At 42.6% G+C, this 71,344-nt stretch overlaps 1 protein-coding gene across 1 annotated transcript; it reads left to right on the top strand.

Moving 5' to 3' along the window:
• The first annotated feature begins 10,692 nt into the window (after positions 1-10,692).
• foxo6b (forkhead box O6 b) lies at positions 10,693-52,106 on the top strand. Its single transcript, XM_028399107.1, has 2 exons — positions 10,693-11,256; positions 48,729-52,106. The coding sequence occupies exons 1-2, from the start codon at positions 10,759-10,761 to the stop codon at positions 50,439-50,441; spliced, it is 2,211 nt and encodes a 736-aa protein (XP_028254908.1). The 5' UTR covers positions 10,693-10,758; the 3' UTR covers positions 50,442-52,106.
• The last annotated feature ends 19,238 nt before the right edge of the window (positions 52,107-71,344 follow it).

The following is a 71,344-nucleotide window of genomic DNA, read 5'->3' as shown; positions in this document are numbered from 1 at the left end:
AGTGTCAGGGGGACTTTAACCCCAGACATCAGAATGATGGTCTGTTGTACTGCCTGTACCCCTACCGTTCCCATGATTGGATGACATCAGGCAGTATCATCATATGTTAGCATACATGGAACAATGTGACATATGTGAGAGACGTATTGTCAACCAAATCTGCCATTTGTGAGGATGTGATTTTTCATTTCAGTAGAAAAAGACTGTGTTCTCCATTCCCCATAATGCAACCTGATACAGTTCCTTTAGCTACACAAAGGCTTCCCATTAAAAGTGTTACATTTCAAGTTCTAGTCAAGACAACCCCTGGTGACATCACTGTGACATCATTACCTTATTTTCTCAACTCTTGTTTTTCATTTCTCCCTGTTGCTCCTCTCCGTGAACCTCACCCATGGCGGTCGTGCAGAGGCCATGTTCTGACGTCCAGACCCGTGCCTCAGTTCTGGGATCAGTGCCGGGTCAGGAGACCGCAGGGCCTGGAAGAGTTCATGTGATTAACTTTGTGTAACCACCATCAGGAAGCTTTATAGCACTGGGTCAAATCAAGCTTTGGCAAAGAAGAAAAAAAAATGGTTACCACCAATGTCTGCCATATGTCTGGCATCGCCCATCCATGCATGCAATCATTCCTCCTTTTTATATTTTCTACATAACCTAATTTCACAAAAAAAACTAACCTCCCCCACCCCCCCTAATCTAAAGACCTACCCATGCTTTAATTGTACCTGCTTTTGTTGCTTTAAAGCTGCAGGAGAAAAAAGTGGCAGGGGAAAGATTATCTTTGTAACACCTCTGCACTGCATTACTGTGTATTTTTTCCCCTCTTGTGAGTGGATTTCATGGTTGAGAGTGCAATTTGAAATAGGATTAACAGTAGGTGTCTGGTGGCGTTAGCTAAACCTCTTTATGTCAGGTACGGAGCGAGAGAGAGAGAAGTCTGTCATTGCGTCTTCCTGAACCCTTTTCACCGTCGGAACATTGCTTGAGGGGGATTCTTTAAATATTAGTAAAACTCTATTTGTATTCATCAAAGGGCTGAGAGACAGGCACAACAACACAATGCTGCGGTTTCTGCCTCCTCAAAAGCAGAAGAAAGAATCCACACGTGCAGCATTAGACAACATGTACTGCCAATGTGGGAGCAAAATAGAGCTTTTTTTTGTTTTTTGTTTTAAAATAAGTGTGCTGTTTTTGTCTCTGTGATACTGGGAAGCCACATGGTTGGCTGTGGCACAGACCAACAGAGAGGATGCATTCCTGGGATGGCCATCGGCGGCGAATGGACATAGATGACCAAATACCCGCAGTTTCCGCACACAGCGAGTGTGAGTCCCACTGGAGAACAACAGTTTCAGCAGTCTTATGTAACCGGGGCTGGTTCTAAAGAAAAGGGAGGGCTGAAGGGAGGGATTATGAACTGATGGAGAAAGAGAGAGAACAGATGAAACAAAGGGGAGTACAGTAACTAGACTAGACGCCATGGAGACATGGGGTTTTTATTTTATTGTGATTGATTTCAACCTTTAGTCCCCTACAAAATACAAAATTTGACCTGCTAGAGGTTTTGATTTTTTTAAGCTGTGTTAGGCTCTCCTTTAACTAAAAGCAGCACTGTATACTTTTTATTAGGGATGTCCAGATCCAATCACGTGATCAGAAATCGGGCCCGATTGAGTGGTTCCGGACTCGATTGGAATCAGACATTACCTCCCGATCAGTACTTGGGTATATACACTCAACAAAAATATAAACGCAACACTTTTGTTTTTGCTCCCATGTTTCATGAGATGGACTTGAAGATCTAAACTTCATTCCAGATACACAATATTACCATTCCTCTCAAACATTGTTCACAAATCTGTCTAAATGTGTGATAGTGAGCACTTCTGCTTTGCTGAGATAATCCATCCCACCTCACAGGTGTGCCACATCAAGATGCTGATCTGACATCATGATTAGTGCACAGGTGTACCTCAAACTGCCCACAATAAAAGGCCACCCTGAAATGTGCAGTTTTGTCTCACAGCAAAATGCCACAGATGCCACAAGCATTGAGGGAGCGTGCAATTGGCATGCTGACAGCAGGAATGTCAACCAGATCTGTTGCTCGTGCATTGAATGTTCATTTATCCACCATAAGCCGACTCTAAAGGCGTTTCAGAGAATATGGCAGTACATCCAACCGGCCTCACAACCGCAGACCACGAGTAACCACACCAGCCCAGGACCTCCACATCCAGCAGGTTCACCTCCAAGATCGTCTGAGACCAGCCACTCAGACAGCTGCTGAAACAATTGGTTTGCATAACCAAACAATTTCTGCACAAACTGTCAGAAACTGTCTCAGGGAAGCTCAACTGCATGCTCGTCGTCCTCATCGGGGTCTTAACCTGACTCCAGATCGTCGCCGTAACAGACTTGAGTGGGCAAATGCTCACATTCGATGGCGTCTAGCACGTTGGAGAGGTGTTCTCTTCACGGATGAATCTCGGTTTACATTGTTCAGGGCAGATGGCAGACAGCGTGTGTGGCGTCGTGTGGGTGAGCGCTTTGCTGATGTCAATGTTGTGGATCGAGTGGCCCGTGGTGGTGGGGTCATGGTATGGGCAGGCATCTGTTATGGACGAAGAACACAGGTGCATTTTATTGATGGCATTTTGAATGCACAGAGATACCGTGATGAGATCCTGAGGCCCATTGTTGTGCCATACATCCATGAACATCACCTCATGTAAGATAATGCACGGCCCCATGTTGCAAGGATCTGTACACAATTCTTGGAAGCTGAAAATGTCCCAGTTCTTGCATGGCCAGCATACTCACCGGACATGTCACCCATTGAACATGTTTGGGATGTGCTTGACCGGCGTATACGACAGCGTGCACCAGTTCCCACTAATATCCAGCAACTTCGCACAGCCATTGAAGAGGAGTGGACCAACATTCCACAGGCCACAATAGACAATCTGATAAACTCTATGCGAAGAAGATGTGTTGCACTGCATTGCACTGCAGATACTGACTGGTTCTGAGTCCCCAGACCGCCAATAAAGCAGAAACAAAATGCACATTTCAGGGTGGCCTTTTATTGTGGGCAGTTTAAGGTACACCTGTGCACTAATCATGATGTCAGATCAGCATCTTGATGTGGCACACCTGTGAGGTGGGATGGATTATCTCAGCAAAGCAGAAGTGCTCACTATCACACATTTAGACAGATTTGTGAACAATGTTTGAGAGGAATGGTAATATTGTGTATATGGAATGAAGTTTAGATGTTCAAGTCCATCTCATGAAACATGGGAGCAAAAACAAAAGTGTTGCGTTTATATTTTTGTTGAGTGTATATGTATTACTGCCATTAATGACTCTCTGGCATGTTCTGTAGGGGTATGATTGTCGCTTTGGGTGCGAGAGGTCCTGGGTTCAAGACTCAGATGAGCCATTTCCTTTGTTAAATTTCCCAGTTTCGGGAGGGATGAAGTATTTATAGTCTGCGGCAATGTGTTTTGGGCAGTTTGAAGTATTGTTCCCGTGGAAATGGGTAGTTGGTGCGGTGACGAGCGATCACCCTTCGGGACACACTGAGTTTTGCTTATGCAAAAAGAAACACGAGCAGTAATAGGATTGAAGAGGAGAGGAAAAAAATGCCCTGTGACAGCGCGAAGGTGCAGGACATCACAGTCAAGATACTCAGGCCCCCTTTTCTGTGCTTAACTTACAGCTGATAAAGTCACCTTTTCATTCCAGGTTTAGCATTTTTTTAGCTTCCTGTTTTGGTTTTGCTGCCAGCAGTACAATTTACTCTTAATGCTGTCATTAAACAAAGAGTCCATAATCTTAAACTGTTTGGGGCCCCAGGCCAGTGTGGGGCCCACAATGGCCAACAAACTTTAAACTACAGCGATGACACTGTACAAAGTTTGCAATAGTGTCATGCCTTTGTGACAACAAAAGTCACAAAAAATGAAGACAATTCATTTTCAAAATGATGATGGGCACTCATTTAGAGGGGATGGAACATAATCATCTATAGTCACCTCTGATTATAATGTCAAGTGATTACACATCAAGTGCCAAAGCATCCTCCAGTGGTTGGGTGAAGATGTACATTATAGGTGGTGGTGGGGGAGAAATATGTTTTTCAAATATTTCCTTAACCTAACCACGTGTTTCTAATGAATAGACCTGAGGATACCTGGGGGATGCTAATGCTATTGGTGGACACTAGACACTAAACCAATACTTTAAACTGGCATCTGAGGTTTACAATTGAAGCAATATGTGTAAATTGTCAACTGTTTTCTGACACAATGCTTGTTTTTCTTAGTCCTCAATGGCCAAACAATACATTTAAGTCATTTTTATTGCTCATTTTCTTGAACATATATCACCACAGTTACATGGAAACATACATAAGGAGCATGCATGGAAGGAATGAATGTGAATGTATTAATTCTGCCAAAGTAAATTTGGCTAACTATGCAGTATAAACCTGTCTAACTGTCGCTTTTTTGTGCATGTTGCCTTTATTTTCAGGCACCTGGAAGGAGCTGCAAGGCCTTGACAGATGTACCCTCCCTGTGTCAGGTCGAAGACATCCGCGTGCCACGGCTAAGACTCAGCTTTATGATTAAATCAGGTGAAACAGGTGAGTCAAAAAAGGTCTGGGTGCAACCATCTCTCTCTCTCTCTCTCTCTCTCTCTTTCTGTTTGGCCTCATTATGAGCAGACAGAGAAGCACATCCCAACTTTCCTGATTGGAGGCGTCAGCAGCAGCAATCAGTGTTACTCAACAGTTGAAAGCCTCAGGGTTTCCCAAGGCAGGGAGTGGTGTCCTCTACACCCCTCCTCTCCCCCCTCACCGGTAAACACATCAATAATCCTGCAGGTTGACTGACTGGCTCACTGGATAAAGCATGAAAATGAAGAAGGAAAGACCTGCGGAGAAGAGGCAATTAGTGTTCTTTCTGAGATAGTATGGGACCATGGAATATTTAGCCATGTAGCGTTAAAAAGCGGTGAGCAAACCCAGGCCCTCAGTTGGAGCCAAGAGACTATAAAAACAAATGTTTCTTAGAAAGTTTTCATCTTTACGCAGCTGTTTCTATTTAGTGTTAACCTTTAATCTACCTACCAAGATGTCTTCTTAAAGGGACAGGCAGATATTTAAAAAAAAAGCATGAATCAGGTGGAAACAGCTAGCTTAGTGTCATTGCCCTTCTCATGCAATGTAAAGGCATTGTGGTTGATGCCATTTGTTTCACAAGCTGCCATCTGAAGCTGAATTTACCGTACTAGTTTTACACTACTAGTGGGAGCTGGAAAAGGATTGGAATATCAGGTTGCTGTAAACAAAATTATTGACCTGTGATATGAAAGAAAAAGAAATATGCTGTTGTGAATGCCGTATAGTGTCCAAATACAGACATATAGCAATGTTAGCATTCCTTTGGAGCTGCGTTTCAGTCTCCAGGATAACAGTGAGTCACCAACAACGCTTCCTGCTGAATGGCTTTAACCTGCAGCTGGTGATAATTCTGTGCGGGTTTGTAACAAGGATCACCCTGTTTCACAACACAAAAAAATGCATCCATTCCTAAACGTGCAGTGACAATAACTTTACGGGTCATCAAATGTAGTTTGTAGTCCAAAAACCGGTCTAAGGTAAAGGTGCCTAAGACACCCTACAGCCAATCCCAACGTCTGAAGGCATTGTGTGAAATTTTTTACGCCATCATGAGGAAAGATTGTACATCGCAACCAGTTATTTCCATTCCAACCACCTACGGCCATTACATGCCAAGATTCACGCACGACACTGTGGACGATTCCTTCAAGTAATGAGGTTAGTTTAAAAAAAAAATCTAAACTATATGTAGTTATTTTATAAATGTGCCATTATCCTTGAAACTATAATACTGTTATTACATATCTGTTATTTTGTACTGTGTCATTATTAAGATCACCGATAGCAGCTTTGCCAGTGAATTCAAGCTAACAAAAGTTCCAGTGCTAACTTTATTCTGCAATACTTTATTACTCTATTAGTGAAAAAATGGTTACATTTTCTCCGTATGCAGAGCCGGAGGTCATCAGGGGATGTCATGATGGTGAAAGGAAGAGGATGTGTCTGTCGGACCAAGTTGAGAAAGATAACCTGTCAGTGAGAAAGCAGGTAATGTGCTCTCTTTTCAGAAAATGCGATGCCTATGTTCAATTCAGTTTCAACTTCTGTCACACTTCCATGCTAAATCAGTAATAGCTAAGCTAGCATGTCCTTATTTACAGTGGGTCCAGAAAGTATTCACAGCGCTTTACTTTTTCCACATTTTGTCATGTTACAGCCCTTATTCCAAATTGTATTAAATTAATATCTTTCCTCAAAATTCTACACACAATACCCCATTAGGACAATGTTACAAAAAATGTTTTTGATGCCACCAGCGTAGCACACCTATCTTTAGGCAGTTTTGCGAATTCTTCTTTGCCTTCTTCTTGGCAGTACTTCTTCTTTGGTCTCCTCAGAGATGTTCAATCGGATTCAAGTCTGGACTCTGGCTGGGCCACTCCAGGACATTCACAGAGTGGTTCTGAAGCCAATCCTTTGAGATCTTGGCTGTGTACTTCGGGTCGTTGTCCTGCTAAGAAAAGAACCTTTGTCCCAGTCTGAGGTCATGAGCACTCTGGAGCAGGTTTTCATCCAGGATATCTCTGTATATTGCCAGTTCCAGCTGCTGAAAAACATTCCCATAGCATGATGCTGCCACCACCATGCTTCACTGTAGGGATGGTATTGGCCTGGTTTCCTCCAAACATGACACCTGGCATTCACACCAAAGAGTTCAATCTTTGTCTCATCAGACCAGAGAATTTTGTTGAGATGGCACTCCTGCTCCTGAGATGGCACTCACTGTTATTTATCAACAAGCTGCTAATTTCTGTATGACATTTTAATATGGGAGTCTATGGGGATTGACACCTGTTTTTGGGTCTGCCTCAAGTGGCCAGTAGAGGAACTGCATTTTTTGGGCCCTTTGTGTTTTCTTTTCTCAGTCTTGAAGGGTTGTATAGCTCGATTTGTGCCTGGTTCAGGCTCGTCAGTGTTGAGCATGCATATCATGAATATTAGATGCTGAGAGAAAACGGGAACAATGGATAAACATGAATCGCACAACAAATCCACTTGGCACAGTCACTTAATCTGACAAATTATTGCTGGAAATGAAACCCTGATGTTAAAAAAAAGTTAAGGTTCAGTTTGCACATGCGGCTGCAGTATCTTCTGACAAATCCCCCCCACCACCCCAGTGTGAAGCCGTGTAATTCTCTGCCTCATGTCACGTCCAGCCAGTGTGACTCATGTTTCTCATGTTTACACCGTGGCGGTACATCACCTAGTCGTGATGACGATGACTTTACTGTAAGCCACAGCTGAACTCCCTTATATCCACCCTGCTGGCTCGGCTTCAGTGTTTTCATTCCATATGATAGGAGTCACACCACATTCCTGTTACAACTTCTCTGCGGCGCATAAAAAATCTCCTCTCCAAACCGCAGAGCCATGTGTTTTGAATTTTCCCTCTGTTTGTTCCCATTTACAGCATCTCTCTCTCTCTCTCTCTCTCTCTCTCTCTCTCTCTCTCTCACACACATACATACACACATACACACAAACACCGATCGCTCGCCCTCTTCTTGTTGATAGGCCCATTTAGTCCTCATGAAAGCATTCCATTTAGGTGCATTTGAGGTTATGGTTGTCACTGACAACCGGCTGTCAGAGAGTGGCAGCTTCTATCAGTGTTGGGGGGGGGGGGGGGGTTTCCAGAGAAGCTTACAACACACAGAGCAGCTATTGATGGCACTCGGTTTATGGACTCAAATCCACCAAAGGCACTGCTTTGTAACAAAGACAGCAATGGGAGCTGCTAGTTTGATTCTTTGACCCTACAAGCTTAAATCACAAGGTTGGGATGTGCTGCATTTTGTGAATATGGGTGAATATCTTCCTCTCTTTAAGATGAACTGCAATTCCACTGAAGGACCATGTACAGGAACTCAAAAACCAGTCCAGGATTTTACTATCCTAATCTGTTCCTCGGCTATAGTTCCTGTACGGAGATCTTCCAAGAAGCTGTTCCAAAATAATACTTCAAAGGTGATTGGTTTAATGGTCTGTCAATCAATGTCTCTTAAATGCTACTGCCAACCAATCAGATCAAAGATTTGTTAAGCGGCAGCTGACACTTCAATATATGATTTTTATGAAAAATATGGAAAATGTACACAATAAATAGCACATTATTTACTAAGACTTCCTTTCTTTACAAGCATTTGGTGTTTTTAAACTGCAGGAACTAAGGAAGGGCATGCAGCTGTTTACAGGAACAACACCCTAATTGGTCCTTTCAATATTTGGATCCATTAGATTCCTTTGCTTTTGTTTGTTTTCCACTATTATTTATCCTTTTCAGCTGGATTTCAGTTTTTCATTTGATTTTGTTTTAATTATGTATTTGTTGGTTCTGGCTCGAAAGTGGCTCAAAGGCACAAATTGCACCTTTACTGTAAAAAGAAACAAACAAGAAGAGTATTTACGAAACAGTTGCTTGTACTGCATTGTGTATCTCTCAAGAATCCATCTGTGAATAGCAGTCCACAGTGTTAATGTCCAGGTTTGTTTTTGCACTGCAGGACCTCAAGAGAGGCCCATACCAGCTCTGGGATCTACAAAATTTCTTGTCATTATTCATCTTTAAACCCCTGGTTTTCTAAGACGTTGAGTTTAACCAACTCTACAGCATTTTATGTTTTTGTACTGGTCAGAAGTGCTTCTTTCTCCCTTTAAGACAGCCCCTTAGACCCAAAGAATTTAGCCCAGAAACATAGGCATGTTGGCATGGTATGTTGATAAACAATTTATCTTTTTACCATATTTTTCTTGGAAATACACAAATAAACAGCACATTAGTAAAAGAGAACAGTATTTACAAAACAAACAGTTGCTTCTCATCATTGGGAATCTCTTGAGAATCCAACTGTGAACAGCAGTCTGCTGTGTTAAAACTGTGTTTTTCCACTGCAGGAACTTTCAGGAGAGGAACTTCTACAGGATTTCTTGCTGTTTATCTTTCTTTCCCTAGTTTTCTGTTCTCTTTTTTTGAGAATCGATGTGTTTAAATAAAGAGGAACTAAGATGTTGAGTTTAACCAATCAGCATCCAGCCCCACTCTGCAGTTGTTCAGGACAGCTCCGAATTTAAATTCCACCTCTGCTTAAAAGCAGCTCGTTAGTTCCTGCAGTGGAACAATATCTTTTTGTATATCTACGCCACCACCACCACAGTGTCCTTGATGTTTTTGTCAATAAAATGACGCATGTTTAGATCTTTGTTATAATACTAGGCCAATTAAAGAAACATCACCTGTAATTATCATGTAGCTTTGAAAACAAAAAAAGTGCTGATTTTGCCTTTAAAACATTAAAAGTTTTTTTTTTGAAGAGGCAGTATTAATTGAGTTAACACAGACTACTGCTAATTAAATGATTTAAAATAAGCAGGAAAATAGAACATTTGTCTTTAATTAGCAGGAATTGTGATCATCACTTGTGGCTATTTAAATATATATATATAAAACTCAGGGTGATTTAATTCGTCTGTGGAACATAAATGACTTTGGAAATTGTATTGTTGGGAATTTTACCCCCACCGCACACACGCAAACGCACACACACACAAACACACACACTCTCTCTCTTTCTCTTTCTCTCACTCACACACACACACCCTCCCTCCTCCCTCTCTGGAAACCTGTTCTGGAGGGAGTGACTTGATCCAGGCGGCGTCCAATTATATGGAAGCAGCACTTATTCCACTTTATTCCCGGCTACAGTTAAGTGGCTTGAAGCCTTCAGAGACACACGGGGCTTGTAGTATAAAGACAGAGCAATAGGCAGAGAGACAGAGTACCCATGTGACATGTGCACAGAAAGACAAAGGTAGAAATATCTGTACTACGGCAAGTGAGGCGTCTGGCAGCGTGGAGAGTAGAACGGAGGATGCTCCAAATCAAATCCACGAGGGGGCTGTTTTTTTTCTTGTCTGGAAATGCACGGCTTCATATAAATGATTCATGAGAGCTTGTTTCTATTTCTAAAGGGAGTAATAGCGCTGGCTGTGAGTTTGAGCTGAAGCCGGTCACCTAGCAGAGTCTTGCAAGGAAAGACGCCTGTAGTAAAAGGAGCCTGGAGAGAAAGTCAATTAATTTTTTTTTTTCAGGGAGGGAGTTTGATTTTTCTTTTTTTTTTCCTTAACCTGCACTGGACCTGATCTGTCACAGGGATCAACTGTTGCTGCAGCCGGAGCGAGAACAGAGAGACATATTCTCCAAGTGTGTCTGCCTTTCATAATGGATGTTGCACGCAGCCACACGGCCGGCAATTAACATGGAAGAGAGACTGATACTGTTGTTGATGGCTCGGATACACCTTCATCTGTCCTGATGTGATGCCACATTGTTGCGCCGAGGAGAATGATAATATCCCACACTGCTGCCGGCTTTTTCCATACTGGTTGATCACCTCTGTGTGAAACAATACGATTATTTTTTTTGTTTTGTTTCTTTGTTTTTCTTTTTGTTCCAAATAAGCCAGTTTGGGTATTTTAACTCACTGGCATACGTCAACATTGACAGGCTTTTTTTGTTGTAGTGACCTTGCCCGGTTTTGACATCTATTCAGCGGGAGATCATCATGCTGATGATGATGGAGAACAGCGGCATGGATGCGCATCAGGTTGATATCGATTCGGAATTTGAGCCACACAGTCGGTCGAGGTCGTGCACCTGGCCGCTGCCGTGTCCGGAAGATTTCCCCAGGGGAGAAGAAGCGAGTCGAGGTCTGGCCCTGGCATCGGTCAAAGTGGAGCAGTACAACGTGCCCGCATGCCGGGCTGAGAGAAAAGGCGGCGCACCGGCGGAGATCAAGCATCCAGCCGGCGCCCCGGCCCCTGTCGTGGCGGCTCCTGCGTGTATGTCCGGAGCTGCGCTCGACGTGGCCGGCCAGCTGCGCAAAGCCAAATCCTCCCGGCGGAACGCGTGGGGGAACCTGTCGTATGCAGATCTCATCACCCGTGCCATCGAGAGCGCCCCCGAGAAGAGGCTCACCCTGTCCCAGATATATGACTGGATGGTTCGCTTTGTTCCATATTTCAAGGATAAAGGCGACAGCAACAGTTCAGCGGGATGGAAGGTAGGCCACATGAAAGAATTTTCTGACACCACATGGTGAAGATTTTAGTGGAGAAGCCACACTATATATAGCTTCAGTCTGTGTCTGCAGCAGAACTCCTTTTCTGCATATTTGAAAGCCACATAATTGACCCTTGGTTCCAGCAATTTATGAGAGTGGCGTGTCCCCATGTCACTCCAACAGTACAGTGTGTGGAAAGGGGCGGTGAGCGTGGCTGGATAAGGGTTCACTGAGTTCATCGTATTTAGGGATTGCAGCCTGTGCATATAGGAGAAGCCACACGGAGCCCAAACCCCCTCTCTTCACGGTTTCCGTTTGGATAGGCGCGCTGTGACGCATTCTCGCTGCTTTCAAAAGCCTACAGCTACTTCTTCTGTGATACCGGGTCAGACGGGGGACAGTGCGTGCCTCCGGTACGATTGTCGGCTCCTCACCCATGCCGCCGGTTGGATGCTATATGGGATAAAGCCGTTTGAAACGACCCCGCCCCCTCCTCCCCTGCTATCCATTGCGCGCACGTCGAATTACGCACAGGCTGTGCGAAAGCATGGCACAAGGCAAAGGGGCTTAAAAGGACAATAACAAGAGATGATGACATTGGGTGTCACAGCAAACAGATGTAACTACAGATTATCCCTTACATTCAAATTAATATGAGGTTAATCTAATAGATTGGTTGTGGTAATCTACTTAAGTTTACCACTCATTCTGTGTTAGGATTAATAGTCTTTTGTTTTCAACTTCACTCAAGCTGGAATTTGATATTTCAACAGTCTTTAAATTACATTTAAACATAAATAAGCAAATCAGTTTTGTTTAGAGGTGTAGAGACCTTGAGTTGCTTGTCTCCTTGTGGGCTCCCTGTGCATACGAGAGGGGTAGACTTAACACTTGGAAGACTTGTTGTGAGACGTAAACTGTACTAAAACTAGCAGAGTGGCCTTTTAAGATGACTTTTAAAGCAGCAACATGTTCCTTTAGCTTTGTAGATACTGTATCGGGCGTAGGAGAAGCAGAGGAAGCAACAGTCACAGTGGGATTAACAGGCATTTTACACCATCTGTGTGTGACACTGAGTTGGTCTGAAATCCTCTGCTGTCTTGTTATTGTACCCCTACAGCCACAGTCTCATTTTATGTTGTTGTTGTCACCCACCCCCCCCCCCCCCCCCCCACCCCCAATAAAAACAACTGAACAGTATTGAGACGTGGCTTAATCTTCATTGTAAAATCTTAAAATTGGATTTAAAGCCAGGGTTTAATTCCCTTTGGTCTTGTTTGTGCTTTAACCAGGGATGCCCAGCCTGATGCTGTCTTGTTGTAGCTTTGCAGCGAGGTTTTTATTGGCCCAGCCTGACATGGAAGCTGATTGGTAGTGAAGAGAGGCTTCGAGTCCAAGGGCCGAAAAACAACTTGATTCAATCATAATAACACTCCTCCACAACAACAATAACAACAACAGAGAGAGAGAGAGAGAGAGAGAGAGAAAGACATGCATGCACATGCTGGACTGTAACAGTTGGCAGTGTCTTTAATGGGATTTTAAACACAGAGGTACAGAATCACACACACTCACGCGTATTTTGCATACAATACAACTTCACACAAGCTTGTATGTTTCTGGTTAGGCTAGACAGGACTTGATAGGGGTGGTTGGTGTTTGGGTGTATATGGATGGATGGGTGGATGGGATGAGTAGGAGGGAAATAAGATCCGGTCAGAGTCTTGCTATTAAAAGCAGTCTTTAAGAGCTGTTGTGTAATCCTGTCTGAGAGCTGCTGGGCTCTTTGTCCTCATACGGGCCAGCAACTTCTCCTCACCACACACACACACACACACACACACACACACATATAAATATATATATACTCTACACACACAGTTGAGGTGTAAAGGTCCGTTTACACACACATCCCCAGAGATAGTGTATGGATTTCTGTGATTGTGGTCACACACACACACATACACATATAGTGTTTCTTAAGTGTATGGCAGCGGGGGTTGCTGCAATGACTATGTATGGATTTCTCCGACTGCGGTTCAGTAATTGTGGTCAAGTGTTTTGGCCATGTTTGTTATTGCATCTGAGGTGGGAGGCTGTGTTTGGTCATATGATGCGAGTTCAGTTCTGTAGGTGGTCATGGTGCTGCTGGTGGTGGTGCTGATGGGTAGAGGGGGTGAGTGTGCACATTCCCTCTCCCTCACACATACACAGTTGTGTTCATTTCACAAGTGGCTCTGCGTGGGAATAGATGTGCTGAGCTGTGGCCTGTCTGCAGGCTGTGCTGTACACAGCAAGCAGGCGTGCAGGTAGGAGCTCTGTGACTCTACCTGAAGGCTTTACGAAGCGGCATGCTGAGAACACAGCGTGGGTGTATCACACGCCGAAAACAAGCAGCAATTCACAGATGTGAGGATTAATTATTTACATGTTAATAAATTCATCTCTCTTTTTGATAAATATGTTCTATATGGTGGTATCTCAAAGCAGAGGGAGTTGTTGGAATAGTTGGTTTAATTAACAATTTTCACTAGAGTCCTGGACCATAATGCCAACGGCACATTCTTGGATTAAGGTGGAGAGAACTCAAACATAACTTTGTGCAGCATAAAATTGAATTTTGTTTAATTATTGAATTTACAAAAATTAGTTGGACCTAGAGGGGAAAAAAATAGAACTTGACAGTCTCTACCAAACCTTTTTCACTCTACTCTTCACACCGAAGTCTGTAGATCAGCCAGAAATTCTGTAGCCTATTTCCATCACATGCTTGCTGAGTGAGTCAATCAAAGCTTCTTAGGCTGACTGCACACTGAAGGATTTCCAAATCTTAACTGATTTTAAAGAAGTGGGTGAGCACAGACATAGGGACAATTTTCAAACTGCACAACATCAGACGATTCTGTCTGTGAGACTGCTCACCTGCCTTCAGTAGCGATGATTTCACCTTGTCCACAAATTCTAACAGAAACTTAAGCGATCATATGTGACTTCAGAAGAAGAATGTGTAGTACTTGTGAGTGTTGTCATAATTCCACGAGTTGGTTATCTTTTTTTCCTTTTGCCCCAGTTGTGGTGTTTGTTTTGTTGCAGCTACGTTGGTGAGCTGTTAAAGCGCGCAACATCCCGGTCTGCTTAGGGTTTTGCACACAGCTACAGTTTGAACAGGAGTTGTGAATCGCGATCAGGAAGACTCTGACTCTCTCAGTAGCAGTTAAGTCATTGTATCGACACATATTTGGACACATTTATAGGGCTAAAAGTGGAACATGCCGTCCTGATTGATGGAGGCAAATCATGTCCAGTCAGGCCAAAAATAGGAAATGTTTTGGCTTTTGACAAAATGTCGCACTTAAAGCTAAGACTTTGCCATATTTTCAAAGGAAATCCTAAAGTTCAAAATCCATTGATGCGTTCAGTTTGAACTCTGAGTTGAAGAGGTTAAAAGCTGAATGTACCACTCAGGCATAGATTGTTCTCACTGCTTTGGTGGCCTATAGATGTAAGAATCTAACCATATTCTGCCATCTTTATTGAGAGTTATTCCCTATAGCTTCTTTTTTTCCCAACCTGTATTTGGCTGCCAAACTAGAATCTAACAGGTCCTGAACATATTGTTACATGAAAAGCTTTGGATGCTCCTTAACAGTGTTGTTGCCGCAAAAAGCACAAGTGAGGCAGATTTGGAGGCACCGTCAATGGCACTGTTCCATCAAGTGTCCCAGACGGTACACAAGGATGCTGTGGCGAGCTCACCGTAACGAAATGCGTTACTCGTGTTCTTTTTCTGCGGACATCCCTGAAGCTTTATGTACTTTGAAATCTTGCTTTCTGTATGTTCTGCCTCAAGTTTTATTAATGTATGTGATGCTTGATAGGGGGTCAGTTTACTGCAAAAGTCTGTGGAGTTTGGATAGAGGTGCTGAGTACATAGTGATGTAATTTCAGGTGTTCAGTATAAACAGTTTTGATTACAAATTAAAAATAAATTTATGCCAGCTTGACTTTCAAGTTGCCTCCTTCTGATTATGTGGATCTTTACGTCTAATATGCTCCTAATCTCCTTGTAATGCCTCACAATGCACTTCACGTAAAGTATTACCGCCCACACTGATGGCCGTCACCTTGTTCTGATGAGTTTCCACTTGTGGGGAGATAGAAAAGGAAAATAAGGTGTACACAGAGGGAGAGAGAGAAAGAGATGGTGGGGAGAGGGAAAAAAAGAGAAGGCAAAGAGACATTTTGAAGAACAAGGTATTATTTGTCCTGCCAATAAAACCTTTTTGAATTGGATTCTGAATTGAGTGGGAGAGGAAGAGGGAGGCGGAAAGAGAAAAAAGATGGAGCGAGTGGTGGCGGTGGCCCCTGCTGCTGAGCACATTGATAGCAGCCTTAATGCCTGTGATGCTCCAGCGCCAGCCTAGACAGAGAGGGGAATTGGTTGGAGATGGTGGAACAAGCTTTAGAGGGTTCCCCGTGCCAGCCGGCCTGGCGCGAGCTCAACAGAAAGCCCTCTGCACCGCTACACAGTTATTGTTATTATCACAAAGGCGCAGCAGAAGGAGAGGCAGCTCTTGAGTTGGCGGGCTTGGCGCTAGGTTAACTGGGGGTGGGGAATGGGAAGAGGAATTTGGAAGAAGAAGGGGGTGGGGGGGGGTTGTTTGTTGAACCTCAGACTGTACTCAAACTCATCTGATCAGACAGACAGAAAGCATGTTGGAAAGAGTCGTGTAGGTGCTTGAATGGGAAGGATGTGGACAGATTTTGTGATCAGTTGCCTCGCAGTTGACGCAGAGCTACAAAAGGCACTGGAATAGATATCACTTCAATCTGGAGAAAAGGCTGGGATGTAAACAAGGGATGCACCGGCAAGTGGAGGCGGGGTGTTCGCCGCTTAAAATGAGTCATGGTGGTTGGAATAGAACATAATATTCTCGCCCTCAGCCCTCACACTTCAATCAGTTGGAATAAATCAGCTGGAATAAAATGTTGAGAAACACTCTACAAACGGAAATTCCAGAGAGAGAAAACCGAGTCCAGACACAGAGAACAGTCAGGGAGGCAGGCGGATCTTGGGAATCGTGCCTGGTGGTGTGTGTCGTAAAAAATGTCGGGCCCAGCACACATTCTCTCCATGTTGTCCAACCCAGACCTCAAGACTTTCAAAATGTTCTGGTGTCTGGTTAGGACAAGTCAAAAAACACACTCATGTGTCCTGTCCTTGTTGTCAGACTGTGACTCAGGAACAGGTCAGCACGTAACACTGCTGCACTGTTAACAAGGTCTTAAAGGAGCCCAGCAGGGACATGGAAATCATATCCAGGTAGTTATTAGTTTCCATTTATTTCTGTAGGACATAGCAAATTCATCTTCCCTGAACCTTCTGGAAGTGTCTTTATACTATTTAAATATGTCCCAAAACATCAGCAGATTTTCTCCTGAAATTAGACAAAGAGAACCTAGTCAAACAAGACAGCTTGGAGGATTCTCTCTCCACTCTCTCCCAAGTCGACCCACTTTCCCTAAAGATTCATCTTACTGAATACTGATATTTTCCTTTAGAATTCACTGTTATAGTTCAGAATTCAGTTTTTTCATCAATGATGGCAATCCATCCTGCAATAAAACAGGCTTAAACCATGACACTACCACCACTGTGCTTCAAACAGACGGATGACGAACCTCTTTGTACACAATGGGATGTAATCCAAAAGTCTGAGTGGATTTCTTCTTTGTGGGTTTTCTTTGTCTACCTTCAGGACTTCTGTGGCTCATATTTCTGCAGGAGTTTGTGAACTCTTAAGCAATATTCTAGATACGTTTACAGTCTGGTCTCTATTGATTAACCCTTTTACTACTGTAATTAGAACAGTTTGCCTTCTTTTTTTTAAAAGATTGTTGCAGAAAATTTTCTTTGTATTAATTATTTGACCTGTTTTTCCTGACAGATGAAATATAACTTTCAAAAAGCTGGCACACATTTGTTGTTATGTTATAAATGCTCAGAACAGTGTGTAATAACAAGAAAAGTAAAAAAAAAAACAGATTTTAATTTTTACCAAATTTATTATGATTATTAATAATAATAATAATAATTATTATTATTTATAAACAACTCTAAATGTACAGCAACAAGACTAGACAAGACAACAAGAGATTACAAAATTAAACTCAAACTATTTTACATCAACTCTCCTATGCTCCACAAAACTCCCGCTCTTGGCAAACACACAATGTGGTCATTACCATAATGACTGTAATAGCGATCAAAAGAGCCGTTTCTCAGCTTTCAGAATCCGTTTTCAGAATCCGAGATTTGTTCAATAGTGCGAACATAACCAGAGCTGTAGTAGTTTGAACAGCGCAAGTCAATTTCTGTTGCATCGACAGCCCTGTTTTAGGAGGGTTAATGACCCATACATAAAAAAACTAAATGTTTACATGCTGTCTCAGCTCTACTCACAATACATGCATGTATTTGGATCATCTGGACGTAAGGTTGACTCAGGTGCTCCAGTTGGTGCATTTTTGGGACATTAAGGAGGTAAAACACTGATTTTCACACCTTGAAACTGGTTTTAGCATTACACAATGAGTTACTTTGTACAATCCAAGTCCATCAATGTAGCAGCAGCAGCATGAAACCGATTAGAATCCCGCTGGAATCACACTGAAAGTGTTCTAATGTAATCATGCATCTGAAATTGCACTAAATTTTAATGTGATTAATGACAGAGTTGCCTCATCAAGTATTCACCCCCCCAACTTTCTGCATATTGTACTCATTATACCATGCACCAATTTTAATAAATCATTATGCACTCACTGTGTGTTTATAATGGGCTTTTGATGCTTTATAATGCTTTATGAGGACCACTTCAAGTAAAGTGTTGCCCTTATTTTTACTGCAAATGGGATTAGTTTTTGAGTTCCTGCACATGCTTAAAATGGGTTTGATAGAGGGTTTTGGTATGGATCTGAAGATTGTGTGTAAGTGCATGTGCTCTTATTGTTGTGTAGCTGGGTCTGATGGGAGTCCAGGTCCGGGGGGTACAGCTCTAGTTAATAATTCAGACGAGGCTCATTATCAAGGCAACGCAGATCTCTCTCTCTGATTCCACCTTAATTGCAGGCAGGATGTGCCTCTCAGACACTCTCAAAGTCACTCCCCCTCCTGTCTGCAGCTGCAAATGACTACACACACACACACACACAGTGTGATCTCCACTGGTCTCTCTTCAAGACCTCACCTCTCTTCTCAGCGCAAGCCTGTATCTTTGCATCAGTACACGAACTAACATTTATAGACCAGAGGATACATTTCGTCTACCGACTCCGAGGTTGGGCATGTGCTCACTTACATTTTTAATCAGATGTTCATCAGGGCTTTCTCCTGTTGGAGGGCTCGCCAAACTAAGATTGATGGGAGGTAATCAGTGAGAGGACAGGAGCCCTGTGATTAATGCTGCTGGAGAGTGAAACTCTCCGGTTGGCCGAGATCACAGGGTTTTCAACCCCAAATTTGTGTTTTCTTTAAAAAAAAAAACAGACAAAAACATGAGAATGGCTGCTTGTTTGTTGCATTTAAATAACAGATTTCACAGTAAAGTTGTTGTTCACAAACACCTACAGTTAGTGGGAAGAGCGTGTGGACATGTAGCTCCCTATAGTGTGCATTTCTTCGATAGATCTTTTGACTTGGTTTGAGTGAGGTGAAAAAAAATCTGTGAAGTGAGGAAGTTGCCAGCTCTGCCAGTGTTAGGGCTTTTGTTTCACAGTGAAAGATGTCCAGTATGCAGGATGCACCCAGTGGGACCTTATCTTTATCCATAACCACTGCTACCCTGTTATTTATTTTATTTTATCACATTGATATCTCATAGGTTGTGTTTCAGTCCTGCAAACATTCAGCCCTTGTTACAAAAATGCTTTTGTTCGATTATTGTGAGTGATTATATGTCAGTGATTTTATGCATGCTCGCCAAGGCTGTAACTTTGCAGCTTTAGTAGGCTTTGAGCTAAGCGCTAATGCTTGCAAAGACCATTGACAGAAAAAACTATAGACAAAGGTTCCATGTCTGATCGCTGTCCGACCACCGCCATGTTGGCAGCGTCACAGTCTGCCAAAACTCCAAATACGGACAAAGAGGGGGAGCACGAGCGGAGTTTGGGCCGCAGGCGATCACAGAAGCAGGAAACTCGCGCTCTGATATGGCAACCGCCTGTCAATCAAAGCGGTAACACCCATTATTATGCAGAATTTTAATTCCGAATATAATTAAAACGAGAGAGCTATAAAAGATTCACCCCCTTGTACAATGGACACTAGAAGAGAACCTATCATTTGAGACCAGAATGGTTTCTTGTACCAGGCTGTTAACATGTTCATTTCTGCTGTGAAGCCGGCCATTTTACATGGGATGTCTATGGGAAATTACTCACTTCTGGAACCAGCCCCCAGTTGTTGCAGTGTGAACTACAAGTTCTGACACTTCCACATCGGCTTCAAGTCTGAGCCCTAGAGGTTGCTACTTGGTAAACACACCTATACAAACCAGGGAGTAAAACAGCTGGACTTTTGGGGAAGGAGTTACTTTTGGTGTCTGCCTCTAGTGGCTGTTCAATGTATATGTCCTGGAGATTTGTATAAATTCCAGAACGTTTCCCAAACTGTAACAAAGTTGTTTTTCTAAGCCTCCGCGTGGTTAAAGTAATTTTAAAGAAACAGTATGTGTGGCGATGTGACGGTGTCACCCAGAGCTTACAATAGTTTTGATGGGAGGAGACTGTTATTATGATTATATGAATGTTATTATGGAGCCATGCTGTGAACATATATTTGCTGATACCTATGGGGATTTCATTACTTTTGGTGCCACCCTCTAGTGGCTATTTAAAGTATTTGCATCCCGTCTCCCGGTGTTTAATGTGCGCATTGAGCAACTGTAACGCCATGATCAATCCTGGGATTAATTTTTATCGCCACCTTTTGGACAGACGCTCTCCTCTGTGCGCTGTGTTTCTCCTTCCAGGAGCTGATTTCCAGCTGCTCATCTAAACTGTCTATCGTCATTGTGCTTCCTCCTTCTGTCGTTGTGTTCTGCACCTGAAGAAGCTTATTCATCATGCCGACTAAATTCTGACCAATCACAGAATTGTTCTCGCACACCACTGAGAGAAAAAGTTCTGCCCCGGGCCAAAGCTGCAGAACAGGCGCTCCGAGAGAAAAATGACATCATTTTGTGGGCGGCAGCGAGGAGCAAGTTCTCTGTTCTCGTGGAGTATGGATCCAGCTTGAGTCCATCTAACCACTTGGCTAATCCAGGCGCCCATGGCTACCCATGGCGGTGGAGCCACTGGCCCTGGGCCCTGGCCCGCTTGCTGATATGTCCTTGATCAAGACAATTAAGCCAAAATGACTCCCAATGGTCACAACCATCACAGGTTAAAAATAAGATTTAGTCTAAGGTGGCGGTTGCAAACTGATTGACATTATTTTAAGAAAAAAAAACTGTTAAATTGCTCCAGTGGTTAAAGAACTACTGAGCGTATTAGCAAAAAGCTACACTCCATCATTGTACTGCACTATCAATCACCCTGATTGTTCTCAGTGTAGTTCAGTCATGTTGAGGTGATGTTAAGCATCAATCAAGTCACATTCATTTGCAGGGAATTGAATCCATTTTCATTAAAGATGTGTCTACTATTACACTTTGATTGTAAGCTGATAAAAGTCGGTTGAGAATTAAAGCCATTAGGAGCAGGATCATGAATGACTCGCCGCTTTTTGTCTTTTGTAAAATATCTCGTGAAAGCGGACGCAGGAGAAGAACAACGTGCCCGCCATCTATTGTCAGCACAAAGACGGTCAGGATCTAATGAATATTCATCAGTCCAATGACATATTTGGACAAATAACATAAAGGCCTTTTCAAGCCAGAGCTGAGCAGGAATAATTTTGAGGGACTTAAAATCAAATGTCATTAGTGCATTAAATCACAGCTAAGTAGATTCATGTTACGGTAAATGTACAGTAGTGTGTGATGGCTTGCTGATGGCGGTCCAGAGGGCAGAGGCAGGCAGGCAGGCAGACAGAGGTTAGCAGTGTTAAGACGGCCCTCTCAGTGGATTTCTGTGTCAGTTTGATGAAAATAGGTCAGGATTCAGAGCTCGCCGTTTAACATTCTGCCCATGTGATGACTGATGACGCGCCTGACGACAGCCTAGCCTTGAATGAACTCCAGATTCATTCTGTCTCTCAGCCCCCACCACCACCTTCTCCTCCTTCTCTTTACCTTCTCCGCCCGTTCCTCTGTTTACTGTAATCTAAACTCTGTCCTGTCATCCTCTCTGTGTCTTTCCTGTGGCTTCTGTCGCTTTAAGCTGCACGTGGAGAAATTCAAATCTGTGGGCTGTAGATTAAAAAAGCTCGCTCCGCTGTAGAAATTGCACTCAAATCCAGAATGTATTTGATTTAGATGTACTTTTGAGAGTTGTATCTCCTCTCACTCTCTTTCTTTTTCTCGAGAGAGAGAAAATAGATGTGCTGCAAAGTTTTATTGGGATAATATATCAGACGTGGCCAGCAATGACCTAGCTTAGCACAAGGGCTACGCTATGCTTAGTCACTAATATGTAAGTATAGCAACTGGCATGCTGTGCTTTAAAATTGCTTTCTAAAAGGTGAAAGACTCAGAGTAGTGTTCGGCGAAACAGCATGTTAATGTAACAGCACAGTACAAACACATGAAAAGACAGCTGCAAGATTAATTTTGTTAAACCTCTTTTATTTGTGTAGAATTACATTAGCCTGAGGAATTTCTTTAAAACCTTTCAGTTACTTGTTCTCTTGGCAGGCTAAATTAGCAAGTTTTTATATATGTATACATATACAATTTGTGTATAGTATAGCAGCTATTATGGCTTATTATTAAAGTTAGCTAGCTTATCTGCTAATGGTATATTTCAGCTGTTAGCCAGGCAGTGACCTAGCTTAGCATAAGGTCACGCTAATGTTTTGTCAGCACATTTTGATTAATGTTAGGCATTAATCTGTATGTGATGTGCTACAAAATTAAATGGGCTGCTCGGTTTTTGGCATTTGTCATGTGAAAATTGCAGGTTAGTGCTTCTGATGTTTGATTTGTATAAAAAATATGTTACCCCAACATTACAAATGGGATCTTTATAGCCTTCAAAATGCTTGAAGACTAAAGATGCTAAATTAGCAGCATTTGTACATGAAGATGTCCACCAATACAAGCGCAGGCGGTATAGTTTGATCAAATTAGAAATTTTGGTTAACCATATGATTAAGATTAAGATTAAGATTAAGATTAAGAAAACCTTTATGTGTCCAACAATAGGGATCTGCTATTTTTAAATCACAAACACATCCCATATTATAAAGTGCATTGCATAGCTTATTTAAAGCATTATTTAAACAGCCTTTTATGAAGAATTCAGGTTTATCGGGATGTCAGAACCTACTCAGTGTCACATCACCTTAAGGGTTTCAGATTACAAATATTGTCAATTTCCTCAGGGAAAATGTTTGTTTTAATGTCCTATCATCAAAAAAGAATCATCAGAACCTAAAAGCACTTTTTGGGAATGTCCTGCATTTCAAATTTGGCATTTTAATGACCAATTCAAGTCTCAAAGGACTGCCGGGATGGCTTTTTAATGTCTCAGATGTTAACAGATCTTTTAAGAAATTAGGAGAATGTAATTTCAATGAGGCAGCTGTGGTGAGATGCAGATTTGAATGTTATATATTGCTGGTTTCTGGGTGTGATGAAGTTGTTAGGGAGTGTACACAGAGTGAACTATGAAGGATCAATAGGCTACAGTGTTTTTCTCGAACAGATGGTAATAACATGACATTGAGGTCATCGCATATTAAACAGGTTGGATTGGAGTCATAGGTTATTTAGTTGATATTTTTTTATGCAGTTAAAGTAATTTAAGCAATGTGTAAATGTTTATAGGTTGTTTCAGGGTGAATGGTACAAGTACTGCTTTTAAATGTTGAATGGATGTTAGACTGGGGTCAAGCCTGGTTGAGATTGGAGGGGTGTCTGAGAAAATGTACAAATGGCAGGCAAAAAAACAAACTTAAGTATATTTATTTAAGTGATTCATGCTCAATGGGAAAACATAGTATGGACAGATACTGTGGCATTATTGCTACCATAAGTAACATGAGCCTCTAATATTTCAGTAGAATTTAGGTTTACCATTGCATTAAACGACTGGATAAGATCAAAATGTGCAGTGGGAGCATTATTGTTGTCATAAAACGCTGTGCAAGGGAATCTATATCTGTTTGATAAATTATGGCAGGTATATGAAAAATGTTATTCTATGTTAAAACATAAATACCTGCTGCCATAATAAGTATAGTATGGATTGTTCCATTGCATTGGTTAAAGAAAGCCACATTGAAGAGTTGAAATGTCTTCTCCGCTGATGCTGTCACTTGCGTTCTGTCATCTCTCTGCACTACTGCATTTGCCCAAAAGTTAGCATTTGTACTGCCGCTGGCTGCTGTGTTCTGCGCTATGTGCATCAACCTAACCTGTCGTGGCTGGTAATCTATTCTATCCTTATGATTGGTCCAGCATGGAGCTTTCCTCATCCTAATCCTCACCCAACATGAACATGAAAAGAACAAGCCTGCAGTTTGGCTAGCTTGCTAGCTTCTGCCCCCCAAGTTTAGGCATACTTTATACAATTTCATTTGTGTGTCTGTGTGATCGGAGGAGTAAAAGCTGTCACTAATATTGCATCATTTATCAACAGAGATATTTGCACCTTTTGATGCATCTTTACAAGTTGTTATGGTATAGACCCTGAAGATAGACAAAAAGGGCCTAGACTGCTGCAGATGTTAGTAAAATATTTATCAGCTTTGATTAAACGTGCTATTTGACCAAATCTATGAGGTCTGATTACTTTATATTATGAATATATTATTAAATAAATCATGTAACCATAAAAACCTTATGCCAGGTCATACTGCAGTATTTAATCTGTTATGTTAATGTATCATTTACAGATGACACAACACTTTTACTGCACATATCTCGAGTAAATGCAATTTTTGCATATTTGACATGTTGTCATATTGAGCCTTGGCATTTCTTACTTCCTGGATATGGCAATAGTCTTAATCTTGTGATAGGAGCCCAACTTTTGCCCTGAAAGGTCTATCCATGGAGATACACAAGTAGCCGGCTATTTGTTTGTAGTATCCTTAGTAATAGGTATATAATATTGTTTATAAAGTTAGCACTGCTGGACACTCTCCTCCTTCACCAGCCTCTACCCTGTGAAGTGTTGGATCCGCACCCACCCTACCTGATTTATTGGCGCCACCGCAAGTCTGACTTCATCAAATCCTTGATAGCGCTATAGTCATATATATATATACTATCTTTGATGAGTGCCACTGAAGTCGATGTGTGGATTTAATAGCCGCATTAATCTGCCTGTTTAATGGCGTTGTTGAGCGGAAGGTGGTCACCGCAAGACGCAGCACTAAAAGATGAGTTACAGCCCCCAGCCGGGTAAACGATGAAAGGGCAAAATGCAAAAGAGTGGAGATGCGGAGGGGAAGGAGAGAGTGGTAGAATTAAGTCAAGCAGAGCGAGGACATATTAAGACACGAACATGCTTTCCAACAGGTATGGGGCTAGGTGTGGCTAAACACACGCCTGGTTTTTGCGTTTCCACTAATTTATTGAGGATACATGATAATTGATTCTCAAGTGACAAGTATGTTCTCATTTCTCGTCTCTTCACACCACTGTCAATTGTTCGATAATGAGCTTGCTAAGAATATGTCCCACACTAAACAACATACAGGTGTTTCTACAGCAGTCACATGATGTAGGTTTTTTGTTTTGTTTTGTAATGAGGCCCTATGAGAATTATGTGCCATATTTTTCATTGGCTGTAGTTATGAATGAGGTTGCACATAGATTTCTACACCAATTATGTTTTTTTTAATAATATTTCATTATGTGTTTTGGCATTGCCACATAGTGCCATATTGTCCTTAATGTTACAATAAGAAATCCTCCATCTCCATTCATTGCTCCAGGTTTTTTGTCTAGTTTACTTAACCTAACTACTCATGTTCCATCTCATCACTACTTAATTGACTTCGTGGCACCTTTGTAGTTACTGCAAAAAAATAAAAATTAGAGAGTGCCGTCAGGGTGAGAGTGATCAATATGAATAGAATATTAAGTGCAATTAAGTAGCAAAGACCCTATTCAGTTACAGTCTGACTGGACACCCTAAACTGGAAGAATTTTCATTAGGTCGATTTCAGCTAAGACCGTCCACTTGCAATGTTTAATGGAAACCAATGAGAAGTGTAAAACTAGGAAATGAACCTGTGTGTATGCACTATAGAAGATGAGTTGCATTGTGGGAATTTAGTTTGCATAAAATTGGGGTATACTACAATATCACACACGTATTTATTAATTGATGCTACATTTATTTTATCAGAGATATGAGAAAATAACATGCTGTTACTGTGGTTTCTGTGCAAAGCATTGTGGGTAAAAAAACAAGTTTGTCCATATAAAATTCTTAAATATGACATATATCCCCTCATATATGGTGATATTCCCATATGTGTTGTTTCTATGGTGACGTATTGGTATGGCAGTCTCTGGATATGTAAAGATATTAAAGCATATTAAATCGTGTAATGTGGACACTGGAAAGCAGCCATTGTGCTTGATCTGAATCTACAGTCCAGATGCTGTTGCAACGTTTTGTGTTTTGTTTTTACTATTAGCAGCTGTTTTAATGGGTTTAACATTCCATCATATGGTGTGACACTGAGTTGTGTTGAGACCTATTGATTACTGTTGTCATAAAACTGCAGCTTCACTACAGAGATACTGACAGTTGTGATGTCAGTTGAAGTCTACAGTAATGATGATGATCGAAGGCCAGTAGTAGGACAGGATGGCGGTGGCAGCGGTCGCGTGACTGAGCAGTGTGTAATTCTTGGATATAAAAGGACGAAACGCAGAGGCCTCCCCGCACTCTCTCTTCTAACTCGCCTCACCTTCCCCATTCTCCCCCGTCCCCTCTCTTTTCCTCCCCCCTCCCTCTCCGTCTCTGCTAATGATCTGCTCTGCCTGTCGCTGCCTGGCTGACTGATGCCCACTGACAGCCCCACTCATGCGGAAATCTGTAACTCCCAAGCCCCCCTCCCCCTCTCCCCCTTCTCCTACCCTCCTCCTCCACCTCCTCCTCACACACTCACACAGAGTAATGAACTCCAACACATCGCAGCTCCTCATATTTACTATGCATGTGTGACACACATGCAGCCAGCGTGCACGCCAACTTGCATAAGTGCTTGCGGTGAGATAGATAGATTCACATTAACTAATCACGCCCATTTGTTCAGTCACATGTCAGCAGACATATATGTTAGAGCAGATGACGCAAACAGACCACACAGTATGTATACATTATACCCACAGTGGAGCGCCCCCCCCCCCCCCCGTTCCATACTATTGCACGTTTATAGAGCAGCTGACTCCATGCATTTTTATGCAAATGACAACATATTGAATTAGACTAAATAGAAAGTGGCACATTTCAGTGAAATTCCAGCACTACTGCAGAAGAGTTTATTTTTTTGCTAGCTTGAGGCAGCATAAGGCAATAATGTCATAAAAAATAGTGATGGAAATGCATTAGTCATGTTAACAATGACGGTTCAACATGACTGAGTGTTTGTGAAACAGGACATAATGTGCTGTCTGGGAAAACATCAAATCAGAACACCAATAAACATATTCATAAAGTAGAGTGATATTGCTAATAAGTTTATACAATTTGTTTACGCATAGCTAATTGACCTCCTCCTGCCATCGATAGAGATCACAACTGCTTTTGCACCAGGCAGTAAAGATTTACTTCTGGTCTGGTCTGGTTCTGGTTCATTTTAACATGGAGGTCTATGAGAGGGAGAGTCAATTTTGGAAACAGCATCAAGTGGTCATTAGAGGAGGCACTGGTGGGCTTATAGTGTGGCAACCCATTTCTGTGTGTGCACAAATTTAAAGCTGCATCACTTCCTGGTTTAACAAACCAGGGCAAACAGAGGGTCATAATTATGGAACTAGCATGTAATTGCAAAAACAAGTGACATTAAAAGAACTTGTCAAAGTTTTTTGTAACATATAACAGTTGGAAGTTCACCTGTGAAGTAGTGACAAAATCTGGATGTGGTTACAGAATCAGCAAGTCTTTTATACAGCCTTATAGATAATAGAATATAATACAATGGAATGTCTCTATACCTCTTGATACACTTTTTGATAACTGACAATGATTCTGTTATGTAAACAATAGTAGGCGGAGTATATATGATACTTTTATATCTGCTCATACAGCACTTATTAGTGTCGACAAATTCTACCATGTACTTTTATTATACGTATACACATATAATGTACCACATATTATGTGTCATTAATGCTAATTACAGGGCGTCAACATGCTAACAGGTTGAATGATTATATATAGTTGTCCTGTCTCTCATGCCTCTCCTTTTCTATTCTCTGCAAAGTACCCACATTTTTTTGCATTCAGGAAGCCTATATATTCAAACAACACAAACAATTCACACTGTATTGTACCTTTTGAAGTTACCTTAATGTCTCATTCTCCAGAATCAGTTTTTACTCACATTGGTTTTGACTGCTGTGGCTGATCAGACATTTTTTTATTTAAATTGAGATCTCCCCACAGTATTATACATATTCATGTCCACAACCTTTCGAGATTCCGGTGGTGCTCAGACATAAATTGTTGCCACTTCGCATATTTAGCAACACCTCTGAATTGCAGCTCGTTGATGTAGCCTAGTTTTCTGAACAAAATAAGAAGTGAATATCTCTCTCGTCTTTCATTAGTGCGAGCACAAACTCCTGTATTCTCCTGCTGCTCTTGCTCCTAATTACTAATTGGCCCTTACTAATAATAAACAGTCATGCATATGGAAATCTGATCAAAATAGCATGTTTGAATCAATTCAGGCCAGTTAAGTCACAGACAATCCAGTGAGGTATTGATAAACCATGCGATCAATCCAACAAATGTGCATCGCTTGGAAAGCCTTCTTCCTTATTTGATTTTTTAATAATGCAGCCACGCTCGCCTCTCGGTGTGTGTCTACATCAGCAGTCCTGCCAGGGGAGTTTCTGGGAGGTAAGAAATGAGGTCAGTAAGCAACACTGTGATGCCAGGCGACACCCCCCGGGCTCCCCCCAGTCCCAGCCTGCACTCGGCTCTCAGTAGTCTCCCCCCAGCCCCTCGCCCCCCCAACTCCCTCCTCCTCCTCCCGGCTGATGGCTCAGCCGTGCCACTGCACTCAGCCGTGGGGTTACGCAACTCTCTGCGAGGCCTGCAAGCTTTGGTATGGATCAGACCAGCCAGGTACTCCTCTGATGGGTAAAATACCCAGAGCTACAGAGGAACACAGTGAAAAAAAAACTGTATATACAGGATATACAGTATTTTAGATTGTAAAAAAAATCTCTTTAGCCAAGTCATTAATAAATGCTGGAGTTTCTTACTGTCTAATAAGCCATTAAATTCTTAAGCTGAAAATATTATTAGGTAATTAAGAGAGGCTAATACACTCATTGCATTTTGTGTCAATTAGGTAATAAAAGGCCATAATTTCCTCACTGTAATAAGCCAGTAGCAGTTTCAATGGATACCGCATGTTGTTTTGAATGACCTATAAGACTTTGGTACAGTTGATATTTCAGGGCCTTGGAAACAACCATTGTGTATGTATCTGTCATAAGTGTTATTTCCTAGTCTCAAGAGTTAAAGAAGTGAAGTTAACTGTCAGAAACTTTATTTCCTGTAATGGCCACTTGGGGCTGGCTCCAAAAGTATAGAAATATAGAAATAGTGTAATAAGTTCTTTATACCTCACCCGTTTTAATTATATTACAATATATACAGTAAACATTAAAACATTCTCACATGTTTTCTGTCAATGGTTAGTGCCCACTAAAATCAGCTCCACTTCTTTGCCCCCATTTATGCCTTCCACAGGGTCCAGCCTGTCATACTGACATACTGTAAAGTCGATATTTCCAGGCCTTGGAAGTAACCATTGTGTACATATCTTCTGTCATATGTATTGTTGAGGTTAGAACTCCTTGTTATTCTAGCTGAAAATGAAGACAGCAGAATTTTTGTCACGTTATGATAGCATGTGTTTCTTGTGAGTCCCAACTAAGTTGTAGCAAGTTATATTTATTAAACATAAAGCCAAGAAATCTGGTTTAAAAAAAAAACAAAACTCAAAAACAACAAAACAAAAGCACCTGAATGAAACTAGAAAATTAAAGTAAAAACAGAAGATACTGAATAGCAAAACCAAAAATGACAAACACTGGCCAGAACAAAGACACAAGAGAAGACACAAGAAGCAAAGCAGACGATCTGACAAAGGTGGAGAACGTGGTTTAAAATGCCCTGGGAGATGGTGACAAGACACAGGTGGCAACAATTAGGGCAGGACAGGCAATCACAAAAAAAGGAAGGAAAACCAAAGGAAGTAAGTCAGACACAGACACAGAAAAATAAAGCAGGAAGTTTGAGTCAGATGACAACTCAATAAACCAAAAGAACCAAAAAACAGGTCTATAGCAAAACTGTGTATGTTATATGTTATGTTGATGTGTTAGCGTACTGGTATTTGTATCTTTTTTTAACTTACACAGCAGAACAATACCTTTTTAATATATGTATTTTACATTCATGTAGTAAATGCATGTGTTGAAGGCCATTATGGAGAGAATAAGAAAAAGAAGAAACTTTTTGTCCTTCAAACTCTTAACCATGAGTACAAAAATGGAGGAAAAGATTGACAAACAGAACCAGCTGCAGGAGAAAAAAAAAACAAAAAAACAAAATCCATTTCCATTTTGTTTCAATTAACAGGACGTCTACAAACTTTGTTAGCTGCGGTCGGACCGTCGAGAAGTAACTTCTCGGTTCAAGACGGAGCTTTAGATGTGCAGCAGGAACAACTTGAAGCCTCTAATGAAGTTTTTCGTCTACTCTTTGAAAGACTGAAAGCATAATACTCCACCCCTCAGTTATGAGCTTGACCCCCCCCCCCCCCGCCTCCTTCCTTCATTCTCACACACACACACACGTGCAGATACTCACACACACAAAAAAACACACATTCCAGCATCCCCATTAGCAATTCATGAGCGGCGTCTCATTAGACTTTAAGTTTTACCATAGGCCTCTGAAGTATATGGCTGGAGCAGTTATTAATATTTCATAGTCTCCCATTGAGGAGCTAAAAACGAAGTCGACCCGCTTCCGCTACAAAGTGACTCGTGCTCCTCTTTTTTTCTTCTTCTTCTTCTTCTTCTTCTACTTCTTTTTTACCCCCTCCCTGTTCGTTAGGCTGTCTCTCTCCTCGCTGTTCGCTCCTCTGCTCTTCGCTTTCTCTCCTCAGCTTCCTCGCTTCCGATCCTTCTCTGCCACACAGACCTTAACTCAAACTGACTTAATTGGGCTGTCTTTGTTCTGGGAAATGTGGGCATACCTTCTCCTTTCTCCCCAACAGAGAGAAAAGAGAAGTAGAAAGTGAAGAGGAGGTGGGAAATTGACAGGAGGGGAGGAGAAGAAAACCTGAGTGAACCCCTCGGTTGCTCTACGAGTACCCTGTGTGCCATGCTCGGGTTAGGGTGGGGGTGTTGGGAGGAGGTGGGGGTGGGTACTCAGGGGTCGAAGCGGCAGTGGAGAGGAGTATGTGTGTGTGTGTGGCTGAATGTGTGTGTGTGTAGACAAAGATGGGGAGGGGAGTCTCAAGGGTTCACAGGGTGTCTGTCAGACTGGCAGACAGGAGCTCTGCCCCCGAAACAAACCCATGCATGAATAAGTCAATAAAACCATGTCTGTGCTGTGTGTGTGTTTGGGTGAGAGCAAGTGAAGGGAGGGAAGAGAAGGGATTCAGATGAGGATGAGGGGTGATGAGGCTTCTTGTTTCCCAGCGTCTGTGACAAAGAGACAGACGCCACATTCCCTGGCAATGAGAAACAGGCTGAGAGAGCGAGACACACACACACACACACACACACACACAGGAAGAGAGAGTGTGTGTGATCAAAACCAGAGAAGGAGGGCGAGGGGAGAGAGGAGCGCTTTGAATTGGTTGGGACAGTTACAGCATGTTTGCATGTTGCACGAAATTGGTTGGAAGTATGTGGGCGTGTGTGTGTGTGTTTGTGTGTGTGTGCGTGCGGTAGCTGCACAGGCTTTTAACCCATGAATGATGATTTCAGAGACAAAGAAATGCTCGGCTTAGAAGTATGCAGACATACAAATTAAACATTAACCTTTTTCTTGATTTTGGAACATGTCTGCAGGAATTCATCAGTTAAGGTCGAGCATTGTTTGGTGATGAGGCCTGGCTCAGTGCAGGGTCTTCTATCAAAGTCAACACAAAGTGTGGCACAGAATCCCACCAACACAAATGCCTGAGCCAATAAGGCACAATGTGAAACCACTTACCAGTATTTGTATTTTTATAACGTGCCTGCCAGTCACTGCACGGCGTGTTGTGTAGGGGTATGATTGTCGCTTTGGGTGCGAGAGGTCCTGGGTTCAAAACTCAGAAGAGCCATTTTCCCAGTTTGGGTAGGGATGAAAAATTGTGCCTGTGAAAATGGGTAGTTGGTGTGGTGGCAAGCGCTCCTGTCAGGACACACACACACAGAGTGTAAGGACGTGTGTTATTAGCTGGTGGTCAACTTATCCATTGATGTCCCCAACTTATTTTTGGCTGCTAAACCTAAAAGCATGCAATTTAAACATCTCAACTGAAACAAGTAGTTTTGATATCTAAACCTGTCACTGACCCTTTGTCAAAGTCTGAAGTTGCAAATGCTACCATCCTGCTTTCTTGTAGATGCTGTTTTGTGTTTTTAGGGCCCGAGCACCGAATGGTGCAAGAGCCCTATTGAAACCCTTAGGATTATTATTTTTTTTTTTTTTTTTTTTTTTTTTTTTTTTTTTTTTTTTTTCCCCCTCCGAGATCGCATTTTTGGAGGCCTTAACATGCCCAAAAACTCACCAAACTTGGTAGAAAAATTCATTCGCCCGAAAAATTTTGAAATTTGCTGACTTTTGAAATGCACATATAAAAATGGCTCTATAGCGCCCCCAACGCGTAGCCCCTCTGGCCGGTTTGACACAGGATTATGAAAATTGGCACACATATGTATCACCTCAAGACGCACAAAAAAGTCTCTTGGACCCCCCCTCCAAACCCAACAGGAAGTCCGCCATTTGAAGGTTTGTGGCCATTTTTGGCGATGTGTGACCCTGCTGCCAAACTTTTCACGCCTCGCATACTTCAACGGATTGAGCTGAAATTCGCCGTGTCCACTCAGGACACCATAGGGAATAGACGCATTCCAAAACTCTTACAAAAGTCTGACGGTGTGGCCGGGGCGTGGCCTCAAAGTTTGACCATTTCTGAGGACACAGAAAGTCTCTATAACTTCTTCGTTTTCTGTCCGATCTGTACGAAATGTCACATGTATGATCAGAGTCTGACCCTAAACACATCTATACAACAATATTGAGGCTTTGATAGAGCGCCACCTACTGGCTACACAAAATGTTGTGTTTTCATAGGTTTTTCTGCCTGCCCCCCTGGCCTGTTTTGAGTAGGGTCATGAAAATTGGTACACATGTGTATCACCCCAAGATGCACAAAAAAGTCTCTTGGACCCCCCCTCCAAACCCAACAGGAAGTCCGCAATTTTGAAATTTCTGTTAATTTTTGGCGATTTGTGACCCTCCTACAAAACTTTTCACGCCTCGCATACTTCATCCAAATGAGCTAAAACTCACTGTGTCCACTCAGGACACCATAGGGAATAGACGCATTCAAAAACTCTTACAAAAGTCTGACGGTGTGGCGGGGGCGTGGCCTCAAAGTTGACCATTCGCCATTACAAAGGAACTCACTGTATTTATTGCCCTAATGCGTAGCCCCGCTGGCCAGTTTGACACAGGATCATGAGAATTAGCACACATGTGTATCACCCCAAGACGCACAAAAAAGTCTCTTGGACCCCCCCTCCAAACCCAACAGGAAGTCCACCATTTTGACTTTTGTGGCCATTTTTTGCCTATTTGTGACCCTGCTTCAAAACTTTTCACGCCTCACATACTTCATGCAATTGAGCTGAAATTCACTGTGTCCACTCAGGACACCACAGGGAATAGACGCATTCCAAAACTCTTACAAAAGTCTTACGGTGTGGTGGGGGCGTGGCCTCAAAGTTGACCATTCGCCATTACAAAGGAACTCCCTGTATTTTTTGCCCTAATGTGTAGCCCCGCTGGCCAGTTTGACACAGGTTCATGAAAATTAGCACACATGTGTATCACCCCAAGACGCACAAAAAAGTCTCTTGGACCCCGCCTCCAAACCCAACAGGAAGTCCGCCATTTTGACTTTTGTGGCAATTGTTTGCCTATTTTTGACCCTGCTTCAAAACTTTTCACGCCTCACATACTTCATGCAATTGAGCTGAAATTCACTGTGTCTACTCAGGACACCATAGGGAATAGATGCATTCCAAAACTCTTTCAAAAGTATTACCGTGTGGCGGGGGAGTGGCCTCAAAGTTGACCGTTCGCCATTACAAAGGAACTCGCTGTGTTTTATGCAGTACTACCCATATACTTTATGCAATGTGGACAAAATCTTACAGTACTGCTATGGACCCGAGTCTGAACAGATATATATGCTAATAGGATGATACGGTCATAGCGCCACCTACTGGTAGCAGGAAAGTTTGGTTGTAAACATGTGTTTGTTGTATCTCTGTGGAAATAAGAGGAGAGCATAGGACAGGAGAGTATAGGAGACAAGAGCATAGGAGAGAAGACTGCGATGACCCCGCGGATCGCAAGGTGCGCGAGGGCCCGCAATGCTGCTTGCAGCTTTAATTTTTCTCTATTCTTCCCAAGCTGAAACATCCATACACTGTATCCTGTATGGGAATCTTTAATGTGTGAGCAGTTATAAATATTTTTTGCCTTCCAACTTGGTGCTTTCTCACAGTGTTCTTTTAAAGCCTAACCCAGGCTTGAATCCAAACCAGATCTTTAAAACTTGGCCGCGTTGTCACTTTTTTACTTTTCCCACTTGTTTGCTGCAAAAAGGGGGTTTTCTTTTTTGCTGCTCGGTGTGAACCCTAAAATACGGCGTTTAGGTTCAAAGCAGGCAGCAAATCTGTAGAGGCTGTTCGGCTGTTCGGGTGTTGGTGTCGTTGCTCTGCAGTTACAGCGCCCGTGTATTCCTCTGTGTTGTGAACGACCCTTCCAAGGCAACAGGAAGAATGATTTAATAGAAGTGGAAAGAAAAGAGATGTGTGCTAGAAGAAGGAGGAGGGGAGAAGGGGGGGGGGGGCGGTGGCGACAGTGACACAGAGATAGAAATGGAGGATGGAAACAATCCAGTGTCCTTGAAAACCAATAAGGCTAATTTGAATTTGAGACTGAGGACTTCTTCTCTCTTCTTTCGCCTCGCATGACCTCGTGCGCGCCCTTATTCTGTGCTCCCCAATCAGTTTAATCTCTCTCTGCTCATCCCTCACAGATGCTCTCTCTCTCTCTCTCTCTTTCTCGTTGCCTCCCCGTCGTTCATTACTGCTCAGTCTCAGCAAAGCAGATTTCTTTCCATGACGGATGGGCTCTTGTGAACACTCGTCCAAAAGCTCAGCCAGATCTTGTAGTAAAAGCCGAGAGGCAGGCGGTTCATTCGAGGACACGTGTGGCGTTACAGGGTGGGAAATGAGCGAGTTGAGAACATGCTTTTTTTTCTTCTTCTTCTTCTTTCTGGGACTTAGCGTCATTTTGGCGTCTTTGCCAACGCCTGGATCGAGTTGTGGTCGGCCAGGCAGCAACCATGTTAGCTGCATCCACATGGGTGCTTTCAAAACAGAAAGAGAGAGAGGGAGGGGGGGATTTTTCAAGGTCTCCTTCTTCTCCTTCTCTCACCCCATCAATTTTCCCTGTGCCTTATTGCAACAGTCTCTGTGGTTCTCCAACAAGCTCGTTGCCTCGCAGGCATCTTTACAAGTCCTCCTCTTTCAACATCTTAACCGTATAACCCCCTCCAGCCTTTTTTCTCCTCACGCCGCTCTGCCCTCACTTTTCCTCCCAGCCTTACTCTCCCTCTCTTTCTCTCTCATTCAGTCTCTCTCTCTCTCTCTCTCTCTCTCTGTCTATGATGGTCAGGTCTCATGGGGGAAGACTGTTGGCAGGATGCAGGCTTGCTTCCATGGCAACAAGAACCCTCCCTCTCCCTCAGGTCTCCTTAGCAACTAGTAGCTTGGCATTGTAGTAATGAGCCGGCCCAGCATGCCATGCTAGCGAAGCACGAGATGTGTGCGTCTGTGTGTGTGGCTTTGTGTTCACAAGGGTGAGAGGCACTTTATCAGTGTTGTGATGTTAACTGATAATTTTTTTTAATCCACCCCCCTCCTATATGTCTGTACAATTTACTTTTGAATAGAGATGTATAGCCTTGATCTAAAATAATGACACACATCACACTTATTCTTTTCTTGGCGTATATCAAAAGAACACATCTGATGCGCTTCTCTTAAAAGAAATCTCAAAAAGTGTGACAGTGTGAATTGGCAAAACAAAAAATTTGAGGGGAAAAAAAAACATGAATTGTACGTCCAAAAAACGGTGACCTTTTTGAAGTGCTCATCCAGAGCTGATGGACGAAAAATGACTAATTGAATCCAATGATAATGTTTTTATGTCAGTACTATTCCAGTACTAGCTTTGAGTGCAGGCCCCCCCAGTGCAGTGCAGGTATCAGATTACTGAGAAAAAATTAAACATGAAGCTAATGATGATCCATTATGAACAGAGTCACGCCACCCAGGCGGGCTGCACACTGAAACATGATCTGTGAGCGATGTGTTCGTGATAAATGTTGCTGTTCAAGGCCATCGTGAGGATTCTCTAGTAGTTTTTATAAAATTGTAATGTGGGTTCAGCTACATTTATGCCAACACAGTTGTCACATAATTTGAAAATGTAATCTTTAATAGCTGAGGAGACAGCTCCCAACAACTGCAGTTTCATAAGCGACCACTTGAGGCTTGCTCCCAAAGTAAGTCAATTCCCCAAGATGTTTATGTTAAAGTGTCCAACTTAACAGCGTAAATAATAAACATGTTTACAGCCTGGTACCAAAGTTTTGTCCATGTATAGGCACTGCAAGCATCCTGCTTATGCTGCTATGTAGATTTGCTTTTCAAAATAAGAGTTTGCAGCAGGCTTATTTTTCTATGTCTGTATGGATTTTTCCATTGGCTTTTGGTCATTGCAGGATAATATATACACTACCGTTCAAAAGTTTGGGGCCAGTTGAAAATGTCTTTATTTTTTTTTACTAATACTGTTTTTTTCAATGAAGATAACAAAAAAGAAATCAGACATACAGTCTAGACATTGTTAATGTGGTAAATGACTATTCTAGTTAGAAAAGGCTGATTTTAATGGAATATATACAAAGGTATACAGAGGCCCAACCATCACTCCTGTGTTCTAATGGTACATTGTGTTAGCTAATCCTGTTAAAAAGGCTAATTAATGATTAGAAAACTCCTGTGAAATTATGTTAGCACAGCTGAACTGTTATGCTGATCAGAGAAGCTATAGAACAGGCCTGGTGACCCCAAACTTTGGAACGGTAGTGCATATTAGTGTGTTTTGTTAAGTTGGATTATCCTCACAAATAAACAACTTTTTTCTATAGTGTTTTTAAAAGCTAAATACTATTTTAAGAAGTGAAAGGCTAAGGTTATAATAACACTATGAATTAGCTACCTCTGCAATACCACAAATGCCTTTGTATAGGCCCACGTAGCCACTTGTTAGCAACTAGCTATTTTAAGACAGAGAATCATAAACACTTATTAGTGAGAAATGTATTTTTGGGCTATAACCAAAAGACTAAGTGACATAGAGACTTGGAGGGAACTACAAATGTGAATAGAGTTATTACTCTTACATGCATGTGCCTTTGTTGAAAGAGGGACATGTCACAACACTAAGAAACTGTGTACAAAAATGAGTCTTCTGCTAAATTTTAGTACAAAGTACTTTTTTGGGTACTTTAATCCAGGAACACACCTACATTTGTTAACCTTAAATTGACAGATGGCAAAAAAAAGAGAGCTTCTGCTTCCATGTTGGCTGAAAAATGACCAGAATAGATACAATATGAAATACTTCTACAAACAAAAAATCACACTAAACTAATGAAATACAACAAAATGGCAACTCAGACCACTGATGTTCCTTGTTGGAGCTGTAAAACTTGAAGTAGTTTGATCGTTTAATCAAGCAGCAGTTTGGGAGCAAAGGTTCTCAGGCTCTGAATATTCAACATCACCTATTTTGTTTCAGATGAATAATGAATATTCTGTGGTGAATACTCATGGTCACCATTAAGTGGCTTTTCAGTGGATTGAATCAAACTAACCTATAATTGAGATAGTTTTTAAAAGTTGATCACCTCATCTTTAAGTGTCTGTTATTCATTCAAGGCTATGGAGTTGTGTTTAGAAACTCTTAAATTATGGATGAAAGGCCAAAAGGTTGAACTCATTATGTGAGCAAAGTGTGTGTCAGCTTTGTGCGTAGGGGTTCCTGTCTATCCATTATGTCAAGTAAATTTCACCTTTTTTTTATTAATGTGTCTTTGTAAGTGTGTCAGCTTTGACTGTAGATCAGTGCATTTAGCTGGAAGTGTTGTAGAGCCTTGTCTGTGTGTGTGTGTGTGTGTGTGTGGATGGATATGACAGCTGAGTGCTGTGGTGGGTGGTGCTCTCCTGAGACCCGATGGCAGGTGCGATCAGGCCTGTTTATCAGTTTCTCCTTTGGCTCCCATAGGTGTCACGATGCTACACCTGGCGTGTGAAAGCTCCTCGGGGAGGGATGGAAATCACAGCCGTGGAGGTGACTCCTTTTAGTGAGTCAAAGGTGGAGGTGAACGAGCCACGTTTAGCTTGGCTACTACAATTGAGGGGACTTTGTTCCATTATTTATTTATATGGTTGTTGTTTTTCTTTGAAAGTAATGTGTAGGCTCAGAAAAAGAGGGGGAGCATGAGCGCTGTTTAGGGGGCGGGTGTTCGCAGATGCAGGAACCTCTCGCTGTGATACGGCGACCGCCTGTCACTCAAAGCAGTAACACCAATAATAATGCGTAATTTTACTCCGAATATAATTAAAACGTACAATTGACAGAAAACATGTTTATTTCTGCTGTGAAGTTGGCCATTTTGACATGGGTTAAATATATTGAAGGGATGGATCATTTTTATTTGTGCTTATAGGAATGACGTTGTCAGGGTTTGTGGAGGAGAGTGGACACAATTGCAGGGAGCAGAGCAGTTTTAAAAAGCAAAAATCTTTATTTTGTGCCAGGAGGGCAAAGTCCAAAAAATATAACAAAGGGTCACACGTAGCATGGCAAAAAAACTCAATAAGGTAAGCAAGGTCCTTAACATAGATTCTAGAGCTAGAGTTCAAAAATACAGAGCATAACGAGGCATAGTCACCAGGAGATTCCCTTGGTCAAGGCTAGCAGGACACGAACACATTCCCAAAGCGATGAGACACACAAACTCCTTGGACGACGAGAGACAAAACGAACTAGCAGAGAGTGCAGGGAAGACAAAGACTAAATACACAAGGACCAGGGAAGACAACGAGACACAGGTGACACACATGAGGGCAGGGCAGGTAATCAACAAGGAGGGAAAACACAGGAAGTAAAACACAAGACAATACACAGGGAGGACAGGACTAGTAAGTAAAACAGGAAACACAAGAAAAGACTAGACAACTAAACACAAACCCATGGAAACAAAACACCAGGACTACAGGAAAATAACAATAAATTTAGCTCAATTTGTACGCTAATAAAATGACATGTCAATTTACATACAGCCTAGAAATCTGAGAGTTGTTCAATTGCGAAAATGTTTTATTTTGTACTTGGTGCTTTTATTTTTTTATTTCTCCCGGCATGTTGTCATTAATTAGTGCCGGAACATAAAGAGCGTTTGAGCTCATGATTCAACTGACAGGGAGCTACAATGACAGTATAGGAGTACTACAAAGGCAAAGAAACATAAACCTAATTGTGGACCAGAAAGAAATATGTAATATGTATATAAATACATACATACATAGTTTTTAAATTGCAAGTATAAGAACATCTTTATGTATAAAAGTAGATGGTCAGCAGCAGATCAGCTACTTTCTGCTAGGGTGGGGGCTGCAGCACCCTCAGCACCCCTACTTCTACTTCCCACAGCCTTGATTATAAGTTATATAATGGAATTGCACGCATTATAGTAAAAATTAAAAAAACTAAAAATGCATTACTTTATTTATCCACATTTAGTTTTGCTTGTTTGCTAACTTTTAGAACTTTGACAGAGACAAAGCTAATCACAGCAAATATCAAATATCAAAATGATAGGAAACACCAAGCAGATAAGTAGAAACAAACAATTCCCCCAAAAGTAAAAATAGCTGTAAAGCAGAAGAGAAACTATTTTTACCCTTATAGACTATACTACTACTACTATGTCATTAAAATTTTAGCACTGTCCTGGAGCAGGATAGAGTGGATTTCCTTCCCCGCCCCCTGGTGTTTGTGATGTAAGGAAAGCCAACAGGAAGGAAGCACCACTCATCTCTCTGGGTCCATCAGTCTTTTATAGAGCTGGCTGTGGCCTGTGTGGACCGGGCATCTTTGGCACGCAGGGGAGGATTTTCCGATCCCCTGCCCCGCTTTCAGATGCTCGTTAATCTGCCGGCTCTATTTTTATCTTGCCCTCTCCTCCCGCCCCCGGGCTCTCCGCCTTCGCTCGGCTCCTTATGTCTATCCGCAGAGGGAGAGAGAGCTGTCTCGGCAGGCCAGCAGCTCCAATTAGAGGCCTCTTCGCTGGGAATTGGGCTTGCTGTCCACCCCCGGCCCCCTCAGGCTCTCTTTACCTTTTTCTCAGGTTAGCCACAGACAACGCCTCTACACACTCTCCATCCTCTTTTCCCTGTCTGTACACCCCCCCTTACACACACCCCGCCCATCTTCACCATCCCTCCAGAGCTTGTGGAGCTCCGCAGGGAGTATGGGGGGGAGTGAAAGGCCTTCTGTCGCCTGAGGGCTGGCTCCGGTTCCCTCGGCTGTACTTTGAGGGGAAGCTAACTGGTGCACCTTTCGGTACAACTGTTGGAGACACTAACTCTGATCCAATTGTCACAGATGCAGCAAGTGTACAGCTGACAGTGCTGCTAGTACTATAAACGCTGTTATTCATCTTCAGCACAGGGAGGCTTCCTGTTGTTTTCTAGTTACAAAGAAGCTTTAGAGTCATCTTCAAAGTATTCTAGCTGCTACTTTAGAGATTCTTTACATTCAGTATTATTATCCTTTGCAGCGTTCAACACTCACAGCAGCACATCTTTATAGTCTAAATGACCAGACTATAAGTTTATTGTGTCCCTTAAATGCTTCAAGCTACATTCCTGATCTATTATTTCCCAGCAATCCACTCACGGAATCTTTTTTCTCTTTCTCTCAGTTTACCCCCACCGAAAAAAACTCCACATGCTCACACCTTCTTCCAACCTCATTAATCCCTCAGCCTCCCACTTCTTTATTTCCCTTCAAAGAGACAAGCGCTGCCCGTGACATCAGTCACAGGAAGTGAATCTTTAGCGTTGACTAATTTCCATCGATTGCCTCCAGACAGGCTTAGCAGACGAGACCCATTCCCACACAGAGCCTGGCTGCTCTCATTTAAGTCTCCCCGCCTGCAGAAAACGCTCCACAATAAACGCAGTCAGCGCTTTTATCTTCTCCCCCCACTCCCGCTTATTATCAAATAAATGCACGGCATAGAGAGATACCCATTGACAGGACCGTGCATAATGACTCCTGGCTGTGTGAAATGGATTAATAAATAATGCTTGAGCAAAAAAGGGGGGAGAAAAAAAAACTCTTCCCAACAAGGCCTGGCGTAGAGAACAATCCCCATGATGTTCGGGTTAGGTTTGTGCCGGACCACGTCTAATGAGACAGCAGGTGGGACTGTTCGAATGCAACAGTTCTCTTGAATGTGTATTGTAATGCGTCATAAATCTAAAGGTGGGCTCCTTAAAATGTGAAGCACCATAAAATCCTCTAGATGATGTTCCTCTAAAGGAGGACAGAGAGGTAAAAGCAGCCTATAAAAACGTCCGACCCGTTATCCCTAACAACCCCCCCCCCCCACCCCGTTCTCCCTGTCTCGCCGCCGCCAGCAGAAGGTAAATCCTTTTTTTGCCTCTGCTCTCATGAGTTTACCGGTTCGCGCACAATCCGATCGAAATGCAGCGCGGTGGTGGAGGCGCTCGCGAACACAAGAGGCCCTCCTTGTTTTTAACAAAGCATCCCCATCCATCCTCTGTCACTGACATATTGCTTCATTAACACTCCCGGCTTTGTGTATATTGACAGCTTTTTTTCAAAATGGCAGAGAGTAAAAGTGCTCTTGCCGCCTGCTCTGGCACCAAAGAGAGGCTTAAGCAGACTATAAAACCCAAACTCGGAGGCTGTGATAGTGAAGTGATTGCCACCGTCATACCACCCGTGCCAAAGTAATAAGTCTGTCTGAGACGGGGGGGGGGGGGGGGGGGGTGAAAAGGTCTCAATCTCCTTAATGCTAGATTAAGGACCGGCTTGATCAAGGCGTCTTAAGTGCTTCATTTTGGAATCAGGATCAATAGCCACTAAGAAGAATTGAGCCAGGAGCTTCGCTAGGTAGAGCTGATTGAATAGAGGCTAATGACTTCTCAGAAGCCGTTTTTCAGCAGAGGGAAGGGCTCATACTGTATATCCTGCTCCTTGTTTATTTCCTTAAAAAAAAAGAACCAGCTAACACACTGGTGGAAAAACATGTTTTCTACTCTTGTAGTATAAGACCCGGATGTGACAAATAGCACGGGGGGGTCAATCCAGTCGTATTTAGAAGACCCCGTGCGAAAATAAAAAACCTGTGCTTGTTTTTCTTGGCTCCCAATGACCGCCCGACCAATTATGTCTATCAACGTCGCGCCCACCCTCAATCGCCATGATCCGACCAATCCCCACCCTGTCTCTGCGGTTTCAGGTTGAAACCCAGCTGAGGAGTGCCCAGAATTAACCAGGATTAGCCTTGGATTGTAGGGGATTACTCAGGCTGGAGAGGGATTAAGTATGATTGCCAGTTTGGTGTGAGGGGGGTGGGGGGTGGGTGGTGGAGAGTGGGTGGGTACGTGTGAGTCTGTGTGTGCGCGTGGACATTATTGAGGTGAACAAGTTGTGAACTGTATATGGTGCTATTTGTTTACATGTGTAGCCATGGCTGTAGCCAGGATTTAAAAATGCCTATAGGTCCAAAAAGTAGAGTTGCTGATGAAATATTGAACTTATGAAATTCAGCATTTGAGCTAAATTCTCAGTTATCGGTTCATAATATTAAGGAACTGGATTTCATACATTGTGTGAAGTTTTTTTTTTTGAAATTCTGAACCTTTCTTTGCCCTTTTTGGCACTTTTTGACAAAAATACCGTAACACTTTGTATAGATGTGCATCTAAAATCCATGGATTGGCTTTATTTACCGTGATAAAACATCCCCATTGATAAAGATATGTATTGATTAAATGATCAAAGATTGTATTTGCAACAGATGCAGACTCCTTTGATTATCCATGTACACACATATCAAACATAAACTGTATATAACTACGGGCAAGACCAACTCAAAGTAAGCATGCCCATAATTATGCAAAATTAAAGGTATTAATATAATGAGTGAGTTATGTAAACATTCACCTCATGTAGTTTTTGTACCAGGCTGTAAACATGTTTACTTCTGTTGTAAACTTGGGTATTTTCACATTTTCTGAGCCACCTTCTAGAAACCATGGGAGCAACTGCAGTTTTTCACACTTGTACATGGACACTTGTACACGCAGTGATGCTAGCAATCAGGAAAAGTGTGATAATACTGTAATTATTACATGATTTTGATTATATGTGCTCTGGAAGTCTAGAAGTCTGAACCTCCAAGGTAGAATGTGAGATCAACTTTTATAGCACATCACACAAGAGCCAAATAAATGTAAATGAAAAACAAGGAAAGGCATAAAAACAATATACAACAATACACTGAAGATAGTAATCATCATAATCATGGACAGATTATGAAACAACAGGCCACAGACATGTAACCCCCCCCTCTTAGCTCAACTGATGTGTATCTTACAGATTTATTGCGTCATTTTGTGTCTTTTTGTGGCCAATTATATTAGTCTGGTTGTCTGTTCCTGGGATGTTTTGCAGGTGAAGCCCCCCTGGGCCTTTTTGCATACAGTGGGTTGTTCTGTAATCCTGGCCATTATAAGAATAACAAGCTCTGTCTGGACTCTGCCATATTTTTTAACAATCTGTTGTGTGGAATTATTAAACGTTTCTGTGCTCAGACATAGAGCTCCATTGAAAGGATTGCTTGTTACAGAGAGACAGCAAGAGCGGAAAAAAAAGGGTGCAAAGGGTTACATCATTCTCGTTGCTATGCAACACAATCCGGATAATTTGCAATAGATGTAATTAGCTAGGTTACCCAGAATAAAAAAAACATGACATGGGGGTTGAAAATAATAATAATCAAGAAAATTAGCCATTGCTCTGTTATTGCTGTTATGAAACGAAGGATATGGACACACAATGTTCACAAGCATTGTGAGGATGGTGTGTGCAGGTGGAAACAATGACTGCAGTGGTTTCATCACATCTGAAACAAAGGATGTCGAAGTGTGTTTCATGTTTTGTAGCACAGGAATAAGTTTTGAAAAGTTAACTGTTCAGGGTGTAGTAAAGGATAGGGCTGATGTTATGGGAAATTCAGTTTTTTGAAAATGCCCTCAAAGTTGTTTTGACTTTTGATCATTCTTCCTCAAATCCATCACTTGTAGGTCCCCTAATTGTTGTCCTCTTAGTCCTGTGCACTCTTTTGTGTTTTCTCCAAAAGACCTACCGGGGTTGTGATCAGACCCAGTCACGTATTGTTGTATTGTTGCCTGGTGTGTGGCATCGTGGGGGGAAAAAAAGAAGGGGACAAGCGTTAGAATTCTGTGTGCAGACAGATCTGTGTGTCCATGGGCCATTAGCGAACCACTGGACTGACGATCCCCTGACTCAGTGAAAGCATGCAGTGTGTCAGGGTCAAAGCCGGCCACTATAATATACAGTAGTCAGAGCTGGATACAGTGCGGTGGATTCCCCGTAGAGGAAAAGGGTTCAGTCATCGCTCCCTCCCCTGCGCACAGTCCATCTCCTCCTGCATTAGCAGAAAGGCAAAGGCTGGGTGCAGAGGGAGCTGGCTCCTCCACTTCAGAATCCCTCTTATTGACAAGTTAATATGTACTCTGAGGCTGCGAAGGGCAGCTAGTTTCATTCCACGCTACGAGAATTTCACTGATCAGCTCCTCCTCTGTGGCTGACAGTGGGCTAATCATCTCTGCTACATGGCCTTTGATTGTCATTGTAACCTCCAGACTCACTACCTCTGTGATGGTGAAGTGCAACTAGGTTTTATGCAAAAATCTAATTCTCTGAAGTGATTTTGTCTTTAGTGATGCATTCAGTCATAAAATGAAGTTAACATTATTTTACCAGGATTTTTTTAGACCAGTTTCCCAGTCCTGGGAAATAAGGGGAAAAGGTGTATAATTTCCTGGGAAAAAATCAAGGTGTACTGGAAAATAGTAGAAATTCTACAGTTGTAGTTTAAATTGACATTTAAAAAAAATCTTTTCTCTGTCTTTTTTTATTTTGAAAGTCTTTTGTTTGTCTTTTGTTTTTAATGCAACTTGACAAAACATGCAATGAAAACACCGACAACACTATAGAAATGTATTTATGGCCCTTAAAGGATCAGGGGCACATATTGAAGTTATTTAAGTTTGCATAGTATTCATTAGAGTTATGCTACTTGTTAATGTGTAACAGCCAGGTCTATCACCTTTTTAATGTGGATGGGACAGTGGAATCTCTGTTGTGTTGCAAATATTTGTTTCATTTTCCTATTTCTGCTTTTCTTAGCATTTGAGCTCTCTGGACCACTGTAGTTTAACAAAGTTATGATGGTGGATGGTTCAATCCCCCTATAATGTCCCACAGAGTTTCAAGCTTTTGAATGCACCACAAATCAAAAGACTGAACAGACACACAAAAGGATCAGAAGGACACCATGTGCAGCTTTTACATATTGCTGGTCTGCTTTTACTCATAAAGGTGGAAATATTAATGCTGCAGTCTGTTAAACCTGCAGCTGATGATTGATTCTATAATTATAATTAATCAATTAATGTATTCTGCATTTGATGTACAAACCAGTGGAAAGAAATGCCCTGAAATTGCTAATAGTTCCAAACTTCCATTCATTGACCAATTGTTGCTACTTTAGAGCATGTAATGAGGATTTAGATGAGAACATTGGATGTTTGTCAGTTTGGTGTGAATAACCTTGTCTGTCATGACATCATCATCCCTCATTAGACTTTAATGGGATGGATAGGGATGGTGTCCACATACTTATGTCCAGAATGAGTTCTACATTGTTTAAAGTGTTATAGACTGACATGATTAGATGTCTAGTTGTATAAACAGATGCTGGCTAACATTAGCATCCGTTCACCGAGCACTTCTATTCACTGCGATAAAAATATAAATGACTGCATGTTAACAGTGAAAGAATGATTTATCTTCATATTTAGTTTAATTGATGAATTGCAAACTGGATGATTCCACACTTTAAATTGACAAATCAGTTTTCTCAATTAAAAACACAAGTAAAGTTTTAAAGTGGCGTCTGATAGGTTTATTTTACTGTAGTTACTTTGCTGGTGATTCATTGGATCGTTAATGCTCTCCTGTGTGCTGACAATCAAACACAATTGCCCTGAATGGAGAGTTTTCACAATTAGCAGTTTCAGTGCAGATATGTCAGTCCCTGCCTGTGAAGAGTGCCACTTTTAATTGTACATACGGAAGACAATGCAGGGCGCAGAGCTGCCACATTATAGCGCTGTATGATATATCAGCAGGTGAAGGAACAGCAGTTGTGCTATAATTGTTGCTCCTGTAGTTGTATAGAAAGCTGCCCCACTCCACTCCTACCCCACCCCTCAATCACACCCCCAAATCCCACCCCACCTCTCTCGCTCACTCTCTCTCTCACACACACACCCACACACCCACACACACAAACTGCTAATCACAGCTTGGTACAGGTAGTGAGGCGTTGGGACTGCTGGTGATTGAGCCTCCCTGGTGAATTGGAAGCAAGAATCTGACAGACTCAGATAAAAGGCTGTTTGGAGTTGCCTGCAGCATCAAACAGCATCAGCTGCCTCCCCTCCAACACCACCACCACAGCCGCCGCCCCCTTCTCCACCCCACCGTCACCTCCTCTCTCTCCCTTCCTCTTTATGGTTTACTCTGTTGCCATGGTTATGCTCAGCCGGAGCCGTCATGTTTTGCAGAGGGAACCTGTCAAGGTGCCGCGCTCAGATCACCTGACGCCGGTCGCCTCCGTCGGCGGCCTTCTTTTCGCGTGGCGTCATCGTTCAGTTGGGCTTTGATTAAGTCTGCTCCGACACAGCTCACGCAATTTTGTCGACCTGGTGTTTTGGAGAGGACAGCAGAGGGGGGGAAAAACATAAATGCATCTCTTCTATCCAATTTCCATGTCTGTGAAGAGTCAAAGCAGCGTGATTTGAGTGGAGGATGGGACGAAATTACCTGTTAGGAGTCACACTGCAGGGATGGGTGTATGTAGGGGAGGGGAGGGGGGGCTTTTAGGATACATGACTGATTTGAAGCCCACTTAAAGCTGAATTCCTCCTGTAAACATTTTTGCTGCAACAAAAGAGCCTTTCACCTTTTTTAGCTGCCCAGTTGAGATGTACTTTGGCTTCCCAGAATATGCTTACCTTGAATGAATGAATGATTGAATAAATGCATGGATGAATAAAAAAAAGATGGTGTAAGTTGGGGTAAAGGGTGATGACAGGATGGATGTGGAACTAGGGAGAGAATGAGCAATGTCGTGATCAAGAGAGGCTGGGACGCAGAGAGAGGGAGATGAATGGGGCTGAGAGCAGGAAAATTGGACAGGAGGCGGGGAGTGAATGAAGATAGAGAATGGCTCCAGATATCAGGAGACAGAGATTGTGAGCTATGTGCAGGTAATAAACAAGGCAGAAATAGATAGATATCTCTAGAGAGGAGGTAGGTGGGGGGAGAAAAAAAAGTGTGATTGCATGCAAGGGGTATAGGTTTCGGAGTCTCGAAAGATCAGGGTGAAAAAAAAAGAAAAAAGAAAGAGAGGGTGAAAAAAGCTGGAGAGAGTGTGAATAATGACACAAGCAGGAAAGATTTGGACGAACATGCTGTACTTAGACTAACTTGGCCAGCTGAGATGATGTGTATCCCTGCTAAGCTCTCCTTTAGGCAGGCTTAGATCTCATCAACTCACTCCAGGTTGGCACCGGCTTCAAATGCTGCTGGATTAACTATACAGCCGTCACTCAGACACTTAAACAGGGGTCTGAAGAGGCTTATCTTATATATACCCCCCTTCCACTACCACCACCCACCCACTTGTACTCCACACCCACTTCCTTTCCTTCAGTCGCAACATATTGTCGTGTTAATTGTGCCATGATTTTTTTTTTTTAAAAAAGGTTAAAATGTCCCTTCCGTTCCACCATCCCCACCGTTTACATCCCCACTCTCCAGGACTCTGTATTCTTTTTTTCATTCTGGTGCTCTTCCAGATCTTCTCCTGCCAATTCACCCCCCCCCTCAACCCTCCCCCCCTCTCTCTCTCCCTGTCTCTGGCTGGATCTCAGACTTTCATATTTGGAGGCCCTGCAATCGATATGGGCTGTCTGTGATTGGGTTGCCTCGTGTGATTCATTTCTGTAACCTTGGTGATGGTTTGATGTGGAGGCTGCACCGATGTCCATATTATGACTCAGTGAGCGCGTGCGGAGAGGAGAGGCTGGTCAAGGGAAGTATCGATTGGTCCTTCACTCTCCCTGCCCTCTTTGGTTCCTCGCCCCCCCTGCCCCAGCTTTTTCTTTATCCATCTTTTTTCTCACTTGCTGTGCAGCCTTGATGGTTTGGCCATAATTTGAAATGACTTTGTGTTCTCAAGAAATGATTATTTAACCCTAAATGTTCTCTGGGATGTTAATATTTATCTCTTTTTTTCCTCTCTGTCTCTTCCTCAGAACTCGATCAGACACAACCTTTCTCTGCACAGTCGCTTCATCCGGGTACAAAATGAAGGAACGGGGAAGAGTTCTTGGTGGATGCTTAACCCGGAAGGAGGGAAGATGGGGAAGGGACCCAGACGACGTGCAACCTCTATAGACAATGGCACCCGCTACCTAAAGACCAAGGGGCGCATCAGCCGGAAGAGAGCGGGGGTCATAGGCCTTGGACGGGGACAAGGTCAAGGGGCTGGGCCAGCGATGCAGGGCTCACCTGAACATGGCAGTCCGGCAGGGAAAGGAGGTGTGGGTATGAGTGGTGAGGAGTATGACACTTGGACAGACATCCATTCCCGCACCTCATCCTCTGCCTCCACGCTGAGTGGCTGCCTGTCCCCAATCTTAGCTGAGGCCGAAGCTGATGAACCGGAGGAAGGCGGACTCACTTGTTCAGCTTCCCCACGACTGTACCCCAGTCCCACCAGCACTCGCTCCCCCGCCTTGGGCACCGGGGGCCACTGTCCCTCTGTGGAGCTGCCTCAGCTTACCGACCTGACTGGGGCCATCAGTCTAGATGAGAGTGGCTATCCCCAGCCACCACACATCAAATGCAATGGTTATCCCTATGTGCCTGGGCCCAAGACAGAGGGCTCCTATTGCGGGCCCATGTACGGACAACCTTCCATGGGCATGCTCCGGCACCACACTCCCATGGAGACCATCCAGGAGAACAAGCCAGTCAGCTTCCAGCGCCCAATGAGGGGCTACTCAGAGAACAACGCCCTGCAGAGTCTGCTCACCGGAGGGCCTCCTTACTGCAACAAAGACACAGTGCTGGGCCAGGGAAGGGAAACACACACATTAATGACACAGGGAACCAATGGTGTTCACAGCCAGCACAGCCACAATCAGAATCGCAGCCACAATCATAACCACAATCACAGCCAAGAGCACCCTCACAATCCAAGTCTACACAATGGCCACAGCACAGTCCATGACCAGAACACAACCCACCATCAGAACCACAATCAGGGTCACAAACACCAAGCAAGCCTCGACTACAGCCACAAGCCCCATCCTGCCCATGACTACGGTCCAAGTCATGAGCACGGTCACAGCAACAAAGTAAATGACCACAACCCTCGCACCAGTCAAAGTCACATGCACAACCACACCCCCCATAACCCTCATAACCCTATGCACAGTGGGCCTCACCATCAGGCTCTCTCCCCAAGGGTGAGCACTGACATCCTGCAGCCCTACAGTCTCAAGACATCTAACCTCTATGCGCCTCGCCCTCACCTCCCAACATCCCCTTCCCTGCCCCCTAACCCTGCCGGGGTCATGGACGTTCCCCAGGACCCCTGCCGTCTGGCGTCCGCACCTCACCCCCGTCACCAGCCTTACTCTGGAGCCCACCATCAGGGTATGACCGACTCCTGGCAAGGCTACTACCAGAACAACCACCAGCCAGCGAACACTGGTTACCAAGGCCATCAGCACAACTCCCACAGTAGAATGGCCGCCAACTTGGAGATGGAGAATGTCCCTAACAGTCTGGACTGTGATGTGGACTCTATTCTGCTCAGTGACTTTATGGACACAGAGAGCATGGACTTCAACTTTGATGGCTCTCTGTCACAAGGAGTGGGCATGGGGATGGGCATGAGTTTAGGGGCGTTCGCTTGCCCTCCACCGGCACACAGCAACCAGAGCTGGGTGCCAGGGTGAACTCAGGCCCGAGGGTTCGGACAGACGCATGACCAGGAAGCTGAGCCGCCGGGCTAGGCCACTGGCGGGCTGTACCCTTGGACTGTGATTCTGTTTCTCTGAAACAATACAGATTGACATTTTGTTTCCTGGGGACTCCAACAACGTACTCTCTCCCTCTGTCTTTCTCTCTCTCCAGCCCTGTTTATAAAGCCTTCTGTCTCCATATTGAACCTGCCCCCCGATGAGCTAAAGTGAACCCCAGCACCAACCCCCACCCTCCTCCATGCCCTTCAGTTTTATTTTGTTGTTAGTGTGTGTGTGTTTTTTTAATGCTCTCCTCCCAATCTCATCCTTTCTGTCCTAAGCTCTCAAGCACTTTACATCCATCTTTTCACACAGATGCAGTAACACAAAGACCAGGCAAAGTCACGTTGTGTGTTGGCTTAAGTTTAATGTATGCAATCCACTTTTACAGTATTATCTCCTCCTACAAAAGGAGGTGTTGTTCTTGACTTGAGAACATGATCAAACAGCTGCATAAATATTTTCAATGTAGAGGTGCTCTCAGATTTAGGAGGGGTTAAAAGGCAGGGGAGGCTTTGAGGTTTAAAGATGAATAAAAAAGCAGGGTTTTTTAGAAGAAGAAGAAGAAGAAGGCATAGAGATAGAAGGAAACTCCACGGTCAGAGTGACTTATCCCTGGTTGGTCGCTGGTGTTTCCTCTTTGGTTCAGGAGGACAGTCATCCATCAGGCAGCCATCAGCACCACTCCATTGAAATGCAACGTCCCTTCTTTAATCTCCAAAGTAATGCCAGAGTGATGCATCACTATTGCAAATCTAATGCGCCACTCTGTGTTTTTTCAACCCCCCCCCCCCCTCTCCTCCTCCTCTTCAACTCCGGACACACCGGCTTAATGTGTTTTGGCGAAAGTGATGATTAAAGTCACTCTGCACTAAATGGGGGAGGGATTGAAAGGGGTGGCGGTGGTTGGGGGGGGGGGGTGCATTGAGGGAAGATGATAGAAGAGCAGAAATGCAAATATTCCCTCTGTGCCTCTTCCTCTCCATTTTGTGGATTTATGTAGCTTTCCCCATAATGAAATAAGCAACGATCAGAGCCTGCTGTACATCCAGAGGAGCTCTCTGATTGGCCTTCGCCGGCGCTGCCTCGGCGCGGCACCTTCACTGGCTGACCCCAGAACGGCTTAAGCGCGCAGCCCACGGTCAGACTCGGGGATGTTGATGGACTTGCCGTCTTCAGACCCCTTGCAACCTCTTCTAATTCGCTAACACGCAGGTTCTTCACACTATGTGCTTTTTACTCCTGCGAATTGCCCGCTGATGAACAGCGTCAGCAGATTACTATTTGGTGCTATCTCCTCTTCCCAGGCTCCCCGCTATCGCGCCGCCCCATCCCGGAGGTTACTCGGAGGGTAAACAAGAGTAATTAACCGCCAAACAAGATGGATGATTTATGCAAGTGCGCGCTTTCGCTCATTGGCACAAAGTCATAATTCTTTTTCCCCGCCGCCAAGCACAAGGAGGGTGATTTTTTTGAGAGGTGGTGCCCAGCGACAAGGTAAAAAAAGACACGCTTACAGTGTCCTTCAAGTTTTTCCCCCCACCGCACCCCGGCATCCTGTTTACGAGTGCCCATAGCTTTACTTTGCTGTCGTCTTTTCTCGTGCTCGTTCCGTGATCGTGCAGTTGTCTGTCCTGTTTTGAAAACAAATAAAAAAACAGCGTGGGTAGGAGCTTTCGTGTGGATTTTACTTTCTTATTCATTCGTAGAAGGGAAAACGGAAAGGGAGGAAGTAGGTTGGGTGGGGGTGTGTGATAATCACCAACCCTTGTCTCATTCAAGATAAAGAGAGAAAAGGAACAAGAAACAGGGAGGAAGGTAGATAGCTGCAGAGAGATGCTGAATGGGAGGGAAGGAGCTAGATGAGCAGGCAAGAATCTGTGAGAGATTTTCCAGCTCGGTAGCTTTCTGTAAGAATTGGCTGTTTCAATCAGGCCAAATGTCAAGTGCTACTCAGCCAGCTGCAGTGAGCTTTGACCAGAAAGCCACTTCTCCCTCCAGATCAAGGACAATGACGGGTATTTCCATACACATTTCTTTTGATTTCTTCTTTATTTTATGACTTAAGATGGCCCATTGTTGTAACCCAACTGTAATTTGTTCTCTGGCCTGTGTTGCACTTGTGTGTCAAGCTTCTCGTGTGAGCGCGTGTGGGTGCAAAGCGTGCGTGCGTGCAAGTGTGCTTGTATGTATGTATGTGTAGCGCAGTGACGTACAAGAACCGATTAAGGGAATATTGTTGAACTTGCCCTGGTATTGTCCATGCCTGGATGGGTGCAGCATACATAATATATACAGTTTATATTTATTGGTTAGGGAGATGGGTCTATGAAGGACTGCTCTGCCCTGACCCCCCTCACTGCTTTGTCTTCTTGATGACGAAGAGGCAGAATGCTATTTCAGTTTGACTACATTTCATTCTGTACATAATCTATATTGAGAAAATTGTATTATAATTTTTTTGCAAATATCATTTTTTTTTTCTAAAATGATGTATCTGCTCATCTGGTGACCGTAAAAAAAATAAAAATGAATAAGAACATATATTGTTGTGTGTGTCTCTGCATGTGTGCCCTATAGTAGCCCTTTACAGTATAGGCTACAGGTATCCTACTCGGGGTTGCCATGTTTTTGAAGTGGCCAAGATCCGTGCTCTGTGTGCTTTGAGGCTGAACTTTTCTCCCTAATTACAATTTGGAAACTAGAAAACATATAATACCAGTCTAAAGTTTGGACACACCTTCTGATTCAATGTTTTTTTCTGCATTTGTATTATTTTCTATAAGGTCATAATGGTCCCACTAACTATATATAAATGGCATCCCAACTAGCTGGGATTGCATGTATGTGGGTTCTGCTCTCAGGTGCTCTTCATTTGCTCTTTCTGATGAACTGATCCTCTGCAGCAGGGTTAACTCTTGGTCTTCCTTTCCTGGGGTGGTCCTTATTAGAGCCAGTTTCATCAGAGCTATTGATGGTTTTGGCGACCGCACTTGAGGATGCATTCAAAGTTCATTGAATTTTCTGACCTTTACGTCTTAGAATAATGATGGACTGTTGTTTCTCTGTACTCAGTAGTGTGGTTCTTACCATAATATGGATTTGAACAGTACATGAATAGGGTTATTCACTATAGAGAACTGTGAACCAACCCCACCTCTGCATAACACAACTGATGATGTCAAACACATTAAAGCACGCCTGTTCATTTAAAACCATTCCAGGTGGTGACCTCATGCAGCTGACTGAGAGAGAATGCCAAGACTGTATAAAGCTGTCATCAAAGTAAAACAAGCTGAAATATAAAACATATTCTGGTTTGTACTTTATAATTCCACGTGTGTTCCTTCACAGTTTTGATGTTGTTGTTTATTAATAATAATCTACAAAGTAGAAAATAATACAAATGAAGAAAAACAAATGTCTGATAAGGAGTGTCCAAGCTCTTGAGTGGTAGTGTACAAGAAGTACCAATAATAAAATGAAAAAACAAGCATTGGGTCTTTATCAAATGTATATGAATGAAAGTCAGGAAAGAAAATACAACTGTAGAAGTATTCTTTCTCATGTTTACAGTGTCTTTGTCTGTGACCCTATAGTAAATCACAAAGCAGGTTGAGAAAAAGGATGGATGGATGGATATGTAAGTTACTAGACCTCCATATCAAAATGTTCATGCAATTCACTTATTATAATATATTATAGGCTTGAAATTTTGCAGTGACCATTCAGAGTGACATCTTGGCATCTTGCATAAGGTTCGTCCATCTTTATTTACAGTCTACAATCAGGACAAAAACATTCCAGTCACTGACAGCAGGTCTGTTTATACTTAATAACTTAATGCTGCTGCCAATCAACCACTGCAGATAGTAAAAGATGTTACCATGGTTACGAAATGATGCACATCCCGTTTCAGTGTAAGATTACCTCACTCCGGATCGTACAAATAATACGCTGTATAACTTGAGTTTTAATACCAGCAGCTAATATGCTATTTAGCTATGCTGGTATTAGCTTTTATATGGGTGTGTATGATGGAGACCCCTTCTCACCAGTGCAACACCCCAGACCTCAGCTTTACGTGTATTTTGTGTGTGTGTCTCCCCTGTGTATCTGTGTGTGTGTGTGTCTAGTGCTTGTGTGATAAGGCTCGTTAGCAACCCGATGCTGTGCCACAGCTGTGTCTGTCCCATGGAGGTTTCCTCACTGAGGGACTGACTGCATCTGCACACCACTATACAACACACAGACATACACACACACACAAGTGTGTCACATCGCCCCCTCACCTCTGTTGCTGTGTGTGGCCTGCAGAGAGAAAGTCAAAGCGTAGTTAGTTAGCAGCTGCTCACCTGACAAGATGGCTGATCTCAGTACACCTGGGAAGATGGCGGCACCTGGCACACACACACACACACACATATGCATGCATGCTGTCAAAAACCAATAACATCTCTCCATCATTGTGCAGCTCATGCCGTTCTATAAAATATGCTAGTTAGTTCATCTGGTAGAGAGAGGAAGGTTAGTGTGAGACAGAATGCATAATAAGGACGAGCTCCTGCTGCACTCCATGCAAATGTGAAGCCTGACGTGTCAGAGGCTTGATGGATCTGTTCTGACAGACACAGTGACAGCCCGGTGACAGCAACTTAAAAACCTACACTCCCTCTCCCTCTCCCTTTCTCCCTCCTCGTATATATTTACAACCAGAGCATCCTAATGCACTTTTCCTCCCTAATCTCCTGTGTTCCGATGCAGCTAGTTCAGAGATGTCCCCATATTTCACAGGATATGGAATTTTCTGATCTGACAAAGGTTGCAGGCTGATATGCGAGCTCTGTACTTGTGTCTGATATCTGCATAAACTGTGTGTTGCTGTATAATGTGCAGGGTATGTCACTAAATATTACTGAGAGAATTGAAAATTCTTCACCGAACCCCGACAAACTACGCCGACTACTAATCAGCCTCCTTTGGATTTAATAATGTTGTCCTACGCCAGTGGTAACAGGCTTTTGTGTTTTCTATAATGATTACAGTACGGACTAACAAAAGAGAGCTGCTTATTATAACAAGCACACAAAAAACAAAACATTTAGTTATTTTATAACTCATACCTCTAAAAACAGGACTTTTTACCTTATAAAAGATTTTAAAATAACTCAGTACGATTAAGAAAAATCCTTGTCAGTTGTCATTGTAACAATTATGCTTTCTGAGTAGCGATTAAAAAAAGATGTAGAGGTCAATAAACACTTATACATTCCATCTATTTCTTATTCTAGGCAATAATGTGGGCATCTCTGTTCTAAGTAATAAGCCAATAAAATAATGCAGCTAAATAATCACAAATTATCGTCAAATTAGGTCGACATACGCATACGTACTGCCACAGGAGGGCGCCACATATATAAAGCCCCTGGCTTCGATACCCCACATCATCTACCTGGATAATGATCAGCTTTGGTTGCCATAGTGACAGCTGGAAAAAGAACTTACAAGCTAATGTACTTTTTACTACATTAATTACATCCTTCACTAGTGCAAAGTCATTATTTATTTTAACATAACTCATAGACAAAACATTTTTAACCTGAAAATGTATAAAACTTACTTTGATGACATCACACAATACTAAAATAAGTTAATTATCCACATACACATTTGACGTGTGTTAAATTGTTTCTGCCACAGCAGGATGACCTGATAGTACATATAGTTTTTTCTACAAATAAAGGCAATTTTTTTTCTGCAAAATGATCGGCTTCTGTTGCCATGGCAACAGCTGGCAAGAGAACTTAATACACTAATGATTTTTACTGGATTAATTTTATCCTTCAGTAGTGTGAAATCATAATAATTTATTTTAACATAACTTATGGTTTCCCTGAAAAGGACTTTTTGCTTGAGAAAAAAATAATAATAATTCAAAAACAGTTGTCACAGTAACAACTATTACTGAGTGGCAGTTGAAGGACAGGGAGAATCATACACCCTGTCTGGAATGACTGAATCTGAGCCCCTCCCTGCATGGTGGACATTGCGTACAGTATAGGGTGCTGTCTGATGTCAATGTCAATGTGCCAAGCTGCTTTCAAGACCAACAGATCCTCATAAACAAATGGATAGAGGGTGATGGAAGAGGCCCATGGTCCAACAGTATGCGACCCTTGCATTGTCTCTAGTTTCTGGTATCAAAAATCTAAGAGACTAACAAGCACAATGCATTCTGGGTGTCCACATAGTCCCTGTTGTCTGTTTTCTCTGTGCACCAATTATGTAAGTAATGTTTTCTATTCTATGGAAGCAAGTCAGAAATTAGTTTCTTTCATGATGAGATACAAGCCGTATTCCTCCCTCCCACAGAGGACAGGAACTGTAACTCTGGCGGTCAGCAGACATACTGTGTCATGATCCAGTCTCTGCGGCCTACTGACCCCCTTGCACCTCCCAGAGAGCCACCGGGAGGGACTGATGGGACTTCCTGCTGGCTAATGCGTCGCACTGCGCCCACTGCAGCAGTTTATTACAGCAGAGCCTCCCCAGGGATTCGGCTGATGGTGAACATCAAAGCCGCGCCTGGCATATTAGAACAGCGAGGATGTGGGTGGAGGTCATCTCCAATGAATTCTGCCTCATATATGGGACAAACGCCTTCAGCGCATCTCACATGGGTTCCTCATTATCAATTCATGGAGCCATTGAACGTTCCCTGTCTCTCTTCCAATTCTCTTTTTTTTCTCCCTTGTCTTTAAAAAGATTTTTTTTTTAGCATGAATTTCAACAATTCAAACTTCCGCTCAATGACAAGCTTATGAGTCCCACGCTGGAAAAAGGTCCCATGTGTTTGAAGCATCTAGGCCGCTCCATCTTTTTGATCAGCGGCTCGGCTGTGAATTCTGCAGATCAGAAAGTGGATCAGAGGCTCCCCGGGGACCGCCATTTACGCCTGCCACCAGCAGAGGATAGAGAACGTAATTAAGAGTTTGTTAAGATGCCCAAATTCCTTCTCATTTCCACTCGCCTCCCTCCATCCGCCTCCCATCGCTCCTCCTCCTCCTCCTGCTCCCAGTAGCTCTGATCTCGCCACAGATTAAACCTCTCATTCCCCGAGAAGACAGAAGTGTGGAAAGGGGGAGCCGCATCTCCAGCCACACAGGCTGATTATCTTAAAGAGTAATTAGTGAGTGTGACAATCCAAGAGACGGAGCGGCGTGTCGACATGATGGAGATGGATTATCACGACTGGGGGTGTACACGGGCCCCCCCTCCCTCTGAAAGGCACAAGAAAGAGGAGTGCATGTGTTGCATGCGTGTTAATTATCAGTGTCACTCATTCTTTATGTGTCTTTATGTGCTTGTTGGTAATTACCGTTCATGTATGTGTATGTATCAGTGTCAGTCAGTCAGTCAGCAAGCAACTTCAAACCACCGCAAGGCAACAATTATCCGCTCAATAATACATGGCTGGGGCTCAGCACACACTGTGTGAGATTTGATACTAAATGCTAATTGATCTAGAAGTTGATTGTTACTTTACATGGGGGATGGTGATGGCTTGGAAACAGTTTTTTTGTTTGTTTTTTCCCACAGAAATGTGACTGGGTCAGAATATTTTAATATTTTTTGATCCACAGGAAAATGAAGACGAAGGGAATTAATGTAATATACATGTAGGGAAAGTATAGGAATATCATTTTATATTGAAAAACATCTTATTTTGAAACAAAAATCCATTTTTTACTCCTCTACAGAAATAAATTAGAAATCTTTCTGCTACACAGAGAGGCTGTTTTGGAAGAACACAATCTCCGCTGTCACCACTTATATGTAACAAAATATTCTCTTGTTATTTAAAGTATTTATTTTTGGCCCAAGGCCCTCTATTCAGATTTACTTTGGCCCCTTCATAAAAAGGAATGTTGGGAATTATGCTAATTTAATAAAAGTAAGTGAAATCTGAGGAAAGGAAAGGAAATAAATGACCTCTTTATAACTGTAGACTGTATATATGGATGAAGTATCTGTGATGTCGTCCGTACATCTCTAAAGAGCAGTTTTGAATCCCTGTTGGAGGCTCTGGCAATGTCATAGTCTACTTAAACTTCCAGTTCATCCAAATACAGGCACACAGGTTGAGCATGAATGGAGTGGGTGTAGTGGTTATGGAAACCACAAGCTAAATGCAGTAAGCTTCAATTAAGGTATATAGGTATATATATATATATATAACAAAATGGAGGTCTATGGAGGTCTAGGGATTGACGTGCAGTTACCCCCCCCCCTTTTTAATAAATATACACAAGAATAATTTTTTATAAAGATTGATGAAAGTGATGTTACAACATCCAAAACAAACCAATGATCGTGACTGGATTAATTTCACTCAAAACTAATTTATGTGATTACTTGATATGTATATGTATATAACACCTTAGCCTGTAACAGTTCTACTTGTAACCTATCTCAGGCGCCAGTGGGACATTTTCTTGTTGGCTACATGTTGAGATGTCAGAGAGAGAAAACAGATCAATGAAACACCACATCAGATGATGGAGAAGCCGAGAGAGAGAGAGGAGAGGAGTGTTAGTGGAGAGAGCAAAGATTACGCCAGTCAAACATGAGTGACATCATAACCCCCTCACAAACTAGCAAAAAAAAAACACAGATCAGTCGTTGCCGAGATTTACAGCACGTGATCAGATGGTGAATATTCCTCAATGGAAGTCATTTTATGGCTGTTAAAACACAGTCTATCCTTTAGTACTTGTAAGACTGAAATATATAAGAATGGATTATTAAAAACAACCATGTTGGGAGTTTTTTTTCTACATATTTGGTACCATATCTGTTTTTTTCCTCTTTTATGTCCACATATTTTTTGCCTACACTTCAACATTGTAACATATCCCAGGATTCATTGCACACTGGTGATATTACAAATACAGCAGACAGACTCTACAAACTGAAATCTTAACAACCAGACTGCAATGATGCTACAGTACAATAAAATGCATTTAACACAACATTTCATGGTGTACTGTTATCTCATCATATAGTTTGTCATGATTTTAAATATTTGTTTCAAATCATCTGACATTCCATGATGTGGTCATACATCTGACCATATGATGCTCATTTTGGACTGGGTTTTTTGCTAATTTCCTAAATGTGGTTGTCATCAAACTTGCAACATCAGCACAGTCTCACAAATGATGTTGTGCTGTGAGACAGATGAAGTGCAAAAGTATCAATGTGCATAGGATTTATCGTGATTCACTGAATTCACTGAATTGGTTTCCATCTCCTTGTTTTAATGTGCATTTTTGAAGTATTGCCACAAAAAAAGTGGACTAAATTTTTTATTTTTTTTTCAAAAAAAAAATAAGAATAAAACATTTGCCAAAAGAAAGAAGGGCAAACTGCACAAGATTGCACCTACACATCAGAAAATGCCTCAATCTGATTGACAGATAATCTCTGGGAAATGAAGTAGAGGAACACCACGGCAAAAAAAGTAACTGTTATTATTTTCTCACAGCATGTGTGCTAGTGTGTGTTTTAAGTAAACTGAGATTTGCATAGGACGTGAGCCCAACATGCAAAAAAATAATAATAAATAAATCCTCTTCTCCATCCTGCTGTGATTAAAACTCCATTCCAGAGGATGTGTGAGGAAAGCTTGCAGCCTCAGACTGAGCCTGAGAGGTAGGGGGGAGTGTTAGATTGGATGGCAGGTAGATTGCATCTATCACAGGGGAATCATCTCCCGAACCCCCCTCCCCAAAAACACTGTCCGCCTCCAGGCTCTGCTCGCTTATTTTTTTGTAAAGAGGGAGGGGGCATTTCTCTGCAATTCCAAAGGTGTCAGCCAAAGCTATCATATCAGAGTCTTGCCATCCAGCCCTGGCTAACTTGAAACAGAGGGGGTGATGTTCAGCCCGACGATAGACATCTTATTACACTTTCATATGCTGCCAACTGCCGCGGGTCGGCCCGGCTGGTCAAAGAGAGGAGCTTCATTGATTCAGATGGCTTCTCGGGCCCTGCGCTCCCAGAGGCAGGTGCTCTGCTCCTTCTTCTAAGTTAATTAATTTCCGTAGGGCGTCACTCCTCATCAATCCCCGCAGTTACCGCTTCTGCTCCATGTCCTGTGGCTTTGCTTTTATCAAAGACATCAAAATCATCCGCCGCTGTGCTCAAGAGGCCCGAGTTTGAACTCTCTCCCCCCCTTCATCCTCCATGGCCCGAGCGTGACCCGGGCCTGGCGTCAGCTGAGCTGCCAGCAAGCATGAATGACAGTGTCTCTCTGTCTCAATCCCAACACTGGAGTCTTTCTTTCGTTGCTTTCCTTGCAGCAGGCTGGACATATGGCCAACATACATCGCCCGAGGTTTACGCCTAAGGGGGTTTGGTGTCCCTGGAGAAGCAGGTGGTACCAGAGAACAGCTGCTGCTGGATGCAGCTATGCAGCTTCATCCCAATTCTACATTCTAACCACTGCACTGTGTCCACCAGCGGCTTCAGTCACATGTTTGTCATGTGAAGGTGTCAAGGTGATAATGTCCTTCTGTTTTCAGTAGAAATGCACGGATACCTTTTTCTTGAAGTCTTGGTCTCTGTATGTCAGTGTCAGCCCGTCCTCACCAGAAAAACGTAACATATCAGGTCGATGTGTCAAATTGAAACCAAACTGCAGGCAAACGTGTGTGAAAACAAAACAGATCGTGTTGTTAGGGGGACTTCACCCCTGGACTCCTGACTGATGGGCACTGCCTGTATCCCTACCATTCCTAACATCCCTCCAACATAGACTTTTCAGCTGTATCGGCCCCATGATCGGATGACGTTGGCCAATACATCCATATGTTCCAGTAGCAGTGCAAATCTCAACATCTATCAGGAGGATTGCTTTGCTCCCTCACGCTCACCCAATGTAGTACAGATACTTTGCTATTTGTGAGACAAATGTCAATATTAAAAAGACAATTAACCACCAGATTAGCTAATGGTAACCTATACTACTGTAGACCAGGGTCCATGCCAGGAGACCATCAAATCTGGAGCAATGTGAGAGATTTACAAAAGAAGAATGGACGGATGAATACCAAGGGTTTCAAACTCAACTTACCTGGGGGGCCGCTGGGAGTAGAGTCTGGGTGAGGCTGGGCATCAAGTATTCCACAACAAAATAGGTTTCAAATATTAAAAAAAAAAGTACAACTGGTCTAATCTTCACAATCTTTATTAATAACAGGTCAGAACATGAACAGTTCTTCAGAACATAGAACCTCAGAACCTCTTAGTTAATCATGTTCCAACCACGTGGTTGGATAACTTCGTCAACAAACGTCAACAAACACCACCAGAAGTTGTCACGTGCCTGAGCTATGGTAGCCCCTAAGTGATAAAACAATATAAAAACATACAGGGCAAGCCTCAGCAAATAAGTGTGTGTGAGAAAAATGTGCGGGCTGCACTAAAACTAACTAACTAAACTTTGATGTCAAGTGGGGGGCCACAAAATATCCACAAGTTTGAGACCCCTGGACTATAGGACTCCTCAGGAGACGAGCCTCAAACTTGTTGAAAACTACACCAAGGCTTGATTGAGGCTACCCTCTAGTAGATGTTTACAAATTACATCCTCCTATGTAACTTTATTAAAGTTAAAAAAAAACTTTACAAACTTGTGAATTTGGTGTCCAGATAAAAGTTCTTCAAAATGCATCAGGTGAATTTGGGGCATAAAATCTATCTACTATCAGTAGAAAACAGTCTCCTAAGCTTTTTGAACTGATTTCCACCATGTCTGTTTGTTTGTACTTTGAACTTCTTCTTACGCTGACCAAGTTGCCTCACGCATTAAAAAAAATGAGTCTTCCTGCTTATTTGTTTAACCTGTGAACGAGACGTCTGCTTCCATGTGGCCTCTCATGATAAATTACAGCGTGCTGGAAGTTTTTGCCACATTTAAAAGTAACCTGAGCAATAAACTGAGCTTCGCTTCAGGCCAAAGCAAACAGACTTTATGTTTGCAAACACCTAAAATGAGAGAAAGAGAGAGGCCATTACCAAGACCATGGTGACCTGGAGCAAACCTTCCTCTCTCTCTCTCTCTCTCTCTCTCTCCTTCTCTCTCTTTAGATATCTCTCTCGGCCCATCCACAGCCACACTGGTACTAATTGAAAGTGCTGTAAAATATAGATGAACACAGGAAGCGAGCAGGCTGTTCCTTCCCTTTCCTCTCTCACATCCTCCATCTCATCTCTCATCCCTCTTTATCCTTTTATCTCTTTATTGGTCAGACTTCTCTCTCTCTCTCTACTTTTACATTGACTCCCTCTATCACAGATCAACTATAAGTTTCTGTATAAAATGGGAAACTGCAAAGCATTTGTAATGTCTAATGAAGGATGATGAGGTCACACCAAACCAATTTGTTGTTTTTAGCTGCAGAGCAGTCTGCTGGGAGCTCCTAAAACTGGACTATGGAGTAACAGAAAGAAGTGGGCTGGGTCTCATGGTTTAATGTTCCTCTGGGAAACCTTGGGTCCTGCCATGCATGTGGATGTTACTTTGACACATAGTGACCTATGGTATAATGTGTGGTAGTGACCTTCCTCTATATAGTTATATAAATTTTTTCTATAAATTTAAATGACTTACTATTATTTTATTTATTATACTTTATTTTATATTTTAAGTGATGCATTGTTTGTAATTCGTTTCAGTTGCGCACACAGATGACGTCATGCACAGGCCATCCTGAGGCCTTTCTGCCTGCGTGCAGGTGAGCTGTTCAGCCTGATGACCAAAACTTTTGCGCGGAAGGAAAGTTGCTATTTACAGTTTGAATTAAATTGGATGCAGATCAACTATGAAGAAGACGATTGTTTAAAATCTGGATTTCATCGCGACATTTGAAATGATGAAATCATCTGAAAGGGTAAGTCTTGCTGATTCTTTTGATATGCTGCATGACATTACGGAAGTTGTGTGCTTTATTTTGTTTGTCCGCAATGAGTCATAGCGCATGAAAATGGATGAAAATATTACTTTGCAGAGACATGTATGGGATATCTTTACAAAGCTCTGATCCTGCTCTTTGTCACGATGTGTGTTTTATGTGCGTGTAGTAAATAATTGGTCGGTGATTAACCATGGAGTAATAAGGTAGGAGAGGGACGCACGGGTGTGCGCCTGCTGTTGTGATTAGATGTGACGCACGTTGATGAATTTGAACAGTGTGCAACACAAACAAATGACACGGATGTCATCAGAGAGTTCAGATTGTGTAGAGGTATTTGATATGTGAACCGATTCACTGTGAAGAAGAATTCCAAAGATATTCATCAAAAAAGAAGAAGACGTGTCCAGGTTTACGCACTGTGCGTCCGACATTTGGGTGTGACATCCAAAGATGAATTATTGATGGAGATTAATTTATTTCCAGTTGTTTACGTCTGGATTTGTTACACAACTTAGAAGATAGCACCTTTTGTTTAAACCCACTCCAGTGTTCATGTGAGCAAAACTTAACGTAGATTAAAGTGAATAAGACTTAACATTCAGTTAAAATTAATTTGCTTGCAGTAACTGCATCAAGCCTGGGACCCACTGACATCACCAAACTTTTGCATTCTTCTTTTGTGCTGCTTTTACTCCAGCCTCTTTCAGTTGATGTTTATTTTCTGGGGGTTAGTCCCTTCAGTGTCCTCTTCAGCAGGTGAAATGCATGCTCGATAGTCTTTAAGTACAGATGAACTCCTTTGTTGTTGTTTTGGCATTGTGTTCTGGGTCCTTATCTTGCTGCATGAAGGACCTCACAGTCAGAAATTGGCAGACAAAATGTTTCTGTAGACGTCTGAGGTCATTTTGCTGCTGCCATCATGTGTTACATCATCAGTGAAGGTTAATGATCCTGTCCCAGAAGAAGCCAGGCAAGCCCAAGCTATGAATTTACCTCCACTGTGTTTCACAGATGAGCTTGTGTGTTTGGGATCATGAGCAGATCCTCACTGTTTAAACAAACTTAGTGAGACTCATTTTGTCTCATCAGTCCATAAAACATTGTCCCAGAATGTCTGAGGCTCGTCTCTGTACTTTTTTGTAAATTCCAGCCTGGCCTTCTTATTATTCTTGCTGATGAGTGGTTTGCATCTTCTGGTGTATTCTCTGTACTTTTGTTAAGGAAGTCTGCAAATAGTAGATAGTAATACCTTCACTCCCGCCCTCTGGAGGTTGCTGCTGATGTCACTAATAGTTGATTTAGGGTCATTTTTTACAACTGCTGTGGTCTTCCCATTCAAGCCCTGTTACTTCTTCCTCAGGACATTCCAAATTGTTGTACTGGAACTAAATCTGAAACTGAGCGTAGACATTAAGTGCGTGTTTAAATTGTCAATGTAAGTGGACACAGCAAGGGAACAGGGAAACAGCAGCCTAATCAGGGGTAGCCCAGACTTCCCTCTGGCCTAGCCACCTCCTCCAGCTCTGGTGGAAATCTGGTTGGATTTTAAGGGTGATCCCAGGCCAGCTAAGAGATATAACTCCTATGGTCTGGATCTACCCCAGGACAACTCACAGGGGGAGGTGCCTAGGGGGCATCTTTACCAGATGCACAAACCACCTCAGCTAGCTCCTCTCCAATTTACCCTGAGCTCTTCCAAGATGACAGAACCCCCCCCCCCCTCTATCTCTAAGATAAGTTTGTGGCCACAGGTGAGGGTCGGAACATAGTTTGACCAGTTGAAGAAGAATATTATTATCAGTGTATTCACCACAACAAGAAGGCTTTGTCTGTTAATCAGACAAAGTAAATAAGAAAGGGAGTTTATGTTAGATCTTTAGTGAGTTGGTTTGCCCAAATGTAGTCTTTACATACACATGAGCTGTTCACAAGCAGCCTGGAGCTCAAGGTTAGCAGGCCTGCAGTCAGCTCTAAGAAAATGTCTCAGAGCATCAGCATGACTGCTTCACACAAACACAGAGCTAACTAGTTGCTGCTGCATGATGATTTGATATCCATATAAGCTAATGTTTTGTGTCTGTGACTGTACCAGGAGCTTGTTTGTGTGTTTGTGTGTTTGTGTGTGTGAGTGTTTGGAGTTGATCCCACTGAAAGTCACCTCTGATAGCCATTATACACCCACACGCTGAAATATCCCTCAATTTCTCTTACCCCCTACCAGCTCACTCCCCCACAACGCACACTAAACAGACGCGGTTGTTTGCTGTGTTTCTCTGATTTGCAGGGGATTTACAGCAGTGCTGCGGCCATATTAATATGGTGGTGTACTGCTTCAAGGACTAGCTGGTGGATCTTAAGCACAGCAGTACATGTGTGACACACTGGAAGAGAGTTTGGGAATTGAAAGTGACCATCAGTCAGGTCCTCGCTAACACATATCTGGGTTGATGTGAGCTTCTTTTTAAGCGTTACCTGCGTGTAACTGCGGCTTTGATCCGAGCGCATCGATGTGCTATTACACAGTGAGCATGCGTCCACCTTTATTTGTATGTGCACAAATTGTATGAGGCTTCAAATCACCTCGGTGCCTTTGTCGTGCCGCCGCCTGCCTCTCAGTCTGTGTTCTGTGATAGATCCTGACAAGCTGCTGTCTGAATTATTGATTGTCTGATCTGAAAGTTTGATGCTTAGCCTGAGGGTTGGATTAACCTGCCGACAGCACCGCCGTCTCTCCCACCCTCCGAGGTAGCTCAGACGCACTAACACACATGCATATTCATGTATGTGAACATGCACGCACCAGTTGAAGTGGTGTAACCCCTTCTCTTGGCTCCTCAGACGGCCCTGCAACGTTCAGCCTCCCACACGCACCTCTATGCAGGCTGATTTATTTATTTATTTATTTATTTTTTTACTCCCTCAATTCATTTTGTCCTCCTGACCCCTCCATGATTGGCTCTGGGTGGGTGGGCGGGTCTCATGGGTGGGTGTTCGGGAGCATTACAGGAGTCTGTATGAATAAAATTCTTCCAACAGTTGCACCTCCCTAAGGCAGTGTGAACCAACATTTCGCAGGGGAAACTACAATCAAATGAAATAATTTATCCCATTTTAAATGAAAGGATAATAAAATAAAGCAAATAACATTTAGGTTGCACTAATATATTTTTATGAAGCCTAAAAATAGTGCTTCTTTCTCTTTTCTATAAGTATATGAAGTTAAAATGATCCATTTATTCCTATTTATGTGTGTCAAATGAAACCAATTATTGCATATACATGATGATCTGCAGCAATTGAATGAATATGAAAACTTTCTTACTAGTATAAAAGGAGACTGGGCAGCATATTAGACAAAATGCTTGAATGCTGCCTCAATTATGAGGCAAGCCAACTGGGTGGGACAGGCTGAGTTATGGGGGCTTATGACCCAACACTAAATGACTGCCTGAAGTACTGCCAATGTAAAACAAGCTACAGGAATGATGGAATAATGGTCATCTAAACAGAAATAATAATACCGTGTTATTAATGTGATTTATGTGGCTAGTTTTATTTTCCTTTAGCCATGCTAAACAGTAGCTCAAATTAACACATTTCCCCTAAACTCGGTGGAACATTTTAGTGTCTTTCAGCTCAGTGTTTCTTTAGTTTTAAGGCTGTTGTGTACATAGACTGTATATAAAGATGGATGACATGACAGCTCCACAAAAGTAAGGCCAAAATATATGTCTAGCCTAGCCCATTCTTACTAGGAAAGCATGACATGAGGTCAATATGTCAGGTCTTGGACTGACATATTTGATTCTGCATCTTTATGGATCTGAAAATGGTGACTGCAGAAGAGAATGTTCTTGCAAAATATGTTTTGCAATGTCTGTTTTTTTTTTAAATGCCTAATCTTGTTTCCTCCATGATTAATTGTTATCTTATCTTAACCACAACTGGGAGGTTTTAATGCGTAACACTAGTCACGAGTGAAGTCAAGTGCAAGTGAAAATGAAAGTTAATAAGTGAAAACAAAGCACCATGTGGTGTTTAGTGCAGTAACTCCTCCTAACTTGAGGCTTGCCGCACTGCCAGTCGACTTTAGCTGCTGTGTCAGTCCCACGATTGGATGATGTCAGGCAATACGACCAAATGTCTCACAAGGGACAAGGGTGTGCATTGTAAATAATCATTTAAACAAAAGATTTTTGTGAGGTGTGACATGTTGTCAGGTGGCTGACTGCAGTATAGGTCATAAAGTCAGTCTCCTCCTTGTTAGTGGATGGGAAATGGTCTTTTCTCAGAAATGGTTCATGGCTTGTTAGCTAGTTTTTATTCATGCTGTGTTCAAATGCTATTTTTTAATGCATTTTATTAGTTATTGTTGGCTAAACAGGAGGAAGTAATGTCACAGTCAGTAGCCAATAGAGTAGTCATGCTGAGGGAGGGGTGGTGCATGATGCAGAAGTGGGTAGGAACAACAACCTTGCAGCTTCACCTCTCAACCGCACATCCAAGATGGCATCTTTTACTAACTTGACAGCACCTCTTTCATATTTTAGTCTTGGTTTTTTCCAATAGGCGGACATGGAGTCACATCATCCATACCAAACACAGGATGGTGTTTTTGTAATGTTTACAGTGTTCTGCAGCCCATTAAAACCTCCTCCTCCGTTGCCTGGATAGACATTGTTCTGACTCATCACACCCTGTTAAATTAAAGCTGCAATACAAGTATATGAAGTATATGAACTGAGAAATATGTCTGCTAATCTAGGCTAATTGCTTCCCAGCTCTGCTCTGAACATAGATGAGAACAATATCTTCATTTAAATACTAAAGTACACTTTTTACTAATGTATGCACACGCTGCTATTGTGTGTGAGTGGGTGCATCTGATGCAACATCACACTGTAACCCCAAGAGTAAAGAGAAATGTGAATTACAGTACGTTCTCTTCTTTTTCCTGTTCTCCTTACTTGTTCGGGTAGATTCATTCAAAGTACAGAGGCACCACTTGAGTTGGTTTTCTGCTAAATTTAGCCAGATTGGATTGGCTGAGGTGGAAAATTGCTGCTCGGCAGGTATATTGTGTGGTTTTACTAGTTAAAAAAACCCACCAAAAACAAAGCAGGGTTGTTGCTTGTACCACAATAATTGTTCTCCGTTACACTGTACATGTGTTAAAATTGTTCACACGTGCAGAAGTGTGTGCTGGCTTGTCCTCCAATTAGCCGTAAATGGATGTCAGTAGGTTGGATTTTAGATGGAGAAGTGGCTTCCGCTCTGCAGCAGATGGTGAGCATCCTTTTGATTGACAGGCTATTGTATATTGACTTGATGATTTTGAAGACAATATGTGAAATTACAGTTGAAATTATATTAAAATGCCATCATGATGTACATTTTGATCATCATAATCTTCTGAGCAGTATAGGGTGTGCATTGTAAAGTAATAATTAAAAAAACAAAAACAGGACGTTGCTAAAAATGCACATTTTTGTGTACACTGCTCAAAAAAATAAAGGGAACACTTCAAGAACACAATGTAACTGCAAGTCAATCACACTTCTGTGAAATCAGCCTGTCCAGTTAGGATCAACACTGATTGTGAATCAATTTCAGCTGCTGTTGTGCAAATGGAACAGACAACAGGTGGAAATGAGAGGCAGTTATCAAGACAGCCCCTATAAAGGAGAGGTTCTGCAGGTGCTGACCACAGACCATTTTTCTGCTCTCATCCTTTCTGCCTGATGTTTGATCACTTTTGCATTTTGTCAGTGCTCTCACCCCTAGAGATAGCATGTGGCTGTGTCTACAACCCACACAAGCTGCTCAGGTAGTGCAGCTCTTCCAGGATGGAACATCAATGTGAGCTGTGGCAAGAAGGTTTGCTGTATCTGTCAGCACAGTGTCCAGAGCTTGGAGGAGATACCAGGAGACAGGCCAGTACACCCGGAGACGTGGAGGGGGCCGTAGGAGGGCAACAACCTAGCAGCAGGACCGCTACCTCCTCCTTTGTGAAAGGAGGAACAGGAGGAGCACTGCAACAGCCCTGCAACATGACCTCCACTAATATGCATGTTTCTGCTCAGACTGTCAGAAACAGACTCCATGAGGGAGACCTGAATCCAGTCGAGCACATCTGGGACATCATGACCAATCATCAAATGTGTTAAACATTCCTGCTATAACTTCATGATTAGGTGGTTAGATGATACAGAGGAGCTGAGAGTAGCTCCAGGGACGCTTACTTGTGGTTTACCCTCTGTCACTTTACCAGCAGCTTTGGAACCTGTGTTCGAGCATCGATGCTATGGACTGGCCTGAGGGTTTGCTGCGTTCAGTTGGCCTTAGTTGGTTTGCCAAATCCTGTAGTCTGTGATCCCTCATTAGAAGTAGTCTGTTGTTGTGTCCTCCTAGTCTTTTCAAAATCTGTTAAGACCGCTCACTTACAACACGCACACAGGCTACTCTTGACAACCCAACAATTATCATATGGTATTATGTAAAATAACCTAACTTAAACACAGATTTTGAAGTCAGCTAACCGAACAAGAAAGAGGCTGATGAGAAGTTTAATACAGTGTGAGCATGCATGTTGTAAGCTTATTCTAGAGGATTACTCGCACAGTTTGAGATTAAAAAAAAAGAACATTTCTTAAATTTCTGGTTTCCGGGTGCACCTTTCCATGGTGACTTTGGGTAATACGTCCATATGTTACATTTTGACCATTTTCACATTGACGCTGCCAGCGTGCTTGCACTTCAGAAACCTATGAGTAAAATCATGCTCGTCATAAAGTTGTTAAAGCAACCCCATCTTTATTTATTTGCTACAGAGCTACTGTCAAAAATACGTGTCGTAAAGACATGTTAACCAGCAAACTGGTGCTAAAATCCTGCTTGTGTCATCAAAGGAGTTTTTTATTGTGTTTAGGACCAAAGACAAGAGCAGCATGAGATTAAAATGCTGCTAGATTGAGATGAAAGTTTATTCCTTCTTTATTTTTTTTTCAAATCTTTGACAGATTTGAGTGATTTATTTATTTACTGTTTGTCTGAACCCATCTTCTGTTGTGACATCCCGTTTCTGTTCAGCGACTACATGACAAATTGATGAATTGTCAATATCTATTGAACGATTATTTTTTCCTTCATATTATGAGCATGTCTCCTGGTTGTAAGCCAAAAAAAACAAGTTCAGTGAGTGATCAGATGAGGATGTGGATATAGCAGTAAAGTAATTACAGCCTTGTTAGATAGTGCCATAAACTAATGGCCTACATCAAACAGTGCTGGTGGGCTGTATTGTTAAAATGCGACTGTGGCTTTATTTATCGCTCTTTTCCTCCTTTCCTCCTTTGGACCTTTTTTCCTGTCTCCTCCTGTGTGCTGTTTCTCTTTGCTTATCTGTCACATTGCTGAGGTGAGTCCTCTGTCTCTTGATTTATTCATGATATGACTTTTAATATCATTCACTATGACACTGGTGTCTGCATCTCAAATTAAAATCCTTCAGGCAAAGTGTGTGCTGTTTTCTCTCTCTCTCTCTCTGTGTGTGTTTGTGTGTGTTTGTGTGTGTGTGTGGGGGGGGGGGGGGGGGGTATAAAGGAAGAAGAAAAAATATCAGCATTTCCATCAGCACTGTAAGAGCAGATGTTTAAATAATCCATTATCTGATTACATGAAGGCAGTCTTATGTATGTTTATTTTCTTAGAAATAAAATAGTGGGTTTATAAATAAATACACTTTACACAAAGTGTTTGACTTGCTAGTCTCTATAATGTGCCATTTCTAACAATTAACCAGGTGTAATTGAGTGGGGGGTATGTGCAGTCGCCGTGATGGAAAGGCACGCCATTCAA

Source organism: Parambassis ranga, chromosome 2 (genome assembly GCF_900634625.1).
Source record: "Parambassis ranga chromosome 2, fParRan2.1, whole genome shotgun sequence".
In the NCBI taxonomy this organism is placed as follows: Eukaryota; Metazoa; Chordata; class Actinopteri; family Ambassidae; genus Parambassis; species Parambassis ranga.
This window is presented reverse-complemented; position numbering and strand designations above follow the sequence as displayed.

What these genes read in the sequence shown, in the direction of transcription:
- foxo6b (XM_028399107.1), top strand. Translation starts at nt 10,759, where the DNA reads ATGCTGATGATGATGGAGAACAGCGGCATGGATGCGCATCAGGTTGAT. An exon ending in ACAGTTCAGCGGGATGGAAG is followed by an intron (nt 11,257 to 48,728) that starts GTAGGCCACATG and finishes TCTCTTCCTCAG; the next exon opens with AACTCGATCAGACACAACCT.